This window comes from Thamnophis elegans, chromosome 2 (genome assembly GCF_009769535.1).
Source record: "Thamnophis elegans isolate rThaEle1 chromosome 2, rThaEle1.pri, whole genome shotgun sequence".
Lineage (NCBI taxonomy): Eukaryota > Metazoa > Chordata > Lepidosauria > Squamata > Colubridae > Thamnophis > Thamnophis elegans.
Window position 1 is genome coordinate 102,088,400 of NC_045542.1, and position 72,089 is coordinate 102,160,488.

Here is a 72,089-nt window from a genome sequence, read left to right on the forward strand (position 1 = left end):
AAAGCTCTAAGTAAGTCACTAGCCAGGTTTAGCTCCGACAAGCGGTAATTACATCCTGGGGCTCTCAGGTTGGGCTCCTGTAGCCGCGGTTTGGGAAACCAAACATTTCATTTATACGTCGGTTTAAAGATGGAATAGGGCGCGGGTGGGCGCAATAAATTATTCCCTTCTCGAACTGCCTCATGGAATTCCGAAATTCCTAGTAATCGCTCGGCCCCATCTAGAATAGCCTGCCAATTATTCGCCACTATTGCAAAGCTGCCAATCGTTTTGGCTTTCCCTGCCATGAAAGGGGGGGGGGGGGAGATTCCCAGGCGGAGGGAAATAGCAACTCACAACCAGCCAGCAAATGCCTCGAACACGCGAGCGACTCACCCGCCTGTCCAGCCGAGGAATGACGCGCGACCCTCCCGCTTGCCAAACTTATAAGGGCTAAGAAGGGACGTCACTTCCAACACGAGTGGACGAGGCACGTGAATGCACGCTAGTCTGGCATCTCAGAGAAGCTGCGAAAGCTTCCAGGCTAATCTAATCAGCTCTATATCGGAGAAGGCAGCCCGAGAAGTCGTTCGTGGCGCTTTAAATCCCACATCTGCTTAGGGCAGGGAAGGACGCGAGAGCCGGGACGTGGATCCGCAGTCGCTGCTGCGGGCGGGTTCAGCCTTCCTGGCCCGCTCGGCGTCCCGATTCGCTTTCCCCCAGTGGGGAATCGATCTCGGCCCAGGCGGGAAGGATCCGCATTGTGCATCAAGTTTTAAGAAAGTTTATTACAGTAGGGCAGCGAAAATCCGGGGGGGGGGGGGAGGAAAAACAAAAACCGGCCCCACGTACGGGGAATCGGCACCGCCCGCTTCTCCGGAGGAAAGCGAGCTCGCCTTTCCCTGGGTGTTGATCGGTAGAGGGCAGCACAAAGCTCTCGCCTCCTCCGTTCCCCGCATCCTGAGAAAAACAGCTGGCCAAGCACTTCGAGGGGGGGGGGAGGCGGACAGTGATGGCGGGGTAGAAATCTCCCTCTCCTTAGAAGTCTGGTTTCTATTAAGCTCCTACACACACACCCCCCCCGGCTTTGGCGGAGAGGAGGGGGCAGGAGAGATTCTGCGCAAGGAAACAATTACGATCCCCGGCTTCTGGAGACAGACCGGGGGGGGGGGTGTCAAGTACAGATGGGGAGGCTGAGTTTAACCTTTTCTTCTCTGGAATAGAGGCAGCCTTTGGGAAGACGTTTGGCGGCCTGGAGGAATGTTCCCCGCGTCTTCGTGGGCCTGTTCATCATAATTTATTAAGTTTTTCAGAAAGAAATAGAAAAACTATAAAGGAAAAGGGGAAACCCATCATTACTATGTGTCACATTTAAACAAATGTCAAACAAATGTCTAAATCTATCTGAGGGCATAATAATTGTCTTAACATTACAAAATAGCATAAAATTTGTACCGCAGAACTGTGTGTGTATGTGTTTGTTTGTTCCATCATAACTCGAATGCCAAACTTGGTACACAGATTACTTATTCTCTGGAAACAAATACTGTGGGGGGTAAGACACCCCTAACACCTCTCTGGGTGTATGTTCTGTTAAGATACAGCCTGTTGTGCTGTACTGCTGTACTGACCTCTACTGTACAGTGCAGTGGAGTTCTATGGTAACGGCTTCACAGTACTCCACAAGAGGCCTCCGTCTGGTAAGGGGGAAAATCCAACATTAGAAATTACGTTTGGTCTGGACATTTCGCCCCAAATAAATAAATACGGGGCAACACCTAGTTATTGGCTACTAATAGATAAAATTGCCTTCCTAAAGCGGATGCACATCTCTTGAATCCAGTCCTTATTAGAACTATTATAACTTGCAATTTGTCAAAATAATAAATAATGGTTCCAATTGTCTTATGGAAAAATTACCCTAGGTAGTTGGATTTTATAGCACCGAAAGAAGCAGTGTAGGGTAGAAAGTTTAAATATGTTACTTCTTCAAAAAACATAGCAATGGACATAATTGTTGTGACAGTGATTGTGTTGCCCTTGAAATTACAAGTTGGTTAGTACAACATGCTAACCCCTATAAAGTGTTTTATTTGGGTTTAACTTAGCATGAAATGCTAAACATGGTTGGCCTCATTTGCTGAGGTTACAACATTCAGTTGTTTAAAAATGATTGTGCGGAATGTGGCTCTAATCTAGCCATCATCTTACCCTCAAGTCCCATTTAGATTTGGCTGCATGTTTTCTTTGTAGTGGTGGTGATCCTGTGTTGCTTTTAAAAGCACATTACAAGCCAAAGTTCAAGAGAAATCACAACTTGCACATCACTTTGTGAATCTGCATTGAAAAAGAGACAGATGAACTCTTCCATTTCTTGTGCAGCTGGACTAGAAAGTGGGGGGGGGGGGGAGATAGTTGAAGTGACATGAGTCCAAGATTTGAAAAATGGCCCTATTTTTAGCAACAGGATTACATTTCAATAACACAGAGGAAATTCAGGACCTGATTCTCCATCCTAAAGATGGATCTTTCAAGAGAGATGATTTAAGCACTGAGTCCAATCCACTTCCTTTTGAAAAAGAAGCTGGTTGCCTTCAGAATAAAAGCAACTCTACTCCCACTGAAAGGGACGTGGTGGCTCAGTGGCTAAGACACTGAGCTTGTTGATCAGAAAGGTCAACAGTTCAAATCCCTGGCGCTGTGCAACGGAGTGAGCTCACGTTACTTGTCCCAGCTTCTGCCAACCTAGAAGTTTGAAAGCATGTAAAAATGCAAGTAGAAAATTAGGAACCACCTTTGGTGGGAAGGTAACAGCGTTCCGTGCGCCTTCGGCATTAAGTCATGCTGGCCACATGACCACAGAGATGTCTTCAGACAGCGCTGGATTTTCGGCTTTGAAACGGAGATGAGCACCACCCCTTAGAGTCAGGAACAACTAGCACATATGTGAAGTGAACTTTTACCTTTACTTCCACTGGGATATCTCTTGGGTCTTTAAGAAGGGTGCTTTCCAAGGTTAGATCTACTCCATAATCAATCATCATCTATCTGACTATCCCTCAAGTTACAAAAGTGATCCAGCCCAGGAATGTTGGAGTTGTAATCCAACACACTTAGAGGGCACCAGATTGGGGAAGGCTCTTAAGGGCTTGCTAATGAGAAACTGAAGTTGAGAAGCAGGCAAAGAGGAACAGCTGATTCAAGCCAGCTAGCTAGCATTCACTTGGATCAACTATACTATGCACAGCTGCCCTTAATTACCAAAATTACTGCTGTTACAAATGGGATTCTTTTCTGTCCAGCTCTCCAAAAGCACACCAGATTAAATTTGCAATATGCCACCCTGGCTGGACTGTTAGGTAGCCAAGTACAAGCTGCTCACTTCAATATCGTGATTCTAATTCTAAAGATTCCAGTTTAAAATATTCTAGCATTCCCCCACCCCCCCAAACAAATACGGTAGATGCTTGTGAATCTTGCCCCTTAAATCTCCTGAATGGCTTTTCCTCTGCCTTTGTGAGCTGCCAAATAAAAAGAAATCGTTTGACAAAGGTTTTCCCAGCCGGTATTTGCCTGCAGAAAGAAACCTCCTACTATCTCCAGATCCAACTGTCCTATCTTTATTTTTAAATTATTTTTAACCCAGGACTCATATTTTGATCTATGTTCTATACTTTAATGAGAGAGACAAGAGGATTTGCAAAAGCTTTATTAGATAATTTTCCTTGGGAAGAAATATGATTGAAAATTCAATAGAAACTGTTTGTAGTAGAATGCCTGAGACTGTATATGTGGATCCCCCGCTCCCAGAAATGGCAACTTTAAAAATGATTTCAACTCCCAGAATTCTCCAAGTAGCATACTGTCCACACATCATAAATCTGACAAACACTGCTATTCAGGTGGTGGCACAGTAATTAGAATGCAAGATTCCAGGGAAATCTGTCCACAGACACAAGTTTGATCCTGACTGGGTCAAGGTTGACTCAGCCCTTCGCCTTCTGTGGTCGCTAAAATAAGGACTCAGATTGTTAGAGGCTGATTCTGTAACCACTCAGAGAGGGCTGTAAAGCACTGTGTAATGTTATATATACCTAAGTGTGATTGCTTTTTTAAGACTAAAGGTCTCAGTTCTCTCCGGAGCCTTTGGGTCTTCATACTCTAGCCCTGCTTCCTGCTCTGGGGTAACTTTCTGGAGGTGCTCCACTTGGCATCTACCCCAACTTCTGTGTGGGTTCTCTCCCTGCATTGCCTTTTCTGAGGATTAAAGGGTAGAAATACAAAAAGAGAAATATTCTCAGTGGCAAAACGTCTTGGCCAGGTGGCATGGAGACAAATGACTAGGTTATTCAGCTCCTCCCTCTTTGGCAGACAGACCACTCTTACCAGAGAGAAACAAAATCAAACTTTATTTAAGCAGATAAAATACAAATGGCATTAACTTTAAAAGTTAAATTCAGATTGGAAAAGATAACTGTTCAGTTCTGAATGATGCAGTTGGCAACTTAAAAGGAAATTAAAAAGGGAAATATAGTATTCCTGGAAAATTACTGGTCTGCTTACATATTTTCCTACAGTTGGAAGATATTGCAATTTAATAGTAGAAACCCTAAAAGATTATACATAAAAACGTGTATAATCATGCTCAGGCTGAAGGATGTATAAGAACTGAATTGAACACAACTTACTATTTTATTCAGAAAAATAAGACAATTTAGAAGACACTACATTAAAAAAAATCTGGTACTAATTCTTGGCTTGACTGGTAAACTATTTCTCTATCAAAGTAGCTATTTTTAAAGCAAAAGTTCCCCTGGTTAATTTATGCAGACTTCCTCTAGATTTGGGGAAAGATTTCACTTTAACCAGATGCTTCTGAGGAGATGATAAACCTTATTGTTGTCCAGACCCAATTCACACTCTTCTTCCTTAAAGCTGCCCTATTTTTTTTTTAAAAAACACCAATAATAATAGACTCTCTTCTGCACTTCCAGCAGAGGGCTCTGAATATGATCCAGATGGCATGGGATTGTGGGAATATGGATTGAGCGACCAAGCGTATTTGGCAAGCATTCAGAATGTTGTTGTGATAGTAGGAACAGAAAGAAGGTTGAATGTTGAGCTAGTACTGGAGAGACTCTCTGGGTGACTGGGGGCCCTTTGTTTCCCTCCCCCAAGGTACTTTGTAAGGTTGTAGTGGGGATAAAGAGGAAAGAGGAAAATCTATATACAGTGCATCAAGGAAAGCAACACATACATCCCATCAGTGGTGGGATTCAATTTTTTTTACTACTGGTTCTGTGGGCGTGGCTTGGTGGGCGTGGCAGAGGAAGGATACTGTAAAATCCCCATTTCCTCCCAATCAGCTGGGACTCGGGCAGCAGAGAATAGATGGGGTGGAACCAGACAGAGGTGGTATTTACCAGTTCTCCAAACTAATCAAAATTTCCACTACCGGTCAGAACCTGCTGAATACTACCTCTGCATCCCATATATTATTTTTTTAAAATGTGTATGTGGTTCCCCCTCCCCATTAAAGGCAACAGAGCAATACCTGACCTGTTCCAAGAAATAAGCAACAAGGGGAAGATGAATTGACCATGGCTAGGATAAGGTATTTGAATAAGTAAATATAAGTAATATTCCAGTTAAACAGATTACATTAGATTCATTACAATTGTTTCCAATGCAGTTTCCCCCCTTTTTTTGCATATTAAAAATTGTAATTTGATGGCAGTTTTGGAAGGAATCAAGATTGGTTTGGGACAATGGGGGAGGACAAAAAAAAATCCAAGGCAGCATTATGCACCTTTAATGCCATAATTAAAGCACCCCAACTTGAGCCCATAGATCTGCTCTCTTTCTTCTGGCAACTTTATAATAAGCTTTCCATACATGTGGATGGGAGGGAAAGGCTTGAAGATGCTCTCCCAGAAGAATGGCATCTTGCCATTTTTCTGAGTTTTCTGAATTCTCCCTATAAATGTAGGCAGGTAGGTGTCACCCACTCTTGGAACTTTTGGGCAAATGCTTTAGCTGAATATCTTATTCCGTGTCCTCGCCTATCCCATTGTTTCTTTTTGCTTGCTATTTAGCTACAGGGCTAGCTACAGGATATTTCTTATTGCTCTTAAATGACCTCTCCCTTCCGAGTCCATCAAAACAGGCTCCCAGGAGAGTTATGCTTTAGAAACCAAAGGCTCCAAGTTCTTCCCAGCAGGGAACTGTGGCTATCAGATGTGTACTCTTTTATTACTAGGTCAATATTTAAAGTCCCTAGATCTTAGGGTTCCTGTCAGACTGAAGATAAAAAGAGGCCCATTAGATTTACTCTTTTGTTGATTGGATGGGACTGCAAATAATCTAAATCAGTGGTTTTTTTTCAAACTTGGCAAAGGTAGCATGTGGGGACTTCAGATTCTGAGAGTTGAAGTTCACACATCTTAAAGTTGCCGTGTTTGAAACACTGATATAAATTATAGTGGATTTGTGGTTCATTGTATAAACCACAATTGCTTAATCCATGCATTACCCTAAACCATGGCTTTCCAACTCACAGAGACTCTCCTAACCATGAAGTTTGAACCCAACCTTTGGGTATGTATTCTATATTTGAGATAATTATTTTCTTCCAAAGCAGCTCACATCGTTTTGTTTAAGAGAATACTGATCAATTCATTTTATCCAAATTATAGAAGAAGCCTCTAATACACTCCCATGTAGGATTGCAAATAATGCATCAACACAGTTTTATATTAAGCAATTGCTGCTATTAAGCAAAATAGCTCTTGTCTGGAATCTCTATTTAAGCACTGATGGACCTCCATGATTAATTCTCATTACAAACCATCATGTGTCCTGGCATTTCACAATGCTGCTGGAGTGAGCTGTAAAGGCATAGATGACCACTAGGTGGCAACAAACAGATTAAAGAAATTAACTCTGCTGACCTCTAGTTGTTTAATTAGTGAGTTGCTTCTGACTCCTTGTGATCCAATGGACAGTCAAGTTTCCTTAGGATTGAATGTCAGGGATAACTTATTTGAGTTCTGGAAATTTGCAGTCAAGATTTGGTAGTTCTAGAATTAAATAATATGTACATTATTGATTACTTTTTTGTTGCATCTACCCATCACATAGTGATAGCATAGCAGGAGAAAAGAAGAAACACTGATTCTGTTAATATTTTTCAGTAGTGCATATATCATACAGGAAGTCCTTGACTTATAACAGTTCATTTAGTGGCTTTGGAGTTACAACGGCACTAAAAAAGGGACTTATTACCATTTTTCACAATTATTGTTGTATCATCCCTGTGACCATGTGATCAAAGTTCAGCCACTTGGCAACTGACTCGTATTTACGATGGTTGCAGTGTCCTGGGGTTATCTGATCATTTTTTGTGCCCTTTGATAAAGCCAAATGGGCAAGCCCGCTTCGCTTAGCAACTGTGTTATTAACTTAATAGCAGCAGTGATTCAGTTAACAACTGTGGCAAGAAAAGTAATAAAATGAGGCAAAACTCACCTAACAAATGTTTCACATAGTATCAAAAATGTTGGCTGTTAGGTCGAGGACTACCCATATTATATTCTATCTAAGCATGGGCAGGGATAAAATAAAACATAGATCCATGAAGAAATGTAAAGCTGCAAATAGCATGGAAGAAGGGATCATGTTATTTCTTAACATCTTGTGCCGTATTTTTTTTTCCTGGATGGTTTTATAGGGTTGGGGCAGAAGGCCAGTTTCTGGTCCTGGAAAATTGAGTTGGTCTTGGACATAAGCATTGAGGGTTTATTTGTAGCTTGGTGCTTTGTAGCTGGATGATTCCTAGGAATAATTTAAATAGTGGGTATTTCAGGGACACGGTGGTTCAGTGGCTAAGATGCTGAGCTTGTCGATCATAAAGATCGGCAGTTCAGCGGTTCAAATCCCTAGCGTCGCGTAATGGAGTGAGTCTCCCGTTACTTGTCCCAGCTTCTGCCAACCTAGCAGTTTGAAAGCACATAAAAATGCAAGTAGAAAAATAGGTCCTTACAATAGGTTACCTTCCTTTGGTGGGAAGGTAACAGTGTTCCGTGCGCCTTCGGCATTCAGTCATGCTGGCCACATGACCACAGATACGTCTTTGGACAGCGCTGGCTCTTCGACTTTGAAACAGAGATCAGCACTGCCCCTTAGAGTCGGGAATGACTAGCACATATGTCTGAAGGGAACCTTTACCTTTATTTCAGAAGAGTCAGGGTCACACAGATTTCAGTCAGTCTCCTGAGATGACACGGCTTATAGTGGGGATGTAAAAGAAAGGAAACTTTAGAAGAGAGTAGTTGTGGATTTCTGTCAAGTCAGAGACACACACACACAAATGTTATTCGAGGCTCTAGACAAATTGATAGCATTGTTTTCTGTCTGTTGCAAAAGCTCCTGATGTTGAAATAAGAGACACGGTATCCATTAGGCCATGAATGCAGGCACTAATTTCTGGGGTCAGCCGTGACCCCTTTTTCCATGCTAGAATTACAACCCTGAGAGACTTAGACAATGGAAGGCTGGCAGATATGTGACTGTATTAACATGATAAAAGGAAATGGAAGAAGAAGAGGAATTTCAATCCTCCCCCTCCTGGGGGGGTCTCTGTTAAAGCCCCATTCTTCTTTGTGGGGTCTCTGGAAGCATGGGCTTAAAAGCAGACAATGCCATTTCTCACCATCTTGAGGTGGGAAACTTGCAAAATGAAATGTAAAGTCCTGAAAGAGGCCTGTGACACACAGGTCCAAAGCAATAAAGGCTCTTTCAGATCTATTCCAACCACATGAGCCGCTTCTCCAACCCTTTTACTACTCTCATTTCTTTTTTTAAAAAAAGAAGTAAAGTAAGGCTCTTGGCTACAAAAAGCTTGACCACCTCTAAACCTTCCAGTGATTATGAAGTCTATGGCTGAAGAGATGAGGGAGGGAGGGAGGGAGGGAGGAAGAGAGGTGGGGTACAATTATATCCATTTATTTTTCTGATTGTGCTCACTATGTATTATTTTGTTTCCCTTGGTTGGGACAAGAAGAACGAGCAAGGCAAAGACATTATATACCATGCCTTTGAGTCCCTGTTATTAGCCTAAGTTTATTATCAAAACTAACCCAATCTGTATTGGGGGAGTTAACAATTAGGTGCCTTTGCAAAATGCAAGACAAGAGAGCAAATGGAATTCTTGATATCTCCAGTACCATGGAGTGAAAAGGTAGCAGTGTGAGGCCATCAAGGGAGGACAGGAACAAGGACAAAGCAAGCTTGGGAAAAGAAACTCTTAAAGGGAACAAAGACCTGCAACATTGGGGGCGGGGGGGGGGTTATCTTCCGATGGCCTGCTTGCCCTTCAGACATGCCTTATAGAAGGCAAGGGGAATAGAGGGACCCTGGAGGACAGGAGGAAGAGCTGCTACCAAGGTAATGATCAATAAGAGGGGCTTGATCCTAGACCAAGAAAGGCCCATTCCTACTTCACATGAAGAAGTACATTCAGACTTGCAAGCTTCTGTTAACTGCTGTTACTGTAACAGTAGTCCTGGCTATATGGTATTCGCTTCTTTGTCTGATGTGCCACATTGGGCTGACATCAGTGGTGGGATTCAATTTTTTTTACTACCGGTTCTGTGGGCATGGCTTGGTGGATGTGGTGTGGCTTGGTGGGCGTGGCAGGGGGGAAGGTTACTGTAAAATCCCCATTCCCTCCCGATCAGCTGGGACTCAGGAGGCAGAGAATAGATGGGGGCAGGGCCAGCCAGTGGTGGTATTTATCAGTTCTCCGGAACTGCTCAAAATTTCTGCTACTGGTTCTCCAAAACTGGTCAGAACCTGCTGCATACCACCTCTGACTGACATGCCTCAACTGGTTGCCCACTTTTAAAGACCTATTTCATTTCTGTGGTATACATTTCACAGCAGAAAGGCACCTCTCCTGCTCCGTTCAAAATCTCCCTCTCTCTTTCTTTCCCTCCCTCCTCCTCTCTCTATCCCTCCCTCCCTCCTCTCTCTGTTGCCTAAAGGGGATTCTCCTACTGTTTCCCTCATAGAAGCCACTAATTTCATCCCCTTCCTCCCTCAGTTTCCAACACTCGCCTTCCTTACTGTGTCCTGCACCTTCTTCATACCTGCCCTTCATTCTTCAAGTAGCAGGGACATAGTCAAAGCTCCCAGAAGCTGACCTGCCCAATTTCTTGTAGGAGCCGAGGTGGCGCAGTGGTTAGGGTGCAGTACTGCAGGCCACTTCAGCTGACTGTTATCTGCAGTTCAGTGGTTCTAATCTCACCAGCTCAAGGTTGATTCAGCCTTCCATCCTTCCGAGGTGGGTGAAATGAGGACCCAGACTGTGGGGGCGATATGTTGACTCTGTAAACCGCTTAGAGAGGGCTGAAAGCCCTATGAAACGGTATATAAGTCTAACTGCTATTGCTATTGCTATTCTACCCCAGGCCTCATTTCATTAATGATCACTTGTGAGAGAAGGTTTTGCAACTCACCTTCTTCCTCATGGATTAAGCCAGCAAGTGTACTTTTTTGGGCAGCTCTTCCTCACAATTGCTTCTTTGGGGCTCTTTCTTGTAGCTACAGAAAATTTGATCTCCCTAACATAAACACCTTGTAGCTCACCCAGCCATCTTTGGCATCTTAATTGGGAAAGCCCAAAAATGCTTTACACTTTGTTCCCTTCTGTCTGCATACAGGCTGGAGTACTCAGCTTGAATATCAGCAAGGAATAGGGTTGGGCTGAAAATAAGGTTTCTGGCCCCTTTCAAATGGGATTATTTATATGACTCAGGATTTGCTTTCTGCCAGATCCAGCAGGCACTAAGATTAGTGAATCCCTGATTGTTTGCTGAATGATATCAAGGCAACGTGCAGCCTTCTGCCCCCTTTACTGGCAGCCCACAGAACCCCATCCATTTTCTTCTGCAGACTGGCTCAGCAAAAGACAACAACCTGTTTTTCCCAATTCCCTGGAGCTGGAAAATTGGGAACAGGACCAGAATTTCTGTACAAAGCAAAAGAGACGAACCCCCCGCCCCTCCATGCACTGCCTCAAAAGTGTCAGCACAAGTTGCCTGTCCTTGAAAGTAGTGGAAGTCTTTGTCTCTCTCTCTCTCTATATATATACATATATAAATGTCACAGAGAAATGACATTTATTTAATATTTGAAAGCTGGATTGCCCAGAAACAACGTTTAAGATTTTTAAAATATCTTTTTACAGAACTGTCTTTTTTACATATTACATTGGCCCATTCCACCTGGTCAAGCAAAGTAGGTATGTTGCAGACCCTGTCGGTTAAAAAACTCCAACTGGTGGGATTCAGGAAGAGAGACTTCTCTGCCAAATTGAGCTAGTGGGGAGGATAATATTCTGCAATATTTGGTTGAGACGGGACCCCAGCTCTCCTGAAATTCCCAATACAGTAAGAGTTAAAACATGGCTCTGCGGCCTTTTGAGGGAATCCAGGCAGCTGTGGGCTGGTTGGTGCCCTGAGACCTCTCCCTTCAGTTTTTAAACTAATTTTTAACAGTTTAATCATCCTTACCTCCATCTAAATTTTCAATTTTTATATGTGGTTTCTCTATTTAAATATTTTATTGTACACTGCCCGGGTCCCTCTCCGACCAAGATGGGTGGTTCATGAATAAATAATAAATATATTTCAGTGCTAGTGCTACAACTGTTTTATCCACCAACAGTGGAAAAACTGACACCTATGATACGTCTTATTGATAGGGGTTGATTGTCATTGTAACAGTATGATGATGACATCAATTTATCCCTTTCCATTGATAGATATTATAAATGCTGCTGAATGGGGTGTTTCAACCAATTTCATTGTATTTATTTTGTACAATGACAATAAAGACTATACTTTTCGTTCTTCCTTCTCTGTCAAATTAGAACTGGTGTAGGTATGTAGCTTAAACATCAGAGGTGGTATTCAGCAGGTTCTGACCAGTTCTGGAGAACCAGTAGCAGAAATTTTGATTAGTTTGGAGAACCGGTAAATATCATCTCTGACTGGCCCCACCACCATCTATTCTCTGCCTCCTGAGTCCCAGCTGATCGGGAGGGAATGAGGATTTTGCAGTAACCTTCCCCTGCAGTGGGGAGGGAATGGAAATTTTATAGTATCCTTCCCCTGCCATGCCCACCAAACCATGCCACGCCCACCAAGTCACGCCCACAGAACCGGTAGTAAATGTTTTTGAATTCCACCACTGTTAAAACATATTGCTGCACCAAAAAGAATAAAATAATGCAAAGCTAATGTTTAAAAATCTACTGAATATAGTTCATCTTGACATCATTGTTATGATTAAGACTTTACCCTTCTCTACCTTTGTGAATTGCCATATTTCACTTAGTGTATGGCTTTCTTCCTGCAACTCAAGGTGGGAAATTTACAAGTTGATATCTCCCAACTTTATTACATTACGCAAAGTCACTTACCAAACTTTATGGCTGGGTAAGAATTGAAACCTGGTTCCCTCAAAGCATTAATTAGACAGTGCTAACCATTACACCTCACCACCTTATATTTTGGTTTCGGTCAATAGTCTTATCTGATTTTGTGCCCTCTATTCTAATGGATGGTTGTACGCTTGGTCTCTCTCCCTCTGAATTTCTGAGCTTTATTGGAGGCCCCTATTACAGGCAGTAACAGGGATTTAAAAAAAAAACACAAAACAAAACTTTTTTTCTATGTTCTCCTACTGAGCAATGATTTCTCAATATTCCCTGTACAAAATTGGTCTGAGGTTGCAGTACATCTGCCTCAGGCAATCTACTATAATGTACTCCAGACATATTGAATTTCAGTACCCTAAGCCCATGCTGGAGAGATCTGTCCTGGAGAAAGCTGCAGTAGATGGAACTGGTTTACACTGAGCCAAGTGGTTTATTTGGTTTTGGCTTTATGTGTTGTATGGATCCCACCAACTGTGAGATATTTAGAAATCATGATTTGTTAGCATGCCTGAATGATCCCATCAACAATACAGCTGCAGAAGACATCATTGTGACATCAGTATTCACCCTTTTGGAAACCATGTTTTAAGTTTAAATTATTTTGGGTTTTTAGGAGATGTGCTTGTGTTCTGTTAAACTGAGCATCTATGTTCTAGCTCTGGAATGCTGAATTGCCAAATTTGTGAAATAGATTTTAGGCTGTAGTTCATATTCTTTACTCACTTCATGTCCTTATTCTAACTCATGTTTAGTGATTAAATACTAAAAGAGAATTCATGCTTAATTTCAAGAACCCAAAGACTAATCTTAAACCAAGGCAAATGGTTGAACTAGTGACAAAACAGATACAGAACCTGAAGGTTTTTGGTATATTCCAGATATCAAGGGACCCATGCAAATCTACGTAATGAGATGGAATGAAATAATAAAAGATGGTAAACATTTTCTGATTTAGGGTCTTTACTACATACAAGTCTATGAGTCTTTACTCCAGGCCTACTTTGCGGGATAATAAGCACTCAGGAGAAAACTGATATTGATGGGCCTTACCATAGCCTGCCAGCCAGTGTTGCAAAGCACATCCTAGAGGAATCACTGCCTGAGGCTCACAGATGTTTTTGTTTTAAAGGAAATGAGACATAACTCACCATGTAAACATAACTACAATCTCTGTTGGTCTAAGAGGGAGATAAGGGATTTGTTAGCTCTTTTGTGGCACCAGGGGGTGCCCTTCTACTAGACTACTGAGAAATACAAGGTCAACAACTACCAACTGCAATATGTCAATAGCCAATCAGTATCCTTATGGAGCAAGAATAGAATAGAAGAGAAGAGAAGAGAAGAGAAGAGTTGGAAGGGACCTTGGAGATCTTCTAGTTCAACCCTCTGCTCAGGCAGGAAACCCTATACTATTTCAGACAGGTGGTTGTCTAATCTCTTCTTAAAAACTTCAAGCGTTGGAGCACTCACAGCGTCTGGAGGAAAGTTGTTCCACTAATTGTTCTGTCAGGAAATTTCTTCTTAGTTCTAGGTTGCATCTGTCCTTGATTCCATCCATTGCTTCTTGGTCCTGCCTTTAGCTATTTTATCCTCTAGTCCCCCAATTATCTTTGTTGCTCTTCTCTGCACTCTTTCTAGAGTCTCGACATCTTTTTTACATGTGGAGACCAAAACTGAATGCAGTATTGCAAGTGTGGCCTTACCAAGACATTATAAAGTGGTATTAATACTTAACTGTTTAACTGTTTAACTGTTTATTAAATTTATAGGCCGCCCAATCCCGGAGGACTCCGGGCGGCTTACAGAAACAGAAATTAAGAGAAATTAAAAACAGATAAAGCATGACAAATTTAAAAAGACACAACATGCACCCAATCTAAGCGGGGCTGGACCTCAATCCAGAGGTCAACAGCCCCAGGCCTGCCGGAATAGCCAGGTCTTAATAGCTTTTCGGAAGGCCATGAGTGTGGGTAGGGTCCGGATCTCTGGGGGTAGCTCATTCCATAGGGCCGGAGCAGCAACAGAGAAGGCCCTACTCCGAGGTGTCGCCAGCTGGCATTGTCCAGCTGATGGCACCTGGAGAAGGCCCATCCTATGCGATCTTATCGGTCTTAGGGAGGTGTGCGGCAGAAGACGGTCACGAAGATATCCAGAAGATATCACACTTCATGTGATCTTGACTCTATCCCTGTGTTAATGCAGCCCAGAACTCTGTTTGTTTTTTTGGCAGCTACAGCACACTGCTGGTTCATATTTAAGTGATTGTCCACTAGAACTCCAAGATCCCTCTCACAGTTACTACTCTTGAGTGAAATACCACCTATACTGTGCCTGTGCATTTGTTTTTTCTTGCCTAAATGTAGAACCTTACTTTTTTTCACTACTGAATTTCATTTTGTTAGATACTGCACAATGTTGAAATCTGTCAAAATTCTTCTTTATCTTAAGCCTATCTTCTGAAGTGTGTTGGTTATTCCTGCCGGCTTGGGGTGTCATCTGCAAATTTGATGAGTTCCCCATCTATCCGCTCGTCCAATCATTGATGAAGATATTGAAGAGTACTTGGCCTAAAACAGAGCTTGGGGAACCCCACTGCATACTTCCCTCCATGTAGATGCAGTTCCTTTGAGCATTACACTTTGAGTGAGTTGGTCATCCAGTTACAAATCCATCTGGTGGTGATGCTGTCTTAAGGAGAATTAAGAATTAAGGATCTGCTACCAGAACTAGAAAGCAGAGACAAGCGTATGGTGCCAGTACAATAGCTGAATTTCATCCATTTGTTTAATTGAACAGAATCCTTGCCTGTAGCTATTTGTAGCAGTCTTTCCCCCCTTCCTAACCAAACAGCTTCTTGCTGATTAGTCAATGTATTCAAACTTTATTTGAGCTTTTAATAAAAGCTGGAATTGTGAGGACAAATAGCAAAATCATGGCATGTTTATGCAGACTCCAAATGTCAATAGGATTTGAATCTCAAAGGGCAAAAGTAGAGAAACAATAATAATAATTTTTTTTCACCTCCCACTAGTATAGATCCCTTGATTCAGCATCACTCAACACAGTCATTTTTGAACTTCACCAGCAGAGGAATTCCAACAGAACAGCTACAAAAACAATTCTCTTTTTCTTCTGGCTTAGTCTCCTTATGTTCTTCCCACTGCTTTCTTAATTATCCAGCAAACTACATTGTGCAGTAGCAACTATATTATCTCCAATGGCAGCTGTGTTTCTTTAAACTAGGGGTGGAAAATGTTTTGTGCAGAAGAACGTAAGTAATGGGAGGCGGGAGAAACCCACATTTTAGAATTAAAACAAAGGGATAACAAGCCCACCATGTCACTGAATTCTAGCCATTTCCTCTGCTAGGGTGGTTGAGAGATTTTGCATTTGTGAACAGGTGACATCATTTATAATTCAGTGGCCTTGATATTTTCACTTGTTAGCATCTTTCCTAGAGCTCTTAGGAGAACAATTCAGAAATGTACAATGGGTTAGTCTCACAGTCCCTGAGCAATGACTTAAAACAAGAACCTGGCAGTTTAACCACCTGGATCACTGTCCCACCAGAGTCATATCTAGAAGATATACTTCACAGATTCATTCTGGGGGAGTAGCAAGGATTGGTATAAGCCACATCCCATTTCAACATAAAAGTAGCAGAACGGCACCTCCCCATCCTGAAAAACAATTGTATTTGTCCTTTGTACACAACTACATGCAATCTAACTTCATGAAACAAATGGCCACATGTGTACAAGGCTTCAAACTCCCAGTTCGATCATTTCCAGTTGGAAAGTTAAAATAAAGTTAAAATGGTTTTGATAAAACAAAACAGCCTACCAGTGCCAAGAATTTGTCAAAGGAGTTCAATGCTTATTTAGTTTGTCCTGCAAAATGAATGGGAAGGGTGGGGGAGTTAATTTTTTATATCTCTGCCTTTTTGTTGATCAAGTTAATCATTTTAGATTTCTGGTAAAATTTCCATTAAGACTGAAGTCCATGAAGTATCAGAATTTCCTCGAGCATGATCCTAGAAGCCCTTTTATAATACTGGGGTGTGTTTTACCAGTAAAATATGCACAAAATAAATAAAAAAACCAAGTCTTTTCCAAACCCAACTCATAATGTTTCACTGGAAATATTTCTCAATGGGTTTGTTCCCCCAGACAAAAAAGAATTCAAAATATTTGAAATGTTCACCGTAAAGAACTTGAAATATATCCTCACTCCCTAGTTATCTCAAAATTGCCAAATAGATGCGGAAATAGTCCATGTTGTTATTTGATACCTAACCTGCGGAAAGGTTGGCCAAGGGGATTATTTTAATATGTAAAAACCTCTTTGCAAAGTGTTATCTATAGTGAAAAATAAAAATAGAATGGAATAAAATGGCCACTTGTTTCTTTAAATGTTTCAAGCTCGGCACATTTACCATACTGGAAAAAAAAAATCTTGGCAGGTCTTGGTTCATTCCTCCTTATGGGCTGGTTGTCGGAGCTTCTGCCTTTTGTCAAACAGGAGGGATGACTTTGCTAAACTTTGAAGCCAATTTAAAACTCAGGAACGACAAAATGCCAGCTATTCTTCACCAGGAAGAAATTCATAGGGATTAATCTAGGGAGTTCCATCTCCTGTGCATGAGACCCACAGACCCACAAAAGCAGCCTAGCCTTGCTAAAGATACCATGGCAAGGATCAGGAAGAACTGGGCAAAGAGATTGCTAGCTATGTGCTGCTCCAGAGAGGTGAGCCCCACCACTCTCCCTCTGAATGAAAAAGACAACTGTTGCAAATGATCTTTATACCCGTTGGACACAGCAGAGGCCAGGACCCTCTCGATCAAGCACAGGCTGTATGGTATTCTTCCTAGCTCGAAATCAGCACCATCAAGGGACCACATTCTGTGACAAAGCTATATTTTGCCCCGGGGAAGTCATGTAAAGAACAGGCCAAATCCACTATTGCATACTGGAGCTTGCTTTCAGCTGGAATTTCCCTCTTGGCAAAGAGCAAAGGGAAGAAAGAGTGCCAGGGGAAGCAGCAAGATTCCTTCACACAATACAAAACACACATGATTTTCTCTGTGTCTCTTTAATTCTGAGGTAAAACTTTTTGGTTTTCCTGTAAGAGGTGCGGGCTTCCAAGTTGACAGTGGCCACAGACAAACCTGGCATGTTTTTCCCTGTCAATGGCCTTACCTTGGCCATTAAAAACTGTGCTGCCCACCCCACAGTCCGCAAAGAGTGATTTTCCAAGTTACTCTCCAAGGTAATCCCCCTGGACTCACCTCTTTCTCTACCACCTATCTAAAGAGATGGGGAACAGCAGCAATTTTCTTCATTACAGCAGCTCCATGAAACCTCCACACCTGTGCTTCAAGGCCTCCCTCCCCCACGGTTGCTTGTGGCACCCTTCCCTAAAACAGAAGAGCCAAGCAGCCCCTTCCTAATCCTTATCCAAAACAAGGATATGAAGGACTGGATGTAGGCATTGAGACCCTGCACTCTGGCTCCAGGTCCCATGTGTGAGCTTCTCTTTTGGGTAGCTGACCTACGGCATTGTTATGGGTTCCCATGATAAGGAAGCTACCAGACAAACCAAGGCAAGGGCCACAGAGGAGGTCATGCCTCGTGAAGCATCCTTCCTTTGCCAGTCTCTAAAGCACCCTTTCCTCTTCCATCTGTCCAGCTCTCTGAAGAGGCACGCTCAGTGGTTAGAAGGATCTTTTCTCTTTTGCCTCATGAAGGGCTACGGGGTGCTGAGGGGAGAGGTAGAGCCGTCTCTTTAAGAGGTCTGCTACTTTACTGCTAAATAAAAATATAAGGGCTCTGCCCCTACTTCTCCTTCTTGGCTGCCTAGCTTCCTTGCCTATTGCACCGCCTCTCCTATTGTTCCAAGCACCATGGATTCCCTTGCACCCCACAGATTCCACTGGAGAGGTGGCCTAGTGCAAACAGACCAGAAGGAAGACAGTCACCAGCAACTGGAGTCCAAGTGTGTAAGAATTAGAGGGGCCACCTCCGGGTGGATTCAGCTGTTTCTCGCACCCTTTTCCATGCCACCCCTGGTAGCAATGGCATTGGAAGTGGGTTTGTAGGAAGGAAATGTCTGCCTGAGAGAGCTTCCCTTTGGCTCCCAGGAGTGGCTTTGGATGTTTGGATTCATTCCGGTAGATCTGGAAGCTGTTTGGATTGAGATGCAGAAAGATGCTGGCCTCACTTTCTTGGCGCCGGCACCGGCCATGGCCCCTGCAAAGAGTCTGGCTACAGAGCTCAGCTGCGGTTGTCACATTGATGATGTAACGGCCAAGGGGCTCTTCTATGTATGTTTTAATCAGCTGGCAATTTTTCTGCAGAAGAAGAAAATCCGAATGAGTAAAATACGAGAAGGCAGGAAACAGGTCCAACCGATAAAGGATTTGTTTAGCAAATGCCGTCAAAATGTTTGTGGATATAATCGAAATGAGAAAGATCAAGGGAAAGTCACACAACACCGGCAAAGAAAAACCCTGCCAACAATAGAAGAATTGAGACCAATATTGGAGAATACACCATGATGGCAAAAGTATAGAAATTCTGAATTCAATTCAAGCAGGAATAGCTCCCTTTCCATATGATACATCATATAGCGAGACAGTTCATCTTTAGGATGTTTTTGTTTTACTTTTTATACTTACTTCAGTATCTCGTCACTTATAAAGCCCTTCATGGTATTGGACCTGGGTACTTGAGAGACCACCTGCTGCCAATTACCTCCACTAGACCGATTAGATCCCAATTACCTCCACTAGACCGATTAGATCCCACAGATTAGGCCTCCTCCGAATTCCATCCGCCGGCCAGTGTCAACTGGCAACTACCCGGAGGAGAGCCTTCTCTGTGGCTGCTCCGACCCTCTGGAATGAACTCCCCGTGGAGATTCGAACCCTCACCACCCTCCAGGCCTTCCGCAAAGCCCTTAAAACCTGGCTGTTCCGACAGGCCTGGGGCTAAAGAATTGTTGCCCCCGTCTCGAATGGTATGACTGTCATGTGTTTTAAATTATCTATTGTTTTGTGTCGTTTTTAATTTTTTGTTTGTATCCCCCTTCCCTGGTTTGAGTTGTGAGCCGCCCTGAGTCCCCTTCGGGGGAAAAGGGTGGCATATAAATAAAATAAACATTCAAACATCTTTTTTTTGTATCTTTATTCTTTATTAACAATTTGAAGAATGTAAATTAGCTCTATGCTCATAAAGTTACATATTTTAAAAATGTAAAATATTTTTTTTACTGTAACTCAAAATACCTATCATAATGTTCTGACCTAGGCTTCCAAAGAGCATGAAGCAGACTCCTTGTCCTGAGAAAAACCCTTTTTATTAATTTAATGTGGATTCTGCTCATTCACATCCAACAAAGTCTTTCGAGGGAGGATTTACAGTCACCGACCTTATCTGGCTTGGAGAGCTGACAGGCCAATATCTGCAAAACTTGGCAAGGAGTCTCGGAGAGACACGAACCAATTATGCGAACAAATGGTCTCCTGCAGAGTCCACTTCCCTTTCGTTCTTTTATTTCCTCTGGGAGGGGCCATTCATCATCCATCTGTGGCCTTACTCCCAAGTTGACGCCTGTTCTTTAGCTGTTCCCTTCGTCTGGCAACTCTGCGCATGCGCACAGTGGGAACAGGCTCCAGCTGTTTTTCTGCCTCACTGATGTCTGACTCTGAAGGCAGCTGATAACTGGCATAGGGTTCTGCCCCACTCTCTGCCTCCGACACAGAGCCCTCATCAGAGCCTTCCCCAGACGCCAGGACTGGCCCATGTTCCTCCCCAACCTCCTCACTGTCTGAATCTGCTGCTAGCTCTGCTGGCCGCTGGCAGGCCACAACACATAAGTTGTTGCTTTCTTACATTTACATCCTTCCAGAAATATGCAAAGCCCACCTCTTAATAAACTCACTTACAACCTGCCCAAACAGCTCCACATAACACCAATGAGATTAAGAACAGGCAGGGAGGCATTGTTGGGATAGTAGCTGTTTGATAAAGTGAACAGGCCCTGACATGGTCCTAACAGAAAAGAGATCAAAAGGTTTGTTCAAGAGATCCACTGTAGGGAAAACTACTGTGGTGTTAGGCTTAGCATGAGATCATATAAAGTAGGAATGAAGGAGAGGGAGGGAATATACCTTATTTCCAGTGTTTCCAGCGTCTCCCCAGAAGATAGCACCAGCTGCCCCCAGAGCAGCACTCTCACCTATGGTGGAGATCAGATCTGTCTGGAATGAAATAGCCAAAAAGAATTACCGGTCATCCTCCTCAGCTTATGATCACAATTGAGCCCAACATTTCCACTGCTAAGCAAGAGAGTTGCTAAGTGAGTGTGTTCCCCTCCCCCATTTTACGGCCGTTCTTGCCACCGTTGTCACTGCAGTTGTTAAGTGAATCTGGCTTTCCCATTGACTTTACTTAAGATAAGAAAAAGGTGATCCCTTGACCCAGAACACTGCAACTGTCATAAATACATGCCAGTTTCAAAGCATCTTGAGTTTTGATCATGTGACCATGGGGATGCTGCAACAGCCATGGTGTGGAAAACAGTCATAAGTCAGTTTTTTCAGTGCCGCTGTAACGTCAAACAGTCACCTAATGAATGGTTATAAGTTGATGACAAGCTGTACAAGCACATAAGTAGTAAAATTGGGCATTAGCTGATTAGCAAAATGTTTTCCAGCTTAGAATGGATACAAATAAGTTGCTAACAATTACTATTAATTATATAAAAACAAATAATACTTTAAACGTGGGTCTAACTCTTTAGCAAAAAGGTCTTTATAAAGGTCCTTTTATTATTCAGAGCCTTTGGGTATTGAAGTAATATATTTCTGGCAAAATCGTAGCAGATGAATCATCTCTTGAATAGGAAATAGAAAAAATGTGTCTTTTCCCTTCATAATTTCCCTGGCCAAATTGCTTTACTAGACCGTAGTCCTACTCCATATCTTTGTCTGTCATCCTGTATTTTCAAATAATACAACTTTGGTGGAGTGCTTAAGGTGCTGGCCTAGAAACCAAGAGACTATGAGCTATAGTCCTGCCTTAGGTATAAAAGCCAGCTTGTAACTTTGGCCCAGTCACTTGTTCTTGGTCCAACCCGTCACACAGGGCTGTTTTTGTGAGGAAAATAGGGGAAAGGAGTGTTGTGAATGTTTGCCACCTTGAGCTACTTATAAGTAAAGGTAGGGAGAACAGAATAGAATAGGTTGAAAGGATCCTTGGAGGTCTTCTAGTCCAACCCCCTGCTTAGGCAGGAAACCCTATACCATTTCAGACAAATGGTTATCCAATCTCTTCTTAAAAACCTCCAGTGTTGGGAGCATTTACAACTTCTGGAGGCAAGTTGTTCCACTTATTATTATTCCACAATAATCTAGCAAGTAACTTTCTACATTAGCTGAGTCAAACAAATTGTTTTCTTGTGTATTCTGACACAACTGCCAGGGGTCCTCAATCATTAACATCAACAAAACATTACCAATATAAATATTAAACTCTTAAGAATAAGAATACTTTATAGCCCTCAATAGCATCAGCACTGCATCCTTAAGCACATTGGAAGTGTGTTCAGTTTGCTTCGGCGTCCAGAAAAGATGATCCTTGATTGGCTTCCTTAAATTGGGGGGGGGGGCATTACTGAGAAATGCTGTTTACCATTTCATGTCTTTTGATACTGTCCATGGGGTTTTCATGGCAAAGATACTGGAGTGGGTTGCCATTTCCTTCTCCAGTGGATCACGTTTTGTCAGAGCTCCCTGCTATGATCTGTCCATCTTGGGTGGCCCTGCATGGCATAGCTCATAGCTTCATTGAACTATGCAAGCCCCTTTGCCACAACAAGGCAGTAATCCATGAAGTGGTAATCCATGTAATGCATGGTGCTGGAGAAGACTCCTGTGAATCCCTTGGACTGCAAGGCGATCAAACTGGTCAGTCCTAGAGGAGATCAACCCTGACTGCTCTGTAGAAGGCCAGATCCTGAAGATGAAACTCAAATACTTTCACCACCTAATGAGAAGGAAGGACTCACTGGAGAAGAGCCTAATGCTGGGAACGATTGAGGGCAAAAAAAGAAGGGGATGACAGAGAATGAGGTGACTGGATGGAAGTCACTGAAGCAGTTGGCGGGGGGCTTAAATGGACTCCAGAGGATGGTAGAGGACAAAAAGGCCTGGAGGAAAGTTGTCCATGGGGTTGTGATGGGTCAGACACAACTTCTCAACTAACAACAACAATCTCATGCCTTGATTGACAATATGTGAATTTTGATAAAATTCAAGTGATGACTATGGAAAGGACGCAGAAAGACCTTGTAACCAATCAACACACTGTATGTAGTTGGGGAGGCTTTTATGTTATATGTGTTGTGTGTTTGTGTTTGTTTGAAAATAAAAATTTTATTTAAAAAAACAATCCCCTGTCTCCCAAATGGGGCACTATTCATCCTTTTTTGCATTACTGGGTGAGTTGATTTGTTGATCGTTAGCCCTGAAGATACTTAGGAATTGCCAAATTTTCAGGCACTTTACTGGCAGCCAACATAAGACTAACAGCACAGGAGTCACATGGCTCTGGAGAGTCTCATTCACCAAGAAGTGAGCAACTAAATTTGGAACTAACTGTAATTTCGGCTGGTCTTCAAAGGCACCTTGTGCAGAGCACTTTACAGTAATCAAATTATATCAAGACAAGGATGAGTCACAGTTAGCAAAGCCTCAATTGCAACTGGTACATCCAAAAAGGGAAGGCTGGAGACAAACTAACGTCTCAAATGACTGGACCAGGGAAATATTTTTAAAAGAAGGAATACCACCATCTTTTTCATGGTAGCTGGCATCAGTCCTTCCCCAAAGACATACTGACTACCTCTTGAGCCCATCTTGTTATATTCTTCCCTCATCCCAAAAGGAACCATGAGGAGCATAAGTTTAACACAGGTTTAACATAACTCATGTCAAAGAGCATCTATCCACTTCATTATCAGAGACTAAAAGGAATTCCAGAAAATATCTCAAGATTGTCACCTAAGTCACCTGATTCTGCCCATGAAGAGTCAACTTTGGCAGCTGTGAGAGACATTATCAGCAAAATATTGTGCAAACATATCACAACAGCAAGGTGATCCTTCCTTACTAGGGATCAGCCAACCTTAAACAAGGACACAGGAGAGCAATTGATATTTTGTAGGCTCACACATGAGCTTGTATCCATGCTTGGTGAAATTCATGTTTTATCACTACTATTCACTAGTTTATTCATTAGTATTCCAAGCATCACTTTGTCCTAGAGATAAAATGATCCCTAGGATTATGATGAGAGAGGGAAATCATACCAAGTTCCTGGGGTCCTCTGTGTTCCAGATTCTAGGATAAAGACCCATCCACTTTGCAAAGTTTCAAAAACTATATAGAAGAGGTTTGACCACCGCAAAGAGCCAAGCACATGTCCTCCATATTCGGATTACAAACCAACTGCTTGGAAGCAAAGGTAAGATTAAATATATTTCTACAAGTGGGCCAGAGGTTATCATAGATGATTGCTGCAGAGAACACAAATCTTCCCCAAGGAATAGTCTCCAAAATGAGTCTGACTTACTATTCTTATTCAACCCATACTTTCCTCTACAGTATATTCCTTTCTTCACTTGTGGAGCACAACTCTCTCTCCAATGGATTGGTAAATCATCAGTGAACATCATGGTACCTCCATCCAACCAGGAAATCACTGTCAGGGCATTTGATCTAATAGCACCACTCTGGGCCCATTGGGTTTGCCAGGATAGGATGACAAGACTTATAGTGGCTGCAAAATAGGCTCTAGTTTGATCCTGATGCCTGAACTCTGCAAATGTTCACTGTTTTAGCCTGACAACTTAGAGTAGATCAAAGAAGCCCAGTAGTACCTTAATGGCAGAGGGGATCAGAAGCAAAGCCAAACAAAGAGAACTTCACCCACATGAAACTAACATTTTTCCAGTCTTAGACTAATGAGTACATTAACCAGACACCCTTTCAACCTTTTGCTTTCCTCCTTACTTCCAGGTCATAACTTATCCTTCTACTAAGCCAGATAAGTAACTCTTCAAGGAGCTGAGCTACCCTGATCTTTTCACTGGTAACAGGAAGCCAGTTTTACTCCCAAGAAGGAAGTGATCGTATTAGATTCGTCAAATTCTTTTTAATATTACCGTTTGCCTGAAAATAAGACCTCCCTGGATAATAAGCCCAATCGGGCTTTTGAGCGTAGGCGCTATAATAAGCCCTCCCCCCAAAATAAGCCCTCCCCCCAAAATATTGCAACACAGCAATAGCTATGAGGTGACCATGCTCGCTGCCTCCTGCACCTCAAAAATAATAAGACCTCCCCAAAAATAAGCCCAAGTGCTTATTTGGGGGGGTCGAAAGAAAATAAGACCCTGTCTTATTTTGGGGGAAACACGGTAGGTGTGCTCATAATTGGTTCAGAAGCCAAAGGATAATTCTAAGGTATGATTATCCTTCAGGCTCAACATTTCACTCACTAATAACCAAACTCATTAGCTTTTTGATGGAAGGGCCAGCTACCATTGGAAATTAGAGGACAACAACCAATATATAGATCTATCCACCTCCATAATTGCAGAGGTGTTGATCTGAATGTGAACAGCTAGTAATATCCAGTAACCCAAAACTGGAAAGTAAAGTGTGCTACTTTGCCATGACAGTTTATTACCTATGCAGATCAATCTGCAGAAAATGAGGTGGAGCAGGGAGCATGGATGGATCTAATAACTTATAGCAAAAATGTTTCTTTTGCTGTTACAATGGCCGCCCAATGTTCTTGAATGAATGAATGCAATTTGGAACATAACTTGGGAACTGAGAAGAGACCACTTCTCAAAAGTAGAAGTAAAATCAATAATTCAACCATGTATTTGTGTTTCAGCACTGGTTACCTGTTAATGTAGGTTTCAACTGTCGGTATACAACTTGAATGCCCAGTATTTTGTAAGAACGGTAAAAGAAAAGATTCTAGGTTATGGATAGGGATAGTGGATAAGTCCTTTCGGTACTACTGGTAACCCTTTAGCCACAAAATGCTTAAATCCCTAGTTTTATCATTAACAACCCGTCTAACTGGACCTTAGATCAGACTAGTTCAGCCTGACCACACTCAACATATCAAACTGCACTTGTCAGAATTCAATGCATTCATATTCCTAATGTTAGTTGTTGTTATACCAACTAATTGAAAGGGCAGCAAATTTGGAAAAACTGGCTGAGCTGCTAGTTATCTTTATCTAGACATGACTATTCATTTTGATGCTTCATTGTACAGCTTATCTTCAAAGCACTCCTTAGTACATCTCAATGATTTTCTAGCTGCAGGGATTAAAACCTTCCTCTTACAAGTTTTTTTCATAGAAGTAGCAGCTCCATAGAATGGTAGTTTGAGGGCCTAGACCCACTGCAGGCTTCAATGCAAAATTGTACCATTGCTAAGCATAAATATGAATTATAGTAATAAAGAAGTGCATTGAGGTTACATTTACATATACCTCTCATTTTGAAATAATCATCAGCACTTTGCAGGCGCAAGCCACTTGCAGAGGAAATCACAGCTCTTTTAAATCTACTAAGATGCAGCTCCAGTTTGCTTCAGCACCTTCTACCACAAACTTGAAACACGCTGAGAAAAAGCAAAAATGATCCAGATCTCAACAGTTGTCAAAAGCATTTTTATGCAACTTCCAAAAGGCTCGAAGGAAAGTGCCCCCAACTCTCTCAAGTACCCCAGTTGCCAATACTCATAATCCCAAGGAAGAGGGGTCAATTATTGCACTTCTAGATTTTCCCCCAAGCCCTGCTCATCCCCCGAAAATAACCTTTAGATTTGGAAATCCTAAAACAAACTTAATGGGGTTCAAGGTGAGAAACAAAGTAATTCCCAAACTGTCCCAAAGACCCTAAAAGAGAGAGAGAAAAGAAAATCTTCTCCACCTCCTCAATGTTTTCTGACCATTAAAAGGCTGTGTTTACTTCAATTGCACCTGTTCAATGTAGAAAAAGAACCAAAAGAATCCAAATTAAAACACCCACCTAGACCGGTTCCACCACAAAACTGTGGTCGACTAAAGCGCGCTCGACGAAACCACGTACCTGACGTCATCACAGCGCGACGAAAAAAGCACGCTGTGAGAGGTAAAGGTAAAATTAACGCGTAAACCTAAACCTAACCCCCCCCAAACCTAACCCTAAACCTAACCCTTAACCTAACCCTAACCCTAAACCTAACCCTTAACCTAACGCTAAACCTAACGCTAACCCTTAACCTAACCCTAAACCTAACCCTAACCCTTAACCTAACCCTAACCCTAACCCTTACCTTTACATGAATCGGCTTGCTTTAAAAGCACTTTTAAAAGCGCCCTTTTTTCTCCGCTGTCTTTTTTGTCGCGCTGCTGATGACGTCAGCGACGTGCTTTAATCGGGCGCGCTTTAGTGGACCGCGGTTTTGTCGTGCCACGCCTAGACCACAATAGCTGCTTTTTGCTGTGCTGTTTGAATTACTTGGGATATGAATCCAACTCAATGGCTTCCTTCTCTTTAGGGAATCTTAATAGTTTACAGTGCTTCAGTTTAGAAGGCAAAAATGTGCTTGATAGCATGTGCAGTATTCCTAAAGCATCTCTTTGTAACTCCTGTTGCATAAATGTTGTATGGCTTTTCCAGGAATTACATGGCAATGTAGTGGACAGTTTGGAGATTTTAGAAAAATATTCAGTAATTTAAAGAAGTTGAACATAGCGGATATTACATCAGTGGGTGCCTGTACCCACTTCAAATCACCTTTTTATCTTTCAATCTGGAGCCCTGCATAGATTTGTGCTTAATACGATAGGTGAAATATATAAAGTGTGTGTGTGTGTGTGTGTGTGTGTGTGTGTGTGTGTGTAAGAACACACAGAACTATAAAGGTAAAGCTTTCCCTCGCACATATGTACTAGTCGTTTCCAACTCTAGGGGGCAGTGCTCATCTCCATTTCAAAGCGGAAGAGCCAGTGCTGTCCAAAGACGTCTCCGTGGTCATGTGGCTGGCATGACTAAATGCCGAAGGTGCACAGAATGCTGTTACCTTCCCACCAAAGGTGGTTCCTATTTTCCTACTTGCATTTTTACATGCTTTTGAACTGCTAGGTTGGTAGAAGCTGGGAGAAGTAACGGGAGCTCACTCCATTACGCAGCACTAGGGATTCAAGCCACTGACCTTCATTGACAAGCTCCGCGTCTTAGCCACTGAGTCCCTAATTGGACTATATATAAATATAGTCAGAAATATATATAAATATATAAAAATGTGACCTCATTCCACCAGGCATTAGCCAAAGACAGCATGGGAAAATTCTGCTCAGCTCCTTGGGAACTGGGCAGTTGTCGGGGAAGGAGGTTCTAAGAACTATCATATTTTGATGAACCGGAGTGTTCACCACATTTTGAGTCACTCTGAGAGATGGGTGGTATCAAAATTTAATAAATAAGTAAATACGCAAACCTTCTGGGAAGGATGTGATAAAGCCAGCTACATTTCATTCCTGCAAACTCACAACTGAAAAGCTCCATGTCTCCAAGCCATAAAGGATTGGGTACAGAACAGATAGAATTTGGACAAGAAAGGATTGTTACCAATTTTAGGTTTGGATTTGACATACGCATACTCTTCCACAGAGTTATCATACCATGAAGGACCAGATTTGAAGTTTGGTCTTGGATCCAGAATTGATCCATATTATTTGCAAGACTTCTTAGGTCCCACCGCACAATCTTAGAACTTCTGTAGGGGATCTTTGCAGGTGTGCAATACTCTATTATTAATATCAACAGCCAATTCTGCCTTCTCCTGAAGTGGTACTATAGACTATGGAACAAATTGCCATCGCAGTTGGCTCCCGTCAATTTAGAAGGAAATTTAACCCATCCTTTTAGATGTTCAATTAAACCTCAAGTATATCTACTGTGTACGAATATTTATTACCCCGTTTGGAGCCATAAATTGGAGTAAATGCTCCCCACCTAAGTATTTTATCATGAATTGATTATACAAGTATTTTAAATTAGTGAAGTGCAGTCCAACTGATAGACCAAAGCAATTGTTCTCTTCACATTGCTCCACAAACATTAGAATTCTATTAGCCAATTTATTTCCAAAACAATGCTTTTAAATGCTGATGTATTCTATTTTCCACAAGGGAGTAAAACATCAGGAGGTATATTATACATATATCTGGTGGGAAAAGACCTGGATCTTATGGAGCTGTGCTATTATACCTACCAATAAAGTAATTTCTGAAATGTTCAAGAATTGCAAGGTTAGAAAAAACTTAGGGCTCTCTAAGGGACTAAAAATGGGTGTTGTTCAAAGCACATGGGTATGAACGTATTAAAATATCCACATCCTCTAGAAAGCTTAACCCACCTGCTTTGAAATATTATTTGAAAGATTGTTTCCATTATGTGTGTTCATGTATATGCATGCACAACATCTTGATGGTGGTCCCAGACCATAAATATAAGGAGAACCAGGGACAATCTTCAAAGCGAATGCTTGGGAGTCTAATGCAGAATGTAACTGTTTTAATGCTTTGATGCTTTCCTCATATTAACACACTTTGCAAATTACTATTTCTAATGTTTTGTATGAAACTAGTTTTAAATTAATAGACTAGGTTCTGCACAAAGACTGGGTTTATACATTACACTAAACCCTAATGTGATCTGATTTTTTTTAAATTTAGCATACTATATAACAAATTATATATATAGCAATAGTAATAGCATTCAGACTTATATACCGTTCTGTAGTGCATTACAGCACTCGCTAAGTGGTTTACAATGTCAGCATATTGCCACCAACAATCTGGGTCCTCATTTTACCAGACCTCGGAAAAGTGGGAGGCTGAGTCAACCTTGAGCACGTCAGGATCGAACTCCAGGTGGTGAGCAGAGTTAACCTTCAATACTGCATTCTAACCACTGCGCCACCAGAGCTCCTATAATTTAGCATGATGTAGAAATGCACTTAATTATAATTTATTCAACACGCAAAAGTCAAGCAAATAATGGATTAATCAACTGAGATTGATGTGGCAACCTAGTCACAATTTATGAAATCAAAAGCTGACCATTAGTTAGATTTTGTGCCAGGCCAAGTGCTGGACCCAGTCACTATTTTTGTCTGTGCAGAATAGCAGTAAAAGAGGGCACTACAGGGCATGGGAGTGTATTCTATACCAAGTAGGCAACCTTCCAATTGTATCAAGAGTTGATTAGCCCTGAATTGGTGACTGCTACTCAAGATCCCAATTTCTTGAATGTTTCTCAGTTCTAAGAAGAAAGTATTCTTACCTCACTTAATAAAAGATCCTGCTGATTGCTATAAGTGGGCCTGGTGTAGACAAAGACAGGTAGGGCATAGTTATCATGATGTTGTTGAGAAATGCGAAGGCCTTCTTTTACTCGAGACCTCACAAACTTGCGGCCATTCATGGTGTTGGCCAATTCACGTTCCAAGTAAATGGAAGGAAAAAGAGCAGTACTCTCCTTCCAGAGCCAGGCCAGATGATCGTTCCGTGTCTTCTCTACATCAGGACAGTGGCCCGTGTAACTGTCCTGGTTGTTGCGATAGTCATGGTTATAGCAGTCTGGGAAGAGGTAGTAACCCCAGAGCTGTCGTGGACGAAAGCTCTTGGCATATCGCAGAGTCTCCCTCATAAAATCACAAGCCGATGATTCAAATTCATACTGGGCCTCCTTCTTCAGTTGATCTTCTTGCAATTTCGGACGCCGAGCCAGCACGAGCTTACGAGAGGCATTCCGGTAAATGTCTTTGGGCTGCCAGTTACGGATCCAGATGGGTCTCCACTCTTCCCAGTCAATGACTGCCAATCCCTCCTTTGAATGGGACCGGATGTACTTTTGAATGCTCTCCGTTAGCCGGATTAAATGTCTCTCCAAGCTGCTGTTTTGTGGGACACCCCCATTAATTGGCACTTTGTTCGCATCGTAGTAGGGATAAAGGCCCAAGCGTTCTCTATAGAAAATGGTCAGGTTCTGGTCCACAAAGCCCTCATTAGGTGAGGCCTGAACATCGAAAACAGAGTAGTCCAATGGAACCTTGAAGCGAGGCTCACAGTCCTGGGTTGGTGCATTCCAAGCCACAATAAAGGGCCTGCGGGTGAAGATGGGGGTGAAAGCAGGCCTGTCATACTGCCCAAGAGCACCAGCCACAGCTAGGAACACGAGCCATGGCACTGCCAGTGCATCGCCCCCCTGCATTCTCTCCAAGTCACTTAAAAACAGAATGATGGCAGATTAAAGCCTGCAAAGAAAATGAGAGAGAGAAAGAAGAAGCATTATTACAAGACTTGCGCAACCTGGAAGAATAGCATCCTTAAAGCATCTGAAGCTTGGAAGGGACCTTGGAGGTCATCTAGTCCAACCCCCTGCTCACGCAGGAGACCTGTACTAGGGATTCGACTCGCCGAACTGCCAACCTTTCTGATCGACAAGCTCAGTGTCTTAGCCACTGAGCCTAGTCGGGATTGAGGTTGGGCAAGATACTGTAGCACTGGAACAAAGTAAAAACTCCATCCCTCTCGAGCAATGGGAGGTCTGGTTCTGTGCTATTAACCAATCACTTTAAAAAAAAAAGAATTCCTCAAATTTAATTTGAATCTGTTCTGCCAATAACCTTTTATTTTATTCAACCTGGGAAAACCAGACCTTCTTAATTTGGGATGTAAAATGGAGACCTGAAATACCCTTATCAGGATTTACCTAACATTCTGGTTTACTCTGATTTACAAAGTTGGGAGCAGAACTGGAAAATGATTGTTTATTCTTAGAATTCCTACTACAAAGTCTAGTGTTGCAAGACTGCATCTATCCAATAGCCAATATAGCTTTACTTTTTCAGCAATGCCAACAATTCAAACAGCTGCTACGGTATAATCCTTGTATGACCTGTCAAAATCTATTTGCTCTTCGCCTGAGACTGGAGCAATTCCATAGCCTACAGAAATGAACAAAAGCAAACAATCAACAGTAAATACAAGAGTTATATTCATTTTTCTTCCTCAAAGGTGTAAGACTCAAGAGTATATGACATGTGTGTAATATATCTCCTGAACAATTTTGGGCTCACCAGTAATGCAACTACACCACAGGGAATATTCTTATTTTCCCTCACAAAGGGACATTCCCTAACTCAGTATGAACATCTAAATTGTATCAGAAGCACCATGGACTTGAGCCCATGCGAAGCTCTCTAACACTCAGAGTGCAAAGAAGCAAGTTAATTAGTTTTACTCTGGAATAGGAAATGTGTGTGCTATGATTTATGAGAAGTCTCCCAAAAGAATTCTATTTCAACAGAATCTGGACAGAGGAGTTTAAAGAATTCTATGAAATCTCTCCCCAAATAGTTTCTCTGAAGCAATGTTTTTCAAATTTTTTCAGGACCTGGAGCCTTTTAGATTTAAAAAAAAAAAAAACCAACCCACCACCTAGAACCTCAACCAAGAGGCAAAATTCTGGTGAATGAAAATAGGCTGAATTTCAGCAAACTTCCCCTCCCAATCTCTCAAGGAACTTTAGGGTACTCTGAAACACCATTTGAAAAACCGTACGTGTCCCCCTCAAATTTCTGCAATGTCTAAAGATGCTTCAATGTTCAGTTGAAAAGAAAATGAGCTCGATAGAACACCCTTCTCAAGTTCTGCCCACAACTTGTACTAGTAGAAGCCTTTCCTGTTGTAAGTTCAGCTCCCACCTTCTTACTCCTACTTACTTAATGGGACTAAAGCTTTAAAGTTTTCAAGCATAAGAGCTCTCTGAAAGTTGCTTTCTTTGGCGGAAAAAAAAGAAAAGAAACCCCTATCAAATAACAGGCGAGAGGAAGGCGCTGGGGGAAAATGTGGATGTCAGCAACTGTTGAACTAACAAAGCCACACAAGAATGCTGGCCTTCAGGAGCCGCTCCTGAAGCAACCAGGCAGAGACAGAAGCCTCAGCAGAGTGTGAAAAATCGCAGCTGAAAGGAAATAAGATCACGGCGTGTGCAGGACCAGAGAAGCGCATCCCCACGTGCTACCGCAACCGCTAAAAAGGGGTACGCTCCGAGTGAGCGAAAGCGATCTAACTCGCCCCTAAATTCGGGAGTTTGGAATGGTTAGTTGAGCCAAGATACAAACCAGATTCCTCACCCCAAGAGATTCAATCCAGACTCATAGGAGGTCGGCGGGAGTGGGGGAACGGCTGCAGAAAAGTTTACGGAGAAGTTAGTTTTCCATTCAGCGCCTCCGACCGAGCAGGCATTTCAATCAACTGGGCTAGGAGCTTTGCCAAAGCAAGCAGAGAAAGGGACCCACAGCCTCGCAGGAAAACGGCCCCTTCCGCAGACGATCTGAAGAGATTCCCGAATCAGGATCGGCTCTGCAGAAACAAAACACCTTAAAAGTGATCTCGGACAACCCACATTAAACACCCTCCCCGCGCGCCTCTTTCTTCCCAGCTTCAGCCATTCTTTGCCGATTCAAATGAGCAGCCAGTTCTGGATTCTGCTTCCAAGTAGCTCCTCCATAAGTCCCCAACCTCATTCAAAACACCCCCTCCCCCCAAGGCTTCTCCTTGTAAGAACTCACCTGGATACTTAACTCACCAAGCCCCTTGCCAGCTTTATCTACAATATCCTCGCGGGCACAGAGCGCTCGGCTCTTAAAGGGACCGTGAGCCCGGTACCACCCACTCTCTTCCCCGGCGCCTCAACTTTTCCTTTAAAAGATCGGGGGGTGGGGGGGACGGAACGATGCTGCGTTAAAGACAGGGGGTTGTTCCCCCATCGACGAAAAAGTTCGTTCCAAGCAAACTGCTCTGGGAGAATTATTGGAACCGAGAGAGAAAAAGGAGAGACAACGTCTTACAGAATCTTGATTTTTCACCGTCAGCTATAAATACAGTACATGCATATGCGACTGCTGGATCTGAATGCTTCACCCACCTACGGCTGTCACTTGGTATAATCCAGCTACTTCTTGTGCGCCGAGCGTGGCTCGCCTCTTAAAGAAACAAGAATTAATTTCTTCCTTGACGGAGTAGCTTGTCGGTGAGGCGAACCGCGCTTGGGACACTAGAAGTAGCTGGATTCTGTTGTAGTCACAGGTACCCTTAAGCAATCCATGAGAAGAGCAGCTGTAGCACTTGAAGTCTTACTATTGATTCCACACACACACACACCCCAACAGAATCGGGGAAAGTATTGCATTGTATTGTTGTTTTTTCCCTTCTCTGATATTGTAGGGGGAAAAAATCAATAGTGAGACATCAAATGTTACTATACAGTTGCTCTTCTCGTGGGTTGCTTAGGGATATGTGTGACTACAAAATTGCTCAAGGCAGCTGACAAGCACCTCTTCCATGTGCAAAATACACTTCCAAATGGAATGAACAGAGTGGTCTTTATTCATATTTGTAACTAAGAAAAGTGGCTTCTAGATAACGGAATGCCATATAATTTAGGGCTTAATGAATCCCTGTTGGCAATTAAGATTTAGAAGGATGTCCATTTAGCAGTCCTATAAAGTTACTTTTCCCAAAAGTTCTTGGGCTGCTGTTCTTCCCATTCACAGGTAAGAAAGTAACTAGAACTGGCAGGTAACAGGTCCCTAATACATTCACTCATCTGACTCAGCTTCTAAAACTACCTTCTGGTAACAGTGATTTGTGCAAGCACAACTAGTGAGGTTCTGGTGCTGGTCAGGTTGTGGATTTATGGTGAAGGAGAAATTTGGCTCTCAGACTTGCTGGTTCATAATTATAGGTAGTCCTCAACTTACGACCACAATTGAGTGATTTCTGTTGTGAAATGAGATGGTAGTTAAGTGAGTTTTGCCTATTTTATGACCTTTCTTGCCACAGTTGTTAAGTGATTCACAGCAGCTAAGTTAGTAACATGGTTGTTTAGTGAATCTGTTAAAGAAGGTTGCAAAAGAGGATCAGGTGACCCTGGGACACTGCAACGGTCATAAATATGAGTCAGTGGTCAAGAATCTGAATTCTGATTACATGACCTTGGGGTATTGTACACTTATTGTATTAAGTGTGAAAAAACGATCATGTCACTTTTTCCAGCGCCATTGTAACTCGTTATACTTGTACAAGTCACTGTTACCAGAAGGTAGTTTTAGAAGCTGAGTCAGATGAGTGAATGTATTAGGGACTAAATGAATGATTGTAAATCAAGACCTACCTGTATTTTTGTTCCTAACTGGCACCTGACAGGTATGTATTACACTATCCCAAAGGTGCTTTTTTCAAAAGGTAACTGGATTTTGTTCTTCCTTGAAAACGTTTCGCTTCTCATTCAAGAGCTTCTTTAATTCTCTTCTTGGATGAAAAGCGAAACATCTTCAAAGAAAAACCAGAAAGTCCAGTTGCCTTTTGAAAAAAGCACCTTTGGGACAACCGTGTCCTGGATGACTGAGAATGTCCATAGACATACTGCACTTATCCATCATTTCCCCCCCTGCTCTTTGTTGGAGCTAAAAGTTGAAGGCCAACTGATTGAGAAAGTGCTTGCACCTGGAAGAGAAAACAGTCTGTTTGAAAAGCCTACTGAAGTGGAGGAGTGGGTAAGTCTGGGCTTTGTGGAGGAAGAGAGGCTAACTAAAACATTTAGCTGTTTCTTCTTCCACCAGTTTTTCTGAGCCACCTCTAGCAAGAAGAGCTACGACCCGCCTTGAAGAAGGCCCACTGGCTGGCCTCCCTCCTTTCTAATTGCATCTCTCGGTAGCAATTGGTATAAGGATGACCTTGGGAGCACTGGCTCTATTATTGAGGCACAAAGCGGTTGCTATGTCCAGGGACTGGAGTCCCTCAGAGTATTCATTGATTATAGACTGCAGATAAATGGCTGCCACAGGAGCAGTGCAGTTTTGACTGAATGGCCATTGTCTGGCAAAGGAGAGTCTTTTTTTCCCAGCAATGCACCAGCCGCCTGACTGGATGGGTTTTGGTTGAGCTCTCCCATGTCCTGGCAACGGGGAGGATTCTATTCTTGAAACAATTGACACATTCTGCCCAACCAGCATGCTGGAGATTTTCCAAAGTGCCACTAGAAATCAGGAAGAAAAATAGCTTCTGACAGCCAGAATGCCCAGTGCTTGAATAGGGTTCAGTACTGTTGTTTGGTTCTCTTTTGCACATGGATCCCGCTGTATAAACATACATCACTAAAAAGCTTGTCTGGGAGTTGATGGGAACTTGAGAAACTGACATGTCCCTGGCTTTGATAAATATCGGCTGCATTATAAAGCATCCTAGACATCTAAAATGGTAGTTGCAATTTCTCTCTTTCAATCTGACATAGAAAAACAGGTGGAAGCTGTGCTTCAATCTCAGGTGTGCCATTATCTTCTTGGCATGAATAGAGAGGACTAAACTAGTTTTGACACTATTTCCAGAACAATTCAGACAGTGTTTCCCTATCCACTCATGTTTTCCCTACGTGGTGTCTTCCAGCTGGGAACGGTGGGATCATGATTACGAGCAGACTAGAGATTATGGGAGTTGACCCAACACAACTGGAGGGCACCATGTTGGGAAATCCCAAAGGTGCTTTTTTCAATAAGCAAATGGACTTTCTTTATATATCTTTGAAGACGTTTCACTTCTCATCCAGAAGCTTCTTCAGTTCTGAATTGATGAAGCTTTTTGGATGAGAACTTTTCGTCTTCAAGAAAAAACAAAGAAAGTCCAGTTGCCTCTTGAAAAAAGCACCTTTGGGACTGGATGACTGAGAATCTCCATAGACAGGTTGGGAAATATTGTCCATACTATTTTGAAAGGTTTTCTTTGAGCTAATTATCTTTTGAGATTCTCTTTGGCATTTGATTGGGTGAGGCACTGGCCATATTCCATGAGAGGAACATGACTGGCATCCAGTCACGTTTATTTCAATGTTTGTGTGTGCATGAGATAGAATGTGGGTGGGTGAGGAAATGTAGCATTTCAGAAAAGTTTTTTCTCTCTCCCCCTTTTGGAATTTTCTAGGCTTCCCACAATTGCAAAGAGTTTAAACATCTTACTTTGAGCAATTAGCAGTGCAGAGGACTTCCCTTTCCTTCCTGTGTAGGAAATTATTCTGCCTAGGCCCCATATTTTAAGGGATCCTCCCAAGATTTCCCTCTGAATAAATCAATTTCATACGTCAAAAGTTCTACCTTTAGTGGAAATCTGCCTCAGCAGTATTGTTAGCAACATTCAGGACAAGAGAATGACGTAAAAATCACCATATCTCGCCCAAAAAGGAAAATGTACCTGCCTAAAAGCAGAGCATGTTCAGGATTTTGCTATAGCAGCTGCCAGGAGAGTTTCTGGAAGGGCATTCTTGTCACATCATGATCCAGATTACTATTCTTGTCCCCTGCCTACACCTGATTGCTTCTTGTGGAGCCACAGTTAGCCAACTTCAAGTTTCTTACAAGAATCCAGCCCGTGTATTTCAGTGGTTTGCAATTTCCTCTTTCCTAGTGCTGAGAGTGAGTGGCCCAAGGCCACCCAGATGACTTCATGCCTAAAGAGGAACTAGAACTCACAGTCCCCTGGTTTTCTAGTCTGATGTCCTAACCATTACATCAAATTGGCTCTCTTCAGTATATCAAACCCAGGTAGGAAAAGGGTTACCTGAATAAACCATAGCTAAGTTAAGGAAGGATAGATATTTTATATAGAGATAGCAGAAAGCAGCGGTGTCAAACTCATGTCGCCATGGCGACGTCGTGTGATGTATCGGGACTTTTCCCCTTCGCTAAACCAAGCATGGGCATGGCCAGCCCAGGGACTGGGAGTTTGACAGCCCTCCCTAAGGATTATATGTTCTTATTACTTCCTTAACATTCCTCAATACAGTTACGATTTTTTTAAACATTCCTCAGAGTCAGATTAAAGAACTGAACTGTAAACCACAAAATGTTACATTTGTCCTCTGTCCTTTCTACTACTCCCTCAAGACCAGTGATAGGTTACGACCATACTGGTGCCTGCTGGGAGGGCCCACTCACCCACCTGCGCTCCTTACCGGTGTTTGAGGTTTTTGGGGCTTCCGCGCATGTGCACAGAGCATACGGCGCTTGTGTGATGCTCCGCTGAGCAGCTGAGGCATCGTGGAGCATTGCAGGCAGTAAGTATGCATGTGCGCACTGTGCACATGTGCACAAAGGCTGTGCACATTCATGTGGACGCCTGGCCCTGTTATACCGTACAGGTTGCAACGGGATCCAGAACCCACCACTGCTCAAGACCGTCCCTAAACCCCAGTGCAAGAAAATTAATCACAATTTACAAGATAATTGTTAGACTCACAGAGTTAATTTAAGTAGCATTGAAATTTGCTGTGTTGAGGTTTTGTATTTATTCCTAAAAAGTTTATTTGTATTAGTATAGAATGAATACTGATTTTTGGAAAGAGAAAGGGTCAAATTTTGGATTTCTCTGGGAAAAAAAACCTCTTTGATGACTACAGTCATAATCAGAATTTGAATCTGGCCATCATAATCAAAAAATTTCCTTCGTCAGACTTCTCCAACCTGGTACAATGCATAAATGCTGGGATTGCAGCACTTTGGGAATTATTTTAATTTTGCTAGCTGAGAACTCTTATTCTGTAATGCCAATAGTTCTAGGGGTAGCTGATTGGAGAAGGTGTTTTTTTAAGTTTAATTTTATATTGCTCTTCCCAAAGTAGCTTAGCATGGCTATTTACGGCTAGCCTATTTCTGCCTAAAAGAAGTATATTCAGTGGATATATTGTATGTATATCTAAATTTGAAACCAAATTTAGCAAAATATTTAATCAGAAGGCACAAAATGACTGTTGGAGGAAATATCCATCTGGTTCAATTCCAAGTGGGGAGAAAGACACTGGAAACATGGAGGCTGATTGGAAAGATGATTTAATGGAGCAGAACCATCAAGCACATGGTCTTGGTGCAGCTGAACACATGGAGTGTAGAGTGAGGGTTATTTATACCCTCTCTGGTCTTTGAACTTGAGCTTCCTATTCCTGTGGCAAGAACATGTATTCTATTGGTTGCTGTTGGGGTTATAGTTAATTTTGTAGGTTATCTGAGTTAAGCTTGGTTGAAGCTTTCTGATGCAATGAAGGTGCTTGTTGGCAATTCCTTGTGGCTGAATGGCTTTGCCATGAAGGATAATCCCATCATCTGAAGATCTTTTGTTTGTAGGTAGGTTGGCCCAGTCTAATAGGCACCAAATATCTGCTGGGTGCAGGGAGTTGAAGCTCTGAGTTTTTGTCTTCCTTAAGATTTCCATTTCTCTTTTAGGGGAAATATAGTATTCTGCCTTTTTAAATACTTCTCAAAATATTTCATTCTTCTAGGAGGGGCAACTTCCCTCATGACTAAGTGGGGGATGCATAGCCCATCAAGTTGAGAAGAGGGTAAATGGATAGGTGGAGCCATAATTAAGGCATCCATCTTGAAAACCTAATATCAATTATACTCAGAGCAAGAGATTTATTCCTTTTTCAAGTAGCAAAGCTATACTTTGGGAAGAAATAGGCTAGAACCTGTCATAGTTTGGCTGGAAAAGTTTCCAATTGTGTTGAAAACCTCTAATCCAAGAACTGCTGCTTCCCATTGGCAAAACTGCAGAGGGTGTGAGAGAAGATGGGTCCTTTAGATCCCCCCTCAAAATGGTTGCAAGGGCCCTGATCAGCAAGATAGCAGAAAAGGAAGAACAAAGGACTCCGCTCTCCCCTCTTCCCCCCCCCCCAGAGCAAGCTTTAGCAGAGGCCTCCTCAAATGCCCAGCTCTTTCCACTTAATCAAAGGATCAGCTCCCAGTGGGAGGGGTGGCAGGGGATGAATGCACTTGAGTAAGGCTGCAAATCTCTTGAGATAAAGGCCTTGCCACAGCTGCTCACAATGGGACTCTCAAAGGGGCTGGCTAGACTGGGAAGGAACACAGAGCTTGATCCCATACAAAGGGACTGGGAAGCTTCCAAATCCCAGCAGATAAATCCAAGAAAGGAGGTGGCAGTGATCTCTACAGACCTTAGGTTTAGAAAGGGCATAAAATGTGATTTCCCATGTCATTGTTTGAATGTAAACATTATCTTCTGCTTTCGTTAAGGATATTCTTCCCTGGTCCATTCTTGCCTTTGATAAGGCCAGTATATAAGCATTATTCAAGACTTTTGAAAGAGAGCCTAAAAAGCAAGCTCGGAGTTTGAAATGATCAGGAAGTAAGATACTATTTATTCAGTGCAATTCAACTATTGTTAAAATATGATCCGAAGTGTTTAAACAGGGACTGGAGAGCCACCGGTCAGCAATTGTTTAGTAAATTCCTGATCAGGGCAGGGAGTTGGGCTAAACGGTCTTCCAGCTTATTTCCAACCCTTAGATGCTCTGATTCTAAATTATAGTATCCAAACCAGATATCTCAGATGGCACTTTGGCTACCAAAGTAAGAGTGGCATGAACTATATTTTTGCAACTAATATGCAGATTTTTGAAAACGTGCACATCACCAGTATAGGGGTGATCATATTCAAAATTCTGCAGCTGGAACAAAGAGTTTAATCCTTTCCTTACTCACCGTACCCCTGTTGAAAATCCTTTCGCTCCATCTAACACATAGCTGATACATAGTAGTGCCATTGAACTCAGATGGGGGTTGCAGAGGAGATCAGCCAGGGATTTTCTCCCAATACAAATAATTCCCTAAAGGAAGGATTTTCCCTGGAGCGACTGAGGAGAAAATCTCCAATCCACAATTCACATCTCAATAATTATCAATTCCACCCCTTCCGACGTTTGTATCTGCAAATACATATTTGGCAGGTTTTAAAGTTAGAGTGCTGTTAGTCTAAGCCCTGGCTCAGTCTAGAGAATTAATTTGCAATAATCCCATGTCTAAAGTATGTCCCAGATTTTGCTTGGTTTTTATAAAATACAATGTTGTGATGACTTCACTAAAGTCAGTTGTAGAAGTAGCATGATTACACTGTCAGTGGAAGATGTGGCTGTTACTCATTTCATTTAAAACAGTCTGGACTCTGGACAGATGGCCATTCTTCAAGAGGAGAGGAAAGGCTGGATAGCCCCTACAGAATGAAAGTAAAAGCTTTTCACAAAAGGGTCATGGAGTAGATAATTAGCATGTGTGTACATGTGTGTGTATGGATGGGGGAGAGGTGTATAGCTTAGTTTTGCTGACCACATTCCAGTCTCAGGCAGCAGCTGTTCAATGCATCCAGCCTCCAAAATCTTCAAGATACAACATAAATGCCCCAGTGGTGTATACTGTGGTGTGCAGACACAGCTCACACAACCAGTTGTTAGAGTCTGTAACTGCACAATCTGAGGAAAAAAGACTGCATTTCTGTAATAGAAACATTGTGTGATGGGTACTGGTTTAATGAAACTATAATATCCTTTCAAGAGGAACTACTTCTGGAAAATGCTGTGTGTCAGCTTTGTATACAAAGAGTCCTTGACATTAAGCTCCATCCCTGGAGACTGTATGGACTTTGGGCATCAGTATGAAAGCAATTGGTTACTACTATTTTACGTACTTATTAGAAAACAAAGACAACACTAGGTCTTAAGTGTTCCTACATTTTGTTTTACTATCTGAAAACTTCACCCTACTATGAATTGCAATTGTTAATGATTACCAATTGAGGGGGTCCTTGGTACCCTCTGATCTTGGTTGTTTTCTTGCAGACGTTTCATTACCCAAACTACGTAACATCATCAGTGATAATCCAAAGACCCCTCCAAGGACTCCTCATTTCAACCCCAAGCTACAAATATTCACCTCTATTGATTATCAAGTTATTTATAGTAGGATGAAAGTTTCAGAGAGCATAACAAAATTTAGCAACACTTAAGGACTAGAATTATTTTTTTCCATTTTTCCTTTTTGTCTTTTTCCTCTTTTCCTTTTGATCTATGACCATAATAAGATTCACCTATCCAAATGAACTCTAATGCAATCATTTAATTGAAATTGTGTTGAACTAAATTAAATTAGGCAATGTTCTTCCATCTACTCATCCATCCATGGCTAAACCCAAAACCAGAGTCTTTAGGGTGTTCTAAAAACCCCTATTCAACAAAGATTGACTCTAGATACAGATACCTTGCACTGTCTTTTGAATGACCAGAAGCAACTCTATTTTTTTCAGGATTTAATTTCAGATACTTTACCTGTTGGAATCATTGAGAATTTGAAATTAGAGGGAATCATCTAAGGCACCCTCAGGTTACCACCTGATTAGCCTCCGCTTGATTACATTCAATGACGAGGACTCCATTATTTCTCTGGAATAACTGATTCCACAGTCAAACTGCTCTTATTAGGAAGTTCCAGTCATGATCTGCCTTCCTCTAACTTAAATCCACTATATTGCATCCCTAATCTTGCCCTGGAACAATGAAGAACTACATCTTTTTACCAGGGGTCTCCAACCCCCGGACTGTGGTCCATTACTGGGCTGTGGCCTATTTGGAACTGGGCCATGTGAGCGGCAGGCTGTCAAGCATGCACGCACACAGCTCAAATCACGCAAGTAGAGCTGCATGTTTGCACACTGCACGCTGGCCCAACGCTCATACAACTCAAGATACACATGTGCCGGCCAGTGCTTGGGTGGCCCTGTTCTCTTCTCCCCCGTCTCCCCCAACCAGGCTTCCAAGTCTCAAATCTTGAGGATTGCTCTTTTACACAAGACAACTTTTGCAGCTTGGCGGCCCAGCTGAGGGGAACAGGGCCATGTACGCAGCTCAACTTGCGCAGCGGTGGGCACACACTCAGCTTGATTTGTGCGATTTGAGCTGCACCTGCATGTGTGAGTGCCAGCCCGCTGCTCACACGGCCCAGTTCCAAATAAGCCACGGTCTGGTAGTGGGCCACGGCCCAGAGGTTGGAGACGTCTCTTCTAAAATATTAGCTTTCACATCTAATTATGTTAGTATAATAAAATGTTAATATAATAAATAATGATAGAATAAATAAATACATAGAAAAGTCCAGGCTCCAGAATAAACTTTGGCAGATCATTCTAGAGAAACCATAGACGAGTCCTCTTGAATATGATTTTGAATTAGTTATATATCTAGTCCATACTTTGTTCATAACAAAATGATATTTTTTTGGTCAAGTGTGTCACTGTAATCAAGATATATTCCACAGAATTCCACAATATATTAAGGGAGCTATTCAATCAAAGATGAGAGAATGTCAATCTGCATGATTAGTTTTGGACATATCCATGCTGAGTTGTGGTCATTCTGAGATTGTTTTAGATCAATTTCATTATAACCATTGTGGAATCTTTCCAAATAATGATGACAGACCAATTGATCTGAGCTTTCCTAAACCCCCCTTTTCTTCCCCTTGGAAGGCAGGAACAATACTCGCTCTTCCTCTGTCTGGAATATTACCCATTTCCCAGGATGTCTCACAAAATAGCATATACCATAAACGTTCAGTTAGGTCACCTGCAAGTTCCTTTAGAATACAATAACTGTAATATCTACAATTGTCTGAAGAAACATATTCTATTTTTGGAGGAGACAGAGCCAAAATAAGAGTTAAATAGCTCATTTTATTCCCTTTGTTACTTGTTAGAATTTTGTCATCTTCCCTGAGCAGCTGCTGAGGTGGTTCCGTTCTCTTCCTTTTATTCAGAAGCTCTTGGTATTGTTCAACAACCACAATTTATTCTGAGCTTCAACTTTCCTGACATTATCACTACAGTTCTGCCCAACTCAAACCAGGGCCCACACGGAGGCTCAGGGAGGGGGGGAAATGGGCCTCCCAGCCTCCAGAGGGCCTCCGGAGTCTGGGGGAGACCATTTCCCCCACCCCCGAGGCTCGAGGAAAGCATCTGGAGCCTGGGGAAGGCCATGGTGCAGGAGGCCGACTGGGTGATTCTGTTTTTTGTTAATTAAAAAGTGTTGCCTATGGGAAGAGGGAAAATATGTATGAAATTTTAAAGGGTCCAAAATAAGAAAAGCTTGTTTTTAACTGCTGCAAAGAAGATGAGAACTTGCTTACATTTTCTCTTTTTTTCTTTTTATGCACTTTTCCTTTTTTTTTTTTTTTTTTTGGTTCTTTTTTTCTTAAAACTTTTTCATGTTTCTTTCATTTGTTTTTATTTTCAATAAAAATTATAAAAGTAAACTAAATACAAAATAAAGAAATACATGGAAAGACACCAGGAGACGTTTATTCCCAAAGAGAAGGCCATCCTTACCATAATTCTGCACACACACACCCCCTAGATCTTCTTGTTTGAGGAAACTGAAACTAGAAATTGAAACACAATTAGTTGCTGAGAAGCCACCTGCCCTCCTAATAGAAATTTCAGGGAAATTCTGGAAACTGATAAATAGAGGGAAAGTGGCAAAGAACACAGAAATGTTTGGCCCTTCTTCCTCAAAGAAAAGGTTGAAGTCTGCTTGCCTCTTTTCTACCTTCTCTCCAGGTTAGAAGCCTGGAGAGAAGATCATGTCAAAAATAAAGTGGAGAGTTGTAGTGAATTATAAGGAGACCCAAATGGGTATAATGGTTTAAGGCACCAGGCTAGAAACCAGGAGACTGTAAGTTCTAGTTCTGCCTTAGGAACAAAGCCAGCTAGGTAACCTTGTGCCAGTCACTCTCAGCCCTGGGAGGAGACAATGGCGAACTTTTTCCAAAAAGAACCTTGCCAAGAAAACTGCAGGGACTAGTCTAAGCGGTTGCCAAGAATTCAAAATTAAATTGAATACACAATATATAATAAATCCACAATCCACAATGTAATAATAAACACAACATACCACATTGCCAGGCACTCCCATAGCATTCCTCTGATTACACCCATGCCTCCTTATCTGGCAGTTTCCAAGGGAGTAAGTGGTGAAGAACAATAGATTTTACATGGTGTTATAGTAAGAGAGAAAATACTACTTGCATAATGGTTCAGTTAAAGACTGTGATTCAGTCCCAATGAGGACAGGTGTTTTTATAAATCTCCCTTGCTTATTAATATCAAGTTAAAGATACATAATCATGTTGAACTTTCCTTTCTTCCTTCAGGAGAAAGTTGTCATGACTTTCTTGGTAAGACTGCTTGGCACAGATATCAGGATAATATCTGACTCACACTTCTTTCAAAGATCTGTAATTTATTTTTGACGATGTATTTCACCTCTATATGTATTTCATATTGGTTGGATATTTGATATTAGCCTTCAAAAACTTTTATTATTCCTGTATTTGTTTTTAATCCAGATGTTGTTTACATATTACCAAGCTCGTTTATTTAAATTTTTCAGGAAATGTGGATATTTTTATATATACTGCAACTCTTTCTCCCTTTTTCCTCCCATCCAATTTATTACTATACAAGGCACTCCTTTTCAGTGAAAAGAAGACATAGCACCAAACTCTCAAATTCCAGAAGTCTTTCTCAACAGCTTCACATATGTGTTAAAGGACACAAGTGACAAAATGCAACTCTTTGAGAAGCACATGCCACAGTTATATTGGCAACACTGCTTCCCAGTCTTCTCAGAGACCCCAATTTCTCATATGTGGATATCATCCATGTTACTTGAGTGCAACAAGATTAATTTTCAATTTGAGTTTTCCAGTTCCAACCTTCTACCCTTCATCCAGTATAAAATGAAGTGGGTGTAAAATATGGCAGCCAAGGACTAGGATCCACTAGCTAAGATATTTCTCCTTGACATCCAGTTTCTATGGCTCATCTAGCCCAGGACCTTTCAAAGTGGACATCAAGAATTGCCAACAGTCTCCTGAAAGACTTCCACACTTGCTTTCCTGTACAACCTCTTACATCACACCCCAGCAGTTTTTGTAATCAGTTTCCCACTGATTACATGGTTGTCTATCTGCAGAGACTTTGGCCCTTTTGTACCCAAGAGGTGCTCTTCTTATAGGATGTGTGACCCAGATGTCAGCCCAGTGTGACTATTATAAAAGCCATCTTCCACTTTTCCTGTTAAAAGTGAAAAAGGCACATCCTGTCAAAGAGATAACACAGAGTTCCATCTGACTTCTTGATAGGGCAGGAAACTCATACGCCGCCTGAGCTGAAGGAAACCACTGATGAAATATAGGAAGCTGGTCTCATAACAGGAAATCTGAAAACGCTTGCTGACATTCCAGAACAAGGAGTGCTAGGCTGCCTGCCTGATTGCTAGAATTGCTCTTCTCCCACTCCCTCTCCAGGCCCACTGATAGCTTCCTAGTCATCCACCCAAAATTCCCCGATTGCCTCCCACTGGAAACACCTTCATTTTGGAAAGACCTTACAGAACACTTTTAACAATTCAGTGCATTTTGTAAAAAAACAAAATCTTGACTATTACAATATTGGACTGTGGAGAGATCCAAAAGGAATGAAATAGCTTAAATTGTAAGTCCAACCTTCTACAACGTTGCACCCAGCAGTTGTATTGGGACTAGAATTGGCCACATTGACTGGGGCTCTTGGGAAATCTGCTTCCAAGACACATGGAGAGCTATATGAGGTTAATGTGACTCAGTATAAGGTAGCACCCTGCCAACTGAAACACATTTGCCATGCTTCTATTAACCCCTTCCTTTTAGCACAACACACTTTTAAAGTGTATTTCTTTGTTTGCTTGTTTGTTTACCATTGTTGCTCACTCCAATAGCATTGACTGAGAAATTAATCATTCTGAATTTGATTGTAGATGGCCTAGTCCACACTCTTTGGATTAATGGCCACATATGGAGTTTGTATCCCAAAAACATTACAGATTTGTACAGAGCAGCTCTTGGCTTAAAAAAAATCCAGTGTGTATGTTTTATGGTAAGGTATATTTCTATTTGTATATTGTACAAGAAAATGTTTACATTAAGATTTTGGATCTGCTTTTTAAGTGTAGATTAATGCAAAAACAGTACGAAATTGATGCAGACACCTGGACTGATAACAAAAATTAGAATCATACACGTATGCCTATTTGTACTGTAAAATTTGAATTGGAGGCCTCCCTTAGTACAAGTACTTTTTAGTTCTACCCAGCTCATAAACCTGATTCTGCGGTATATTACATCAGATAATAGATACTGATAATTTCTTTGAAAAGGTTACACAAAATGCACAAAGAATTTGACTGAACTCACGCATTGCATTACGCTATTATTTGTTTAAATATTTCCAAATAGTTTGTTGAATTAGCCACGGTAGGAAAATTAATGTATTGTACTAAGACTTAAATTCCAATAACTGACTTCAATGATATCCTAAACCAAAATTGAACAAGCTATCTTAAAGCTTGCAGTGATATGTGGCTCTGCCAGAGTAATTTTAAATCTACCCTTCTCCCTAACATTATAAAAGAGTTCAGATGCTTAGCTGATGCTTGTTGGGCTAAGTTCTTCTACTTAGTCATTATCAAAGCATTTTGGGTCCAGTAGCTTCACAAATTAAAAGTATCTGAAAATATATTAGTAAATCTAAAGCACAAGCTGGAAAAGTGGAAGTCTATATCTGGTAGCTATAAAATGTCACATTCAGGAAACTCCTTCCAAATTTAGAATTATTTTTGTTCTCACAGTACCCCACCCTGCTGAAGATCAGAGCAAGAAGTTGCCTGAAACAACAAGGATCACAGAAGGTCTGATTACAGAAAAGCCATGCGAACTCAGGACAAACCTACAAAGGAGCAGCAACTGAGATTTGACAAAGGCATTTTTTAATAGGAGCCATGCTGTCAAAGTGCAGGCTGAGTTAGATTCTTGCAAGAGAATTGTTAACCAATTGCTGAAAAACAGCCATGCTGTTGGGATTGAAGCTGATGCTTTCAAGCACCGACTCTTGAAATACTTCTTCAAACATCACTTGAATACTGGCCTAAATGCCCTTGGCTACTCTAGCTTGTGTAATTATTTTCCAGTAGCAATCTTCCTGAAACCAGACATACGTTCCTTCATTCACATGGAAAGGAATTCCAGTTGACTGGATATAATGAGCAATTTTGTCTATAAAGTGTATAACTATAGCAAGTTAGTTTAGTTGTTGAGGAAACTAAATGCAAATTCAGAACATAGAGAGAACCAAGGGAAGACAATCAGACAGAAATAATTGGCAGGTTCAATTCTTGCCAACTCTCCAATAATCTAACAATGACACCTGACAGGAAGCAGGCCTTCCCAGTCACAGCACTTGTCCTTTGGAATAGTAGAATAATATCCCATGGTGGCGCAGTGGTGAGAATCAATATTGCAGGCTAATTCTGCTGATTGCCAGCAGTTCGATTTTCACTGGCTCAAGGTTGACTTAGCCTTCCAAGGTTAGTAAAATGAGGATCCAGATTGGGGTGGGGGGCAATATGCTGACTCTGTAAACCACTTAGAGAGGTTTGTAAAAGCACTATGAAGCGATATACGTCTAAATGGTATTGCTAGTGCTATCCGCCAAAGATTCATATACCTCTACCCCAGGGGTGGGTTTCTCGCCCCGTTCCAACCGGTTCGGTTGGAACGGGGCCGGCGGCGTCCTCATGCACGCGCACGTACTAGCGCCTGTACGATGATCCAGCTGCTCCTGGAGGATCGCGCAGGCGCTGTATGCGTTCTTCGCATGCGTGGAAGCGCAGAACTCGTCAAAACCGGGTAAGAAACGCGGGCGGGCGGGTGGATCCTTTGGCGTTCCCGGAAGTTACTTACTTCCAGGTTCGTCGACCAACCGGTTCGCGGGGACCGCCGCGAACCGCCTGAAACCCACCTCTGCTCTACCCTGACTATTTCTGACTTCATAAGTTTCTGAAAATGTCTCTTCCCCCCCCCCCAGCCCTTGAGTTAGAACAGATGGGAAGTCTCTTATAAGAATTGAGGTGCGAGTGGGATGTAGTTTGAATGTTTTCTCTTCTGAGGTACATAATTCTTTTATGTGTGATCGTTTATGATTGTTCCAAATGTTCCACTATGTTGCCTAAAATGTTTACAAAGTTAGGCAGCCTTTTAAATTTTACATATAAAATAAATATTGTTGTAGTCTTTTCTATGGCTACCAAAACTCGGCTGCAACTAAATAACCGCCAGATAGCAAGAATGGACTCAGGTGTACAATAGTGTATCCCTTTGCTACCATCTGTTAGCCATCTAGATTTTCATAATCCCTATCGGATATACCTCTTAAAGCCTTTCCTGAAGAATTGAAAACTGTCCCCCCATCTGAAATAACAGACTTCACCACCACCACTACCATCATCATCCCAGATAATCCCAATTCCCTACCTAAACTGAAGTATGGAGATAGTTGCAATGGATTAAATGATGTGTTGATTATAAGGCACTATCAATCTTCCCTGAAAAGGAGTGACTTTTTCTGTCTAATCTCCTTTTCCCTCCAGCTAGCTTACTTCTGCTCATGCTTCAATGTCATTCCCAATGCTTTAAAGACTTCCCATTTTCCTCACTTAAAAAGATTGAAGTTTGGAAATGTCTGAACTTGTTTTTCTGCTCCTATTTGGTAATGGGAGGGAAGGAGGAAGAATGGGGACACCATTGATCAAACAATTATTCGGTCTCTGCAATACTTGATAGGTTTTGGATTTCTCCCTTGTCTCCAGGGAGCTGAGGCAGCTATCGCTTTTATCATTCTGATGAGAGAGAAAGAAGTTAACAGTGATCATATCTGCCAACAAAAGGGACCATCCATCCATCTACAAACCTTCCTCATGAGAGCAAAGGCTTTCAGAAAATTTCAGACTCCACTCAAGCTCCCTGTTCAAGTCATTTGTGCACCACTGTGCATCCCAGATGACAAACTCTGTAGCTGCTTATAGAAATATTTTCTGGGTATAAAAGAGGTCTGAGCTGAAAGACACAACTTTTCTTTTGCTAGGTGGCAGGGAATCTCTTTCTATTCCCTTCTGCTGCTAACTCACCCTTGGAAATTAAACGAGCCAGCAGATAAAGTGAATCCAGGGACAATTGAGTCTGCCCAAAATATTTGCAGTGCAAAATTTGGTTCCACCACAAAACCACGGTAGACAAAAGCGCGCTCGATGAAAGCGCGTACGTGACGTCATCACAGCGCGACGAAAACATCGCGCTGTGATCGATAAATGTAAAATTAAAGCGAAAACCTTACCCTAACCCCCCCAAACCTAACCCTAAACCTAACCCTAAACCTAACCCTTAACCTAACCCTAAACCTAACCCTTAACCTAACGCTAAACCTAACGCTAACCCTTAACGCTAAACGTAACCCTAACGCTCTAAACCTAACCCTAACCCTTAACCTAACCCTAACCCTAAACCTAACCCTTACCTTTATGTGAATCGGCTTGCTTTAATTTTATTTTTATTTCAATTTTTAATTTTTTTCATCGCGCTGTGATGACGTCATGTACGCGCTTTCGTCGAGCACGCTTTTGTGGACCGCGGTTTTGACGGGTCACGCAAAATTTTATTCAAGTAAACCAATCTTCACACGCACCTCTTCTCACCTTTCCCTGGTTATGTAACTAATCAGAGTCTGTGTAAAGAAGCATGTTGTGCTGTCCCTGGGACTATCTGGACAATACTGCACTGTTAACTTTGTCATGTCGCTTGTTTTAATTTAGACTTGAGAAGACATTTCAGGACTTGATAACAGGATTTCCTCCATTTGTTAAAGTGCTGATAATTGTGTTAGGACAATTGAGCCAGCATTTATGCCTGTGTCTCTTCCTGTCCTCAGACACAGTGGCTTTTCAGATCACAAGGAGACTCGGAGGAAACGGAAGACTTCCAGATGTTAGGGCTTTGTTTCCTGATCATGGTTATCTCCTGAACTGTAGACTCCCAAGTGTATCACCACAGGACTGATTCTTCAGTGTAATTAAATAGAAAATGGCAATGGAGGAAAGTGCAAAAGATAAAAACAGAGGACCAGAGGATAGAAGCGTATTTGGCATGGGCAGAGGGAATTCTAATGAGAAAGACTTCCAACTGTAGTTGTTTGTTTCATATTAGAGAAATTATGAAGAAATAGAACTTTTGAAAAAATGCTGGGAGCTACTTCATTATTATGATTCTTTCATATAGCATTAATCTAATACAATACTAATGAATGCTATTGAATTGTAAATGAAGATTTGCATTCAGCCCTACATCCTCTCTGTGATTTTGTCTTATGAGCAATTTGCTTGACTTCCTGTAGACTCCTGGACCTTCATCCATTCTCCAGAACGTTCTGCCTTCAATACTTGCTATAATTTCCCAGTTTCTACTACTAAAATGAACTATGCCTTCTCATACTTGCTCCAATTCTTTTTAATACTCATGAAACTCTTTTGAAAATTCTGATTTAAATTGTTTAAAGTTAGTTTAGCAAGGAGGAGCTAAGTTCAATGTAAAGATGTTATCAATCTCCTATTCTTTTATCCAATATATTTTAGACTGTGTTTGTTAAAAATCTATACTGTGTACGGGTTCTGGGAAGTCAGGGGGGGGGAAGGTTGTGGGGGGTGGGGGGAGGGATATATATTAGGCTTGACGAGATGTGTTAGATTTTAGCGTAATTTGAGCCCACATGTATACTGTTTTTTTTCTTATATTTTCATTACTATTACTATTTTTTTCTTTAAAATTAGGATATGTTAAGCATATTGACATGTAGCGGAAATACACCAATGAGAGGAGGAGTAAGGGAGAAGAAAGATGGGAAGAGAAGGATAGGAGAGAGGGTAAGGGGTGAAGATGAGAAGGATAAGGAGGAGTGGATTGTAGAGAGAAGAGCAGTAGAAAGGGAGGGGAAGTAGAGTAGGAAAGGATGATGGAGGGAAGATAGAAAGTTGGAGGGTGGTAGAAGAAAGAGGTGTATGGAGAGCAGAAGAGCTATAATAGGTTTTTATTTTTCTGGGCATTGTTGACAAGAGGAATTGATGTAATTATTATTTAATACTATATGATACGAGCTATGTATAGTATACATGTGAGTGTGTGTTATGAAAATGAAAATGGAAATAAAAAATATTCAAGATAAAAAAGAAAATTCTGAATGAGATAAAAAAATATTTCGGTTTCAGTTTCATGGAGAACAGAAATTAATGAAAGAAAATCTCTTTACTCATTTTGAATTATACAAATATATATTGAATACAAGAAAGGCTAAATCAAAATGTGAGACATTGCAGTTACATTTCACATTAAGCACTGTGGAACCTTGTTGGATGGGGTCACACTCCATGCTAAGCTGTAAATTGTGATTTATAAAACCACAATGATTTTCTTCACACAACAATGTAAATCATAGATAAATAAACCACACTTTGGCTTCATGAAGCCCAAACCCAGCCAAAAAAATATTGAAATTGCTCCTTACAATTAGATACAATGAAGTTCACATAGCTTGATTATATTTTAGGGATGTATATGTTGATATGGGAAAAGTAAAATATTATCAATGCTCAGAGTGCCAGAATAAGAGGAATAAAGAGTAACATGAAGGAGAGCTTCTGGATATATGAGAATCCCCTATCCCTGCCTCGTAATTTGAGCACTGATATCTTATGTACATAGATAGTAAGGGCACCAGAAGGAAAACTGGTTGCCCAGTCAGAACCCCAAGGAGACTGGGCTTCAGGCAGAAAACGAGGAAGGGAAAAAGAAAAGGAACTGTCTCATTGGAATGTAGCAGGAAAAGAGAGGGAGAGGTCAGAAAAGGATACAGAATTAATTTCTAAACTTTTGGGCCGTCTAAACACTAGAGAATCTGAAGAGCATATAGAAATTGCTCTGCCAGTAAAACAACTGGAGGAGGAGTAATCAAATGTTAAAGTAGAGGATACATTCTTTCAGGGGTGGGTTCCTGCCAGTTCTAACCTCTTCTATAGAAGAGGTTTCAAAAATCTATAGTGCCGTTTAGAACCGGTTCCAGCTCCCTCCCCCCGCCTGTCCACACATCATCATGATGAAGAGCGAGAGGAGGAATTCTGGGAGTTGAAGTCCACAAGTCTTAAAGCTGTCAAGTTTGAACACCCCTGGGGTTTTCTTTTCTAAAGGGTTAGGGGTTCAAGGGTCTTGTAAGTTGACAGCTTTAAGACTTGCACACTTCAATGCCAGAGTTTCTGAACCAACATGACGAGGAGGAATTCTGGGAGTTGAAGTTCACAAGTCTTAAAGCTGTTAAGTTTGAACACCCCTGGATTTTTTTTCTAAAGGGTTAGGAGTGCAAGGATCTTGTAACTTGACAGCTTTAAGACTTGTGTGCTTCAAATGCCAGAGTTTCTGAGCCAACATTTTGGTTGCTAAGCAAGAGCATTGTTAAGTGAGTTTCACCACATTTTACAAATTGGCCATGCCCACCCAGTCATACGACTGCCAAGCCACTCCCACTCAGTCACATGGCTGGCAAGCCACTCCCACAAAGCAGGCCACACCTACAGAAGAGGTTCCAAAAAATTTTGAAACCCACCACTGCATTTTTTGAGCTACAGGGTGGATGGAGAACAGTGGTGGGTTCCGGATCCTGTTGCAACCAGTACGGTGCGACAGGGCCGGGCGGCCACCACATGAACACCCGCAGGCGCGCATGTGTACTTACCCCCCCCCCCACGATGCTCCACAATGTCTCCGTGATACTTCAGTTGCTTGGCAGAGTGTCGCGCAGGTGTTGTATGTTCCATGCGCGTGCGCGGAAGCCCAAACAGCTCAGGGCGGGTGGGTAAGTAGGGCAGGAGGGTAAGGAGGGCAGGCTGGTGGTCCCTCTGGAGCACCGTACTAGAACAGTACGTAACCCACCATTGATGGAGAAGTAACTACTTTAAAAGGTAAAGATAGGGCAACAACAGGTAATCCTCAACTTATAACCATTTGTTTAATGACCGTTTGAAATTACAATGGCACTGGGGAAAAAAGGGACTTATGACCATTTTTCACACTTACTAACTTAACAACTGCAGTGATTCACTTAACAACTGTTTCTTTGCAACACTCAGTGATTCTCTCCCTCACCATCAGAAGCTGCAACTGCAGGTACATTGCAGGAATAATGTTTGGAGATATAATACAGGCAGCTCTTGACTTATAACAGTTCATTTAGTGACTGTTCAAAGTTACAATGGCACTGAAAAAGTGACTCATGGCTGTTTTTCCCACTTACGACCAATTCAGCATCCCCATGGTCATGTGATCAAAATTTAGACGCTTGGCAACTGACTCATATTTATGACGGCTGCAATGTCCTGGGTTCATGTGATCCCCTTTTGTGACCTCCGGACAAGCAAAGTCAACGAGGAAGCCAAATTCAGTTAACAACCATGTTACTAACTTAACAACTGAAAATGATTCACTTTACAACTGTGGCAAGAAAGGTTATAGAATGGAGCAAAACTCACTTAACAATGGTCCCACTTAGCAACAGACGTTTGGGGCTCAATTGTGATCGTAAGTCCAGGTCTATCTGTAAAATATACCGCCCATAGTTATGAATGGATCAGGCAAAAAGAGATAAAAGGTATAGGGGGTTGGACCTGAAAACCTTCAAAATGAAACTGATTATTCATGACCTCTAGTCTTCTTCCTTCTTCCACTTTCCAAATGATGGAAAATAAATTCTAGCACGTCATTAGGAAATAATAGCTTTATCTTTACATTCACACAGAGGACAAAACAAGACAGGATACAGAGCTGACAAGGAAACACCCTTCTCCTTGATCAATCCTTCCTCCTCCTCTCCCTTCCTCCCCTCTCTGATATATCCAATAGGCAATTAACAGCCTGCCAAAAGTTTTCTAGCTCACACAATTTCAGTGTTGGCTTACAGAAAAATGCTGATGTGACCTGAAAATCGTTCATTCGCTTTTATCATCATAGGAACTTTTATTATCTGTGTACTGATGATAAAATACTTTCCTTGCTGAGGAGGGATGAGCCACAGTATCTTCTTCAGAACTGCTCTGAGGAATCCTGATTATTTGGCAGACAGAGTTGGTCAAATCCACCTGGAGTTAGATTCTGATTGAGCAAGAGGATTTTTTTTAAAAAAATATAAAATTAAGGGAAGGTTATTGAAAAGGTGGTTGGGCTACAATTCCAGAGGGTCCTGACGGAAAAAGATGATCTGGACATATTTTAGCTGCATTTAGGACAGAGGGAAAAAAGGGATGAGGTGGCTCAGTGGCTGCTGAGCTTGTTGATCTGAAAGGTCGGCAGTTTGGCGGTTCGAATCCCGCATAACAGAGTGAGCTCCCGTTATTTGTCTCAGCTTCTGCCAACCTAGCAGTTTGAAAGCATGTAAAAAATGCAAATAGAAAAAATAGGAACCACGTTTGGTGGGAAGGAAACAGCGTTCCGTGCGCCTTCGGCATTTAGCCATGCCGGCCACATGACCACGGAGACATCTTCAGACAGCGCTAGCTCTTTGGCTTTGAAACAGAGATGAGCATCGCCCCTTAGAATCAGGAACAACTAGCACATATGTGCAAAGGGAACCTTTACCTTTATCTTTAGGACAGAAGAAAGCATGGAAGCATCATCAATTGTACTTACTGAGGACACTAAGAGAGCCAGAACAGAAATGGTATGTTACATGGTAGTTTTGGTTCTAGTACTAGCAGTGGGCTGATTATGCCCAGTTGCATATCTTGCCTTTGGGTTCCCCAAGTAATGCTCTTGATGCCTTGTTCCATTGTCTGGTGGCTATAAGGGCCTGGATGAGGTGGAATAGGCTCAGTCCTAACACGACCGAGGGACTGTGGGTTTTCTCTCCCTTCCTGGACATCTTCCATCTTTAGTTCTGGATGGGGAAGCCTTTCTCCATTTGGGATTTGTACAAACTCTAGAGATTTTCTTAGACACAACTCCTTCTCAGACAATATACCATCAAAACCTTTGCAGAGATTCATTTTCCAGTGGTTTGTGCTTTTCTCTCTTATTTTTTAATGTTGTACATTGCTCAGATACTTATGCAGTTGGGTGGCCCTCCAGATCTAATACACATATATTATCTTGGCACCAACACAGTATTTTCAAGCACAAAGTATTTGCTAGACCATTTCCACATTCTAGCTTTTTTTGTGAATGTGTGGTTTTTGGAGGAATGTTTTACTGTATTTTATATTTTGGCATACTATTCTGGAATGGAAAGTACTGTTGTAAATGAAGAAATTATAAATTGGATAAGTACGTCTTCAAAATTAGGCCGATGTATAATTGAGACTAGAATCTATAATCTTTATTGGTACTGTTTGTGCATGTGGAAGCTTGGAACATGTGAAATTCCCACGTTGAGACGTCATGGTTTTTGCAAAGCCTTCCACTTCCAATTTTTTTCTCTTCTTTAAAATATAAGTTGTCACATTTCTCCTGGGATTACAATACAAATGTTTACATAACTTCCACAATTCAACATTAATATTGCTTTGGACCCAGTAGAGATATGAAGTATGATTTAAATACTGTAGTAAAAAGATAGTTCATTAATTCATGAACACATTGTATTCCTGAAGGATAAACCTGAGAAGATAATTTAATTACTGCCGAAATTAACCTTCTCCCACCTGTTATCCTCCAGATGTGGAGATATACAACTGCACAGGTCCCATCAGGCCAGGGAAACCTTGTTTAGTCACTACAATTCTTCATTTTCACAAGGGAAAGAACTTTGTGCTTGGAAACAGCCATTGTATTATGGATGACATCAAGAGAAAGGATACGGCCTTATAGCTAAAGCCATCTTTCTCTGGCCCAAAATGAAATAGCAGGAAGAGCTGAGAAAGAAAGGAAATGAGCTCATACAAGAAGGGGTGTGTGAGTGCTTGTGGGTGTCCATTGAGGAATAGACAGTGCAACGCATATGAGGAGAGGGAGCCCTGCAAGAGGAAACCTCATATGACTTCTACTCTTTCAAGTAGAAGTCATGTGAGGTTTTATATGGAAGTTCATATGTTGCAAATGGAATAACCAGAAAGGAGGAAATAATATAGTGCAAACACTTTGGAGATCAATTATAAAGCAGAACTTCATCTAGTCTGACTCAGTCTTGCTTTTTAGAGAAACAACAAGAACTAACAATCTATGCAAGGAAAGTTTGCAAGGAATCGGTCCAACTAAAAATATTTAGCATGTGAACTAGTTATGGTTGACCTTCCTAGATAGCAATCATTTGATTTCAAACCTTTGTTTTCAAATCCTTGGTTACACAAACAGCCATCCACTGAAATTACTATTTGCGCTATTCACATTTCCCAGCCTGCTTCTTTGTAGGTCTATTGATTACCAGGTCGGCATAAGCCAGGGGAAATATAAGCTACACGCACAATTATGGTAGCTGAGAATGGCAATAATTGTATGTTATCTTGTATGCTGTCTTTGGTGAATATGGATCTGACCAAGGTAGTTTGTCAGGGAAATGAAAAATTGCAAGGTTCATCTATATGATGAAAAAAACCTAGAGGATAATGAGGACGATGACAACTTGGGACAGAGGTACTTAAAGGACTGTCTCTCTTTTCTTCCTATCCCACAGGAGGTACATGTTCCAGATGGCATTAGCTAAGGAGTGACAGCTTCCACAGCTCAGGAAGAAAGCACCCATCATGTGGAACATCATTATACCTGATATTAGATTAGTCCTGATCCGGCTTGGTTTTGTGTTCATGTTTAGGGCCCCCAATTGTGCAATAAAGCCCAATTTTATTGATAGTTTCTTTTATTAGTGCTAAATTGTTAGGTGTTTTGCTTTTATATTATGTATTTTCTTTATTTTACCCACTTTATTGTGAGCTACCCAGAATTAATATGTGAGATAAGTGGCTATCTGGTGACTAGCTGCCTGAATCAATCAAAAACAGTCAATCCATTATTAAATTCCTATACTGCCAAGCTCTCAAAAACTCTGGGCAGCTCGCAACAATCAAGGAAATCACAATAAATAAAAGATAAAAGATGGCAAGTGTGACAGACCAGATGGAATGAAGCAAGGAGTCTCATTCTCTCCCACCGAAGTCGTGAATGAAGAGTCATGTCTTCACGGCTTTTTAAAACAATAGCAGAATAGAGGCCATCCAGATCTTGGATGTACTCAATTCACTAACAGTAGAAAAATAGGGAACTTTTAAGAAGTAGAATTGTAGTGGATAGTTTGCAGTCTTTTACACAGAATAAATGTTATTGAAAGAAGCAAAATAATGACTGTGTAAGAGTGCACTTTTGCCCATATTGTTATTGTTATAAAGAAGTGAGAATTAGGTATGTCAAAAAACAAACAAAAACACCCCACAAAGTAAGGAAGAAGCTACTTAAGACGTTTATGGCCAGCAGTTGCAATTTTTAAAATTATCTTACTATTAAATTAATAATGGTCATTAAGTTATGACCATCCCCAGTCTGTCAAACCCACCGCTAAACCCATCATACCATTCAAACCTTAGATCTCCCAATGGGCATCATTTCAGTTTCTGGCCAAACTGGATGAAAGATCCTTCCTTTGATTTCCCAACCCCCTGCCCACAGTTCTGCAAAGTTCCTCTCCCCAGCCACAATTTTTATGTTGCAAGGTAAACCCCACTGCAACGAAGCTGCAGAGTTAGGATCAATGCTATTTGGTTGTTCCTTGCTAGATTTCTATGCACCTGCAGTGAAATGGGGGATTGAATGGAGAACCTGTATCTTTCCTTTAATCATTACAGCGCCAAAGGAAGAAAGAAAGCAAAGGTAAAAGAAAGGGTGGGAGGAAGAAGCTTGCATTAGTGTCAGAGAGCCTGGGAAGGCAGAATAAAGGCACGAGGGACCTGCCAACACAGAACCAGAGACTGAGGCTTCTCTTTCCTGTATGGAGGGGGGGGGGGAGAAATGACCAGTCAAGGCATGTGGTGGTTATAGTCCAGTTGTAGCACCAACCTGGCTTCATTGACAACTTACTCCTATCTGGACTGGAATTTCTTAAGCTGACTCCAGGAACATCCAGAAGAACAAAACACTATGCATGATGTGATGTATGGCTGTTGAGGAAACAAAGGTGAAGGATGCAACAACCAACCAAGAATAGAAAGAGATAGAAAGCTAGACTGAATACTATTACGTTAGTTTACCCTACGTGTCTTTTTTCATACTCCCAAACTTTTAATTTGATTGCTACTTCTCCTTTTCTGAGTTCTGAATAATGCTGCTTGAGACCAAAGGAAACAAGTGCGAGAAGTGACATGTGTGTCTGTGTAGGTGTTTTTTAGCCAAGCCTAGCTGAAGAATGAATTTATTTGTCCTGTAGTAAAAGGCAGCATAAACAAAGGAATCTTCAATAATCAACATCGATCTCTGAATCACATCTCTACAGACAATCCCTGAGAGAATGAATAAATTCTCACATCACACCAAGCCAGAACTTGCCTAACTGTGGCTTTTCAGTAAGGCACAATTCGCTGTGTTGGTATACCACACTAAGCCATAAAAACCAGATTTTACAAAACACAATAGCTAAGTTCAAACAATAAACTAAACCAAGCCAAAGAAACTACCGTACTTAAAGGCTTAGTGCAATGTTTGAATTCAGGCAGGGTGTATGTGGATTACATAAAGAATCCACACCGAGAAAATACTAGACTTTAGGGCCCTACTCAGTTTTCAGTCACTTTACATGTTTCTATAAACAAAAGCAGTCTTCTACAGTTGTGGCTCTAAAGCAATGGTGAAATTCAATTTTTTTTATTACCAGTTCTGTTGGAATGGCTTGGTGGGTGTCGCAGGGGAAGGATACTGCAAAATCTCCATTCCCAGTATTTGCCGGTTCTCCGAACTACTCAAAATTTCTGCTACCGGTTCTCCAGAACCTGTCAGAACCTGCGGAATTTCACTCCTGCTCTAAAGGGCTGCTATTTTGCATCCAAAGTACTGGCTCTCCTAAGAACTGGGAGCCAGGAGAACATTAATAACTGAAGGGCAAGGAGGCCCAGGGATATCACGCTTGTTATGGTCTCATCCTGCAGGTGACATGCATGGTATAACTTGAGTCAGTTATGAGTGGCACAACTTACTTTGTTTATGCCCTTTGTATGATAATATCATGAAACGTATTTGCAAACTGTGACTGACAGCGTAGCATGCAGTGAGAAGCAAGGCATTAGAGTTTGTTCAACAAGATCACTAGCACTGATGATGTTACCCAGTTTGGGTAATGAAACATCTGCAAGAAAACAACTGAGCTAAGAGAGCACCAAGGACCCCTCAAAACAAACCTGGCTAACAGAAAGGGCTCAGGATTGTGCATGCTGACCATACTATGCCTTCCTGTGGAGAGCATTTAGAGACATGATTCATTTCCCCAGAATTCTGCACAGCCTGCCGACTTTCCTTCTGGTCATCACTCAGGATGGATTTTATTGATACTGGGAGTGTGTTGGGTCTTGCTGATCAGAAGTTGGTTAAATATTCTTGGCAGTGGCTTTGTTCATACATTTGACCACTCTACATAATAGGCCCTGTTCAGTGGTGAAATTCATTTTTTTTTTACTACCAGTTCTGTGGGCGTGGCTTGTTGGTCATGGCAGGGGAAGGATACTGCAAAATCTCCATTTCCCACCCTACTCTGAGGCCAGCCAGAGGTGGTATTTGCCGGTTCTCTGAACTACTCAAAATTTCCGCTACTGGTTCTCCAGAACCTGTCAGAACCTGCTGAATTTCACCTCTGGTCCTGTTTAATTCAGAAGTATATTTTTACTTTCATCGAATCTTTCATTCAGACTATGCTACTCAAGAGAATGCTTGTAAACGGGAATAGGCACTACTCTTGAGTTTAGTTTCTTAAAAAAACCAGTCTTTAATTCTCGGTGAACAAATAAATAAGAAGCCAATCTCTGAACCAACCCTTATGAAAACTGTAAAGGAGGTCAGTATAAACCAGCCTTTCCCAAATGTGTTGGGACTATGATTTCCAACCAGTATCTTGAGAGACGCAAGAGTATCAGGGTGTTGGCAAAGAAACAATTGTATGAGGTCTGGAAATGAGTTGAGGAGCAATCAACAGTAACAAGTTTGATCGTGTAGGAACTAACTACACTCTGGCAACTTATTTGAGCTGCAACTGAGACTGAGCAGAGGTGAGAAAATGAGATCCTGTGCCCAAGTATCCTTGTAACCAGGTATTTTGGACAAGCTCCAAGCAGAAGGATTAGTCCCTAGAAAGAATGACTTAAAAGGCAAGAAGAAAGGGTGGGGGGAGACTGCGGGAAAAATGTCTGAATATTGAGTGTAGGGAGAAGTGTGAGTGTGTGCGTGTATGTGTGTGTGCGTGTATGTGTGTGTGTGTGTGTGTTTAGGAAAGAGGAGGAGGAAACCTGCCACTTTCCAGGCCCTTCTGGGTGTAAACGATAGCTGGGTAGGGTGTGTTAAGAGGAACAAAAGGGTGCAACTTGGCATAGTGCAGAGAGACAGAGAAACAGAAGCTTGGTCTCAGGAAGATCTGCTGGAAAATAAAGTGCGGGAGGCAAAGGAACTAAAACCACCCACAGGAAAAAGTAGGGGGGGGTGAGGGAGAGAAGGCAATGCCCTGATCTAGGGATGTTCACAGCCCTTGTAATGCAACTACTTCATGATCATAAGACAGTTTTGCAAGGAAAGAAATCTCCAGCCAAAGAATAAGAGGAAACCTCACTTACTGTGAAGAGTGAGACTTGGGCCCTCACAAATCACCATCCCACTTCTCTACTCAGTCTCTGGGACAACTGCCTCTGTTGTAGTGGGTTGGGGTAGGAGGAGGTGGTACAGCCTCAGCCTTACCCTGGCAAACATCATGCTGAGTCCTTCACCCTTTCCTGGGTGTGGACATCCTTTCCTATGAAGTTCACCATGTTTTACCCCCACCATTGAGGCTAGAAGCAATAAGGGCCTTATCTCTGAAGAACAGGCCTGCATTTGGCCTTGGTTGATCTGGCAGCTGAGCCCTGTAAGAGCTTTTCCAAAAAAAGGGTTTTGGCTTTATTTATTTTGGGCTTTGAATGCAAAGAAGTTTTGTTTTATTTCCTCAACGCTGCTTGCTTATCACTTCTTGGGACTTTTTTTTTTAAATTTCACTGAGGGGAATATCATATTTTCCAAGTATCTTCCATGTCCTCATTTTCTACCTGAAAAATGTTTTTTTTTCCCCTTTGAGAAAATGTATTTTCTTCTTGATCACTCTGCAGCTCAGATTGCTTGAGAATCACAGGCATAATACGTTGAGCTAACTTTGCTGCTCCTAACTCTATGAAAATAAACCTTGTAGAAATAAAATCAAGATAAAGAAACAACTTCCTAATAATATGACTGTTGCCTTGATTTTCTTTATAATTGGATTTCTCTGCTACAAAAGCCTGGAAAAATCCAAATAGCACTTCTTCGTTTTTGCAGAGGGCTACTGTTGTCGTTTTTAATCATAATGATGTACTGTATCAGTTATAAACCTTGTGGATATTTTGTTTTTTTTATTTATGACATTAGATGTATTTATTTATTAGATTTTAATTCTGCCTTTATTATAGCATTGTCTTATGGGCAACCCGGCAGGCGTGCGAATGGATGGATGGCTAATGATCACGTAAGAATCACGTGCGAGTGGAGTTGAATGTGAGTTTGCCCTCTGCTCACATGACTGAATGGGCTGAGGCCTGGTCGTGGGCTGCAGTCCTGGGGCTTGGGGTCTCCTGGTAAGGGTAACTCAGGTTGGCACACAAAATACATTTTCCTTGCTTCTTTTTTCCTACAACAGCAATCCTGTGAGATGAGTTGGACCAAGAGAGAGTGACTGCTGACCCAAAGTTACCGAGCTGACTATCACATCTCAGTTGGGGGCCAGAATTCATAATCTCCAGGATTCTAGGCCTGCACCTTAACCACTACACCAACCTGCCTCCTTCTTTTTGCTGATGTAGCTTGTAAAGACCCTTATCTTTCGACTTGAAAGACTATCCATCAATCTGATTTATACTTATACGAACCTATCTGATCCCCTCAAAACTAAGCGTAATCAGACCCAATTAGCTTTTGGGTGAGAGATTACCCCAAAATCCTCAAGCTGCATACAAGGCTGGGAAGTGGAAAAATATCCTAGAAGGCGGCAATGGTAAACCACTTTTGTACTTCTGTCAAAAACACCTATAGCAGTGATGGCTAACCTTTTCAGCGCTGAGTGCTGAAAGTGCACATGCATGCACATACCCATAATGCAATGCACGTGACTCCCCTTCGTGTGATCCCCCGGCGTAGGTGCCCTGCCTCCTGCACACGCACCCTACCTCTACGCATGAGTGCACAACCCCCACTTGAGCACACAACCCAATGTGTGCACCCTGCCCCCCCCCACATACACCTCCTGCATGTGCCCTGTCCCCCATGCATGCATGGCAGAGACCCCAAATCAATTGGCTGGTGGGAAGCATGTGCGGAGGAACTGAGTTGGAGCAACGGCTCGCATAATTGCAGAGAGGGCTCTGTGTGCCATAGGTTCACCATCATGGATCTATAGTAATAGCACTTAGACTTATATATCGCTTCATAGTGCTTTACAGCCTTCTCTAAGCGGCTTACAGAGTCAGCATTGTTGCCCTCAACAATTTGGATTCTCATTTTACCCACCTCGGAAGGCTGAATCAACTTTGAGCCTGGTGAGATTTGAACAGCCAAATTGCAGGCAGACGGCAAGCAGCAGAAGTAGCCTGCAGTACTGCACTCTAACCACTGCACCACCATGGCTCTATCTGGGGATCTCAGATAGCCTGAAGGAGGGAAATCAAGGCTTGGAGAGGAATGAGTCAATTCTGCTTGTGGGGATCATTCTGAAGGCTAAAATCATCTGTCCCATCTTTTCAGCAGTATCTTCCAAAGGATACCTGATACTATAGAAATTAGGAGTCTGGTAACATCTTTTCTGAATACCATAACAAATTATATTAAAAAGACAGACGTTCATGGCTGACATTATTCTCCTCCTCCACTACTGACAACAGAGCCCCTGAGGTCTCCTAGTCGAGCCTCTTGCTCAAGCAGGACACTCCACACCAATCCAAACGGTTGTCTATTCTCTTCTTGAAAGCTACGAATGATGGAGCACCAACAACTTCATCGTTTATAAGGCAACCTTTACAGGGGTGGGTTGCTGTCGGCATTACGGCCGATTCGGTGTGTGCGTCGCCGGGAGAACCGGTTTGGGGGCATGACAGACATGGATGGCTGCCAGTTCCAGCGACCCAGGCCTCCAAACTACTACTGGTTCGGCCGAACCGGTCCGAACTGGTAGGAACCCACCACTGAACCTTTCCGTTTCTGATCTACTGTCCCTCATTCTCAATCTTGTTTGCAAATGAGCTTGTGATCAAGGCTGTTTTTTTAGAACTGGTGCTGATACAACTCCAGGGGCAGCAGCGTGAGATCACCTCCTCCCTCCAGACCGAAAATGGTTCCTTTCTAGGCACAGGCAGCATTCACCAAAGTCCTATCAGCCGCTTCCTGTGATCTCACAGGCAGCATGTGGTATGAGCTGTGTGGAAGTGAATCACCTTTTGTCATTCGGACTACAACTGCATAATCACCAAACCCAGGGAGGCCTCTTTAATGCTTCAGGCAGGAATTGCCAAATTAGTTCAGTCTCTGGAGGCTACAGCTTGGGAGGCCAGATGGGTTGGGAAATGTATCCAGTAACTCTTGGAAAGTTTTGCCTTTTCACTTCTGCAAGTGTTTTCAGCTTTTGTTGTCTTCAGAGGAAAAGATTTCAGAAATTTAAAGCCAAAAGGCCTTTGCTGAATTATTGGAGGAGAAGGCACCTTTGGGAATGGATGATGAACATAGCCTCCGTATTTTCTTTCATATGTAGGGCGGCCCAGTTTGGTTGATAGCAATAGTGACATAATAGCATCCTTTCCCACCATTTATGGGAAGACGCTCATATATATATATTTGTTTTCTGAGGTTTTCGCGGGTTTTTGTATGTAGGTCTTCGGTTATTTGGGTTTTCTCCCGCGTAAAATTGAAAGTGTCTTGGCGACGTTTCGACAAAGTCTCATTCGTCATCTTCAGGCTGGTTTACTCGGCTTTGTGCTAAACCAGCCTGAAGATAATGAATGAGACTTCGTCGAAACATCGCCAAGACACTTCCAATTTTGCGTGGGAGAAAACCCGAATAACCAAAGACAGACAGACAGACAGACAGAAGACAGACAGACAGACAGACAGACACACACACAGATTGATTTAGCAGGAACTGAATTCTAGTAGCACCTGGCATGGCTGCCCTGTGTTTACTCTATGGGGTCCTCCACACCTGGCACAAGCCACACTAACAAGGAAAATGGCAAAACCTGCATCATGGCATTATGACACTAATCCTGACCTTTGTGCTTGCATCCTGAACTCAGATACAAGTACGTCAGTCACATAATGTGTGCTGTGATATCACACTATTTGCTTTATTACTTCCTCCCGCTGCTTCATAGAAATCTATAATGGGGGAGGGGGGAAATAGATGGAATCTTAACAAGCCAGAATTATTGTTTAGGCAGATGCCTTCAGGGACCAAGAAGGTACCAACGGTAGCTCCTGATGGGGTTGTATGTCCCTTGAATGCACAATCTAGGGGTTCACCTGGATTCACAACTTCTATTACAATAGCAGGTACAGATCTTGTCTAGGAAAGCCTTGTGGCCTTTCCTAAACCAGGAAGTTCTGACAAAGGCATAAGTCATCTTCTGGTTTGACTACTGTAATTTGCTTGACATGGGGTTGCTCATAAGATGGTGTGGGAAGTTAGCACCCATCCCTCTCCTAGGAAAATGAAATATTTAGGAAATATTAAAAGGACAGAATATTTCCCCTAAAAGGGAGGCAGAAACTCACCCGCCACCACCTTCGTCAATGGACCATTAAGGCCTGGACCAATCTATTCTGCATAATAACAAAGATCTACTTCAGGCAATAGGAACCCCAAAGCTCTTTCATTACATCATCACCCAGCCAGAGTCAACCAAGCTTGGGGACTCAGGACAGCATACAGAGTTGCCCCTGCATGGCCCCATGGGAGTCTGACAACCAATCAGAATATAAGTTCAAATTCAAAGCCCAACAGAGGGTATAAATCTCTCTCTCTCTCCATGTGCCTTTTTGCCCAGGACCTCAAACCATGTGGTCCTGTCCACCATTAAAGCCCTCTTTCCAAACAGCCACCGTCGTTCCCAGTGTCTTTCTCCCCACTTGGAACTGAATCCAGATGCACATTTCTTCCAACTATGGCCTAGAGCAGTGATGGTGAACCTTTTCAGAACCAAGTGCCAAAAAGGTCAGGTGGAAATGTTGCGTGTGCGCTCACTGGGACTGCGCCCTGGAAAAGCAAAACTTTTGGGTTCTAGTGCACATGCACCCATGACAATCAGCTGGCTGGCAGACATGCGCAGGCCAGTTTTCAGCACTGCCATGCGCGTGGACAGCTGATTGTCACGCACGCAGGTGCACCAGAAACCCGGAAGACAAACAGGCAAGGCCGCACATGCCGGGCGACATGGCTTCGTGTGCCACTTTGGGCATGTGTGCCATAGGTTCGCCATCATGGGCCTTAGCAGAAGACAGTCTCCTGCCTGAAGAGTGATTCAGCTGATAAAGAGCTATCTTGTAGGAAATGCACTGTCCACTGTAGGATTCAGAGCTTTTTATTTGAGGTTTTTTGTGGCTTAGATCCTTGTTATATTCCCAACCATCTGCTCTATGTAGACTCTATCCTAATCAGGAGATTACAGAGCAGGGCCTCAAAGAAAGACCTTATCTTTTGCAGGCCCTTCATTCTGGAAGAACTTGGCCCTGAGGTTAGTGTTGTGGCCCAGCAGGAGCCGTTGGAGTTGCCGATGGACTCTGATAGCGAGGACCCCTATGAGTCTGCTATGGAAGATGTGGAGGACCATGGGCAGGGTTCAAACTCAGAGCAGGGACCAGAGAGGCTGGTTGGCCACCAGGAGGCACCTGAGGCATGGAGCAGTGGGGAAGATCAAAGGGAGTTTGTCCCTGACGCCAGGCAACGGAGGGCGGAGAAACAGAGGCAGCAGTTACGGAGACAGACTCATAAGAGATAATCAAGCCCAGGTGGTTGTGGCTCATCCCTTCCCAAAAGAGTATATAAGAAGAGACTTTGGGAGGAGTCCTTTTGCAGGACACAACCATTCGTAGTAATCGGGAGAACTCCTTGTCTGGTCTGCCTTGTGTTCCTGTGTCTGTTGGAGTCTGGGTTGCTGCCAACGTCTTGCCAGTGAGTCGTGTCTGGGCTTTCAGCCAACAGATTATAATTGCTGTGAATAAAGAGTGGCAAACAGCTAAGCTTGTGGCTGCGTTCATTACCGGACGAAAGGGGGTCAGAACAGGTTAGGGTGGTCCCCTGTCCTGTTCGATTTAGGAAACAGTGCTTTTGTAGAAGAGGTAGACAATATTAGGGGGTGTTTGTTGCTTTCTAGCAGCATTTGTTATATTTTTGTGTTCTCTCTCACGTTTGCATTCATAAGCCACATTCAAAATTCATAGAAGTTGCATAAACAGCAATCCAACTGATGGATTATGAAACTTGATGGTAACCAATATGTCAAATACACTGGTTGAGTTGGTTCTCTTGAAGTCCTCAGGAATATGATGGAGAAACCAGTTATAGAGCATTGTTTGTTGGGAGCTCCTCTTTACGCTACTCTATGTGTCTGACAAGGTGAAATTCCGATCAGGTGTATTCTTCTGGTATGTACACACACAGAGAGAAAACTTGTACTCGCGTAGTTATTTTGAAGTACTGAAAAGATTGCCATCTTTGCTTACTGGTAGGATTCCTTTACAGAACAATAAATCTTATTTTACAAGTCTCTTCATCAATGAAACGTATGTATATTGTTACAAGAGCATCCTTAGTACTTAGTTGGATGGGGCAGCCCTTGAAGAGCATTCGGAGACTTCAGCTCGTCCAGAATGCAGCCGCGCGAGCGATTGTGGGTGCACCTCAGTACACCCACGTTACACCTATCCTCTGCGAGCTGCACTGGTTACCGATTGGTCTCCGGATACGCTTCAAGGTGCTAGTCGTCACTTATAAAGCCCTTCATGGTATTGAACCTGGGTACTTGAGAGACCGCCTGCTGCCAATTACCTCCCAAAGACCCATTAGATCACACAGGGTTGGCCTCCTCCGGGTTCCGTCTACCAGCCAATGCCATCTGGCTACTACCCGGGGGAGGGCCTCTGTGGCAGCGCCAGCCCTTTGGAACGAACTCCCTGCAGAGATTCGGACCCTCACCTCTCTCCAGGCCTTCCGAAAAGCCATTAAAACCTGGCTGTGTCGGCAAGCCTGGGGTTGATGAGTTCCCTTCCCCTCTCGATTGTGTGTCTGTTGGTTATTTTAAATGCTTGTATTTGTAGTTCTTGTGTTTCCCTTCCCCTCTTGGGTTTGTGAGCCGCCCTGAGTCCCGCTGGGAATAGGGCAGCATATAAATAAACCTAAACCTACTTAATGTAGTTACTATGTCAGCGAAGTTCCCTACTGTATATGAGACAGAATGCACATGGAGAATGGGAGATTTACAGGTTAGATGGAACTTGATTCCTCAGGAACCAAGCAGCCGTAGCCACATTGATCCCTGATGGAAGAGCAAAAGTAGGGGAATAGTTTTGAATTGTGCAACCATGTATGGGATTTGTTAAGCAGTCAAACCAGCTTTTAGTGGAATATGGCTTTATTTCCCTGGCCTTGCTTTTTAATACTTAATACATCACATGTTCTCCTTTTAAAAAAAACAACCCATCAGGTCTTCTTGGATAACTCATTTATGACTTGTTTCTTAATGCCATTTCAACTTTGTTGCATTTCACACACTCTGAAGAAAAAGTTGTGATAAACAAATTGTCACTTCCACAAAGTTGTGAAATTGAGACAGCAAGACATATGTAATGCCAAGTAATAGGTGAGCTGTAAGCCATTTTTCCCATCCCTCAAGCCTTGCTATGTTGCCTCATTGTGGTGTGAAGGGCGGTATTCCTGGAAGAGATAAGCAAACACCAACTATATATTCCCAGCAGAGTCATCCCAAGGCATGAAGAGCATCCCAACTGCACAGCCTAAAACATATTGGACAATAGAGGCATATGAAGAATCTGTTGGCTGTATACTCTCTATTTATTCAGTTTGTATTGAGGGAGGCTACATTGGAAGAACATGAATGTAGTCTTAAAATTGGAGAAAGAAACCTAAATAATTTGTGTTACGCTGATGACACTACTCTGGTAGCTGAAAATGCAAATGATCTGTAGGTTCTAGTTATGCAAGTGAATGAGCATGTTGTGAAAGTAGGATTAAGATTTAATATAAAGAAGTGAAAATGAATGACAAACAGCCAGCTTTAAAACTGAAAATGAAGATGTTGAGGAAAGCTTCTGCCTTGTAAGATTGATTATCAACAGTAATAGCACCAACAGTCCAGGAATACACCACAGACTAGCACTTGGTAGCCATGAAGATCTTGGAAAATGCACATCTATGTTGGAAGGAAAATCCATCTGTTTCAGTTCTAAGCTGGGAAAAAGATGCTGGAAACAACATGAAGGTTGACTGGAAAGAAAGTTTATTAAAGAGCAGAACCAAACTGTGGTTCTGTGGCAGCTGATCAATTAGCTAGATGAGTTGTCAGATGGTCAGAGCTTTGCATAGCAGCCCTCCAGCTCTTATTGTTCCTCTTTTGAGAGGCAAATGCCGTGTGTTAATAGTATACTTAAATAATGTTCTGCAACAGTTCTCTTGCTTAACACTTAATAGCACTGTTTCTCAATCTTACCAAATTTATGATGTTTCAACTTCAATTCCACACCGGCTGGGGAATTCTGGGACTTTTAAGTTCATACATCTTAAAGTTGCCAAAGTTCCTCTAGAGACTTTTGCATCAAACTGGTAACTTGCAGCTGAAGGCCTTGCCAGAAAAGTATTCTGTCGTGACCCCATCACTGGTTGCCGTGCAAGCCCTGTTATGAGCAAAGGTTTGTTAAGGCATAATTTGTTTCACCCCGGTTAACCGAATGAACTTCACTTATAAAACATCTAAGTCCAAATCAAATAAGCCACAATAATGCAATGTGTGACACTTAATAATTTTGCGATGTGAATGAGTAAGTTTGATGCAGAACAAGGAGACCCTGCAACTTAGTGGGACAAACACTAACAACAACAAAATGTTGAAGGATGTCCATATAAACTGGAATTGGCATAAGCACTGATATATTTCTATCTTTAAAAAAAAACCCATGAATGCCTTCACTTGATAAATAGTCCTGGAACTTATCGGCTTGGACTCAACAGTTCATACTGTTATGTTCTGTTGGACATAAGGAACATGTATTGTTCCTGTATCGTTACTTTAACGTATTGGATTCAGTATGGTAACAGCAGCTTTTATTAAAGGCACAGAGACTTTTTCTATGTAATTGGAAGCTAACTGAACGTGGGCCTTTTGGCTAAAGGGAATCCACCTGATATTTGACATCATAATGAGAGCTTGCAACTGCCATAAGGAAATACCTCAAAAGGCCTGTTTATTTGATAAAAGGCCTGTCCTGTTCACAATTTGTTTTTCATCACAACTATACTCACTTCCAAGAAGTATGTCCACAGTAAGATTCTGTAGATAGTAGCCAGAAGCAGATGGCTTTGAGTCACTTTTTTGCAATTCCAAATAAACCTTTCAGCAGAGGGTGAAATATCACAGGACAGAACAAAGTTGGAACAAATCACTCATTGTCTAAGCTACATGAGCCACACCGTAGTCCTTCTCATAACCCTGAATCTGAAAAACTTAAATGATCTTCTGTGAAATATGGAGGAAGGGCTTCTTCAAAAGAAGCTAAACTCTGCCATCTGGTGGGCACAGAAAGAATCCCATCTTTTAGCACCATGGAGACTGCACTCACCCGCCCACCCCAAAGAATCTGGATTATTTACGTAATTTTCCTTAATGGATCTACAAATGTAAATATATTGTGAAACAGAATGATGCCACCTTGTAAGGTAAACTTCTGCATAAGTTAATAACTTTTAAAGGAAGTTCATGGCCAATAAAGACACACATAATTATCTAATTCTATTTTTGCAACAAGAAAAGTGCTTTTACCACACATGATGAAGCCACTCATAGGGCCATCCCTGTGTCTGCAGAATATTCCCATACTTTATAGGGCAGGGCTGTCAAACTCCTGGCCCACGGGCTGGATGCGTCATGCGCTGGCTATGCCCATGCCCGGTTTAATGAGGGGGGGGGAGTTCCTATATGTCACGTGACATCAAAGTGAAGTGAGTCTGACACCCCTGCTATAGGGGATTATCAACTGATAGTGGTTTGTGCCACATTTTTCCTCAATCTGTAACCACCTGATGGGTTGAAGCATTTAACCCATGTCACATGTCTCCCTATCTCTATTCAAATGTTGAACAGAGTGGAGCATTGAAAGACTTCAGTTTGGTTGGTGGCCTGCTGATGACTCATATAGTATTATATGTTTATAGATCACTTTTTATTGCAATATGATATTTGACTTGCTCTGATTTACATGGGAAGCCACAGCACAGAAGTTTAAACCTTATCAAGGAATTTTTAAATCACTTTCTGAACACAATAGAGAGCCATTTAGGTGTAGTAGTTATGACACTGGGCTAGAAACCAGATGACCATAAATTCTAGTCCTACCTTGGGTACGAAGCCAGCTAGGTAACCTTGGGCCACTTACTCTCATGCTTCAGGAGACAATGGCAAACCACTTTTGAAATCTTTTTACAAAAACTGCAGCCAGTCCCTGGGAATTAACACTTACTCAAAGGCGTGTGCGCGCACGCACGCACACACAGAGCATTCTACAACACAGATTTGAACTTCAATGTTTCGTTTCTGATCCTTTGTCACCATTACAACATTAGTTCAAAGTCTCTACAACTGTTGTTTTAACCTAACCCAACAATGCAAAGAGAATAAATGGTCAGTGTGCGCCAAGATTAGCAAGATCATTAAAAGTGGCAGTGGTGGCATTACTGGTAGAGATGTCCAAGGAAACCAGAGTTAACTTTTACTTAGATCTCAAATGGCCAACCAGTAATGAAAAAGCCCATTATTGTGGATAATGGAAGACAGGGGACTAATATACTAGTGCCAATAAAGCAAGCTGGAGATTACCAGACTCGAAGAAGCAGTTACTGACACACAGTCTTAATTAAATGATGCCTCTCGGATCATAAAGAGTCAGAAGTAACTGAATTTCTGAACAACAAACAGAACCACAACTATAGGTATATTCTGGGATATACAAACAATTTTATTGAAATTTAACAAAATTCAACAAATGCACTTCAAGGCAGAGGAAATAGATATTATACATGTTTGCCTCCAGGATTCCTTTCTGTGCTACAAGAACAGAAAGGGTAGTGCCAGTGGGTTCAGTTCTCCACAACCACACATGCACAGAAGGACCATTAAAACAAAATAGAGCTTTTTGCTTATTCCAAAGATAGTGATATATATATC

The 72,089-nt window shown here is 42.0% G+C and overlaps 3 protein-coding genes across 8 annotated transcripts in view; all 3 read right to left on the reverse strand.

Annotated features, from left to right (window-relative positions):
- Positions 1 to 753, reverse strand: part of HYAL1 (hyaluronidase 1) — a 7,351-nt gene extending 6,598 nt beyond the window's left edge. The window contains exon 1 of the mRNA XM_032208646.1: positions 376 to 753. The gene's annotated coding sequence lies outside the window, so the exon portion shown is untranslated. The remainder of the gene's footprint in view (positions 1 to 375) is intronic.
- Positions 754 to 17,556: 16,803 nt separating this feature from the next.
- Positions 17,557 to 33,657, reverse strand: HYAL2 (hyaluronidase 2). Of its 3 annotated transcripts, none has more exons than XM_032210491.1 (5): positions 33,199 to 33,657; positions 32,749 to 32,989; positions 29,904 to 30,876; positions 20,655 to 20,744; positions 17,557 to 18,833 (listed from the first exon to the last, which is right to left on the reverse strand). In XM_032210491.1, exons 3-5 carry the CDS (start codon positions 30,831 to 30,833, stop codon positions 18,429 to 18,431), a joined length of 1,425 nt encoding a protein of 474 aa, XP_032066382.1. In that variant the 5' UTR covers positions 30,834 to 30,876; positions 32,749 to 32,989; positions 33,199 to 33,657; the 3' UTR covers positions 17,557 to 18,428. The 3 variants fall into 3 exon arrangements, with proteins under 3 accessions (XP_032066382.1, XP_032066384.1, XP_032066381.1); XM_032210493.1 differs by having other exon boundaries at positions 32,761 to 32,989; positions 33,216 to 33,655; XM_032210490.1 differs by having other exon boundaries at positions 32,761 to 32,989; positions 33,199 to 33,655.
- Positions 33,658 to 68,340: 34,683 nt separating this feature from the next.
- TUSC2 (tumor suppressor 2, mitochondrial calcium regulator) overlaps positions 68,341 to 72,089 on the reverse strand; it is a 15,467-nt gene continuing 11,718 nt past the window's right edge. For 2 of the 4 annotated variants that reach the window (XM_032209953.1, XM_032209955.1), the window contains one exon: positions 71,856 to 72,089. This exon is cut by the window's right edge. Coding sequence is in view for 1 of the 4 variants with exons in the window: in XM_032209954.1 (XP_032065845.1) it covers positions 69,526 to 69,546 (21 nt within the window). In the remaining 3 variants the exon portion in view is untranslated. Of the gene's footprint in view, positions 69,547 to 71,855 lie in introns of those variants that run through there. The other 2 variants (XR_004254715.1, XM_032209954.1) reach the window with 2 other exon arrangements.

Coding starts and splice junctions, on each gene's coding strand:
- HYAL2 (XM_032210491.1), bottom strand. CDS start 30,833: ATGCAGGGGGGCGATGCACTGGCAGTGCCATGGCTCGTGTTCCTAGCT. Junction 20,745..29,903: donor AGGATCTTTTATTAAGTGAG/GTAAGAATACTT, acceptor ATTTCATTCCAG/ACAGATCTGATCTCCACCAT. Junction 18,834..20,654: donor CTGGAAACACTGGAAATAAG/GTATATTCCCTC, acceptor CTTCTTCTGCAG/AAAAATTGCCAGCTGATTAA.